Raw genomic sequence first — 71,563 nt, 5'->3', positions numbered from 1 at the left:
CCACCCCTAGAGGTGATTGCTGCCGTCATTAAAATAACCCGATGGTAAGCCGTGAATTTGTGAGGATTCTCAAGAAATAAAGGGTAGGGTAAATCTAACCTCTAATCCATTCTGGCCTTTTTAGCATCGGCCGAAAATGAGATGGTGGCCAATAGAATAAAATGTGTGGGTATGTAACTGTTGAAAAATAAAAATATAAAATATACATTACTTTTTAATTTTTATGAAAATTACTTAGTAATAACAGACAACATTTGAATTAACTAAAAACTTATTTAGCTAAAAAATGTTATGAGAGTCTTTCTCTCTCTCTTTAAGCGACAACCGGCCCTAAGCCTAGGGTTTCGGTCGGCGCAGCCAGTGGTCTTCGGCGAGCCTCTCTCCCCTCGTCTAGTCTACCAAATGCTCTCTTTGAGGGTGCGCACCCCCTCTTCCTATCATGGGTCTTTTGCTAGCCGGAACAGGTCACTGGATCTGTGGGTTTGTGGCGACCCAGAAGGCGGACGTGTGGGTCTTCTCTGGTGGAGGAGATTGGAAGAGGTGTTGTTCAGGGATCCCTAGTCAGCACGGGTTGGTGGTTCCTTCGATGTTGTTGGGCAGTATGGGTTCATCACATATCTGGTCAGATCGGCGGGGTTGACGGTGACCAAATTCGGCGATTCGGTTTTCTCTGTGCGGTGCTGGTTGGGCCTTGGTCCGAGGGAAGGAAACGCTGATCTCAAGCGGTGGTGGTTGTTCGCCGCGGTGGTGCTAGTTTTCCTCTTTCTGTGACTCAACTCCGACGTGGTTCGCATTTGGGTGGTTTAGGCAGCAGCGCCGGCGTTGGTCTCGTTCGGAGAGCTGGTGGATGCCTCGACCTATGGTTGTTGTTCTTCCTTGGGTGCCCATAGCAATTTTGGGTACCCTTGGGTGGTATTGGGTTGATGAGAGCCATTTTGGGGTGTGGGTTTTGTACTCAAGGCCTGCACACACTTGGGCTAGGATTTAGGACCCTTGTGGTAGGATAAAGTTGTTTGTTATGTTACCAGGTTCTCTTGTTACGCGTGGATTATGTTCCAAGATTTGCAACATTGAGATTACTTAGGCTTTTTCTGGGTTGTTTCGCATGGTTCTTGGTGGCCCACATGGTCGTTCCATGTTTCTAATGTAGACCCAAATTTTTTGCGCTCCTCGGTGACCGACTTCTCTGGTTTCTGATGTAGACCCACATTTGTTTCTGATGTAGACAAATGCATGACAAGTAAGAAAAAAAATAGAAACATAAAATATAACGAAAAAAATCATATTAAAATATAAAAATATCATTGAAAATTTGAAATATAATGCGTTTTGCATTTTTAGATGCAAATGTACTAATCAAATCTGCATAATCAAGTTTTCAACTGTGTCTTTTTCTATAGATATCGTAGCCAAACCAAACCCAAACTTGAACTTTGTGATTCTATTAGGAGCCATGATAATATTGTATTTTCAAAACAATTGGACATCAATACAAGATTAAATAGGTTATAATCACAATCTGATTATCATTCTTAATATTTCCTATTTCCTAACATAGCATATATAAACAATTATGATCAAAGAGCCGGCCATGTATATGCAACTTCAAATTATGATCAAACTAGAAAAGAAATAGCTTCAGAGATGAAATTGACATGAAAGATCATAAGGCCCTGTAATCAACTGTTAGAGTTAAGCACCCTCCTAATATCATTAGTATCAAGTAAAGGGCCACAAACATAAAAAGATGATGACATTCAAAGTGTTACTTCAATCTTGCACACATAAACTAACCCAACACTTATACATCTTTTACCTCCATTTGTACTTTTCTTAGCCCTTATTGTTGTAATTTCGAGTCATTGAGTCGTAGTATGAGTCTTCGGTGACATTGATGGCATTTTTGTGCTTAAACGAGTTGAAAACGCAGAAATGGTCTAGAATCCTTGTTGGACTAGGAAACCTAGTTGGATCATGAGTCTTCATATTTCGACGTTTCTGTTGCATTGACGATATATTGAGAATCCAACTTGCATTAGGAATCCTTTTTAGACTAGGAAACGTACTATTTGGGAAAGTCCAACTTGAACTGAAACTCTTATTCCGTAACTTTCATAATCGTACTTTCTTATTCTAGTAACTTACTTGAACGAGAAAGTTCCCTGTTGTGAAATGGAAACTTTCGTAATCTAATTGAGTGTATCTATCGCATATGTTTTTAAGACAATATTTGTCTAGATTATGACAAATTATATGAATTATCTTGTCTTTATTCTTGTCTTTTATTATTTTCAGATTTTAAAGATGAGATTGTGTAACTAGAATGAAGAAAAAAATAGAGGAAAAGTCAAAGCAAGGAGGAAAATAAGGGGAGAAGAGACTTTCATGCAGCAAACATAATGCAATTAAGGAGAAGAAGAAGGAGACAACCAAATTAAAGGTGAAAAGAATGAATTGATCAAAGGATATTGCACCTACCAATTACAAAAATAAGTGAAAGAAAAAGAGAGAGAAAAAAAAGAGATAAATGAGGGATTAAGTAAACAAAATGAGATAATGCAAGAGAGAAAGAAGGAGACAACCAAATTAAAGAAGAGAAAGAAGGAATTGATTAAAAGAGATTGCACCCACCAATGACAAAAATAAGTGAAAGAAAAAGTAAGAGAAAAAAAAGATAAAAAATGGATTAAGTAAACAAAAAGATATAATGCAAGAGAGAAAGAAGGAGACAACCCACAAATTGAGAAGAAAAAATTCACACACAAAATTCATCAATTCTACTTAGCATTCAAGAGTTGAAACTCTACCAAAACACCACCATAAACTTCCCTCACAAATCAACCAAGCCGTCCACCCCAAAACTATCATCATCTCCACTGAGTTTCACATATTGTAGCCGTACCTCTAAAGTTCCTACAACGTGTGATTCTCGCAACTCATCTCCATGGCTCGTTTATTTGTGTTAATCTACAATTCTTTGTCTATGAAAATTGTAGGTTGTTGTTTATATAGAAGTATTGGTTTTGTATTTGTTTCAAAAATTTTAGATTGTATTTGATATGTTTTTGAGACTATGCCGAATCTATGTTCTTATAATTATTGAAGTTTGTATTTCTATTGTTGTGTTATACTCTTCTTTTACTTGTTCTTAGATAATTTTTAGATATTTGCATACGAATTTAATGCTTGAATTCATTCTCTAAGATTGTATTTGAGTGCTATCTTCATCATCCATATTGACACAAATCGAATCATGCCCTACGTAGGTTCGGTTTGTGTTAATTAAAGTGAGAAATTCTGGAAATTTACATGTACCCCATGGTGAGTGACGTCACCGTGAAGCATGTCTCTAACAAAGATTTGGTGCTTAAATGTAATCTTGTTTGATTTCTACCCTAAGTGTTGTTAAACTTGATTGCATGCAATTTAGTTGAGGCCCTAAGTCAACCTAAACGTCAATAGAAATTTTGCATGATTACATGTTTTCTTAAGACTCTAATTGTATTACTGTCTAAAAGTATGTAATCAGATGAATTAGAATGCATGATAGAACTAAACTTGTAATTATGTGGTTCATTTGTGAATTTGGTTTAGTTTTGTAAAAAGAAGTCGATTATGTAAATAGTAATTTAGGTTTTATTTTAGTAGTTAATAATCAATCTGAAACCCCTCATTATTTGTTAACACTAAAAGTTTAGAGTTCCATTCAATTCCCCGGACTAAACGATCTCTGCTTATTCTATACTAACGATGACATTTTACAGTGTTAATTGTGTGATACTCGCGCGCATTATCATCATCAACATTCACAACTACCAATACATAGATTTGAAAGAACTAAGATTTATCAATTACACACCAGAAAATGAGTCTAAGAATCAAACCCATGAAAGCAAACTTGCCTATTTTTCAAACATGACTGAAAGTCCCTTTGTGGCTTTGATTGATTCCAAAATCCCACTGGGTGGGTTCTTCTATTCTTCTTCTCTTCGTCTTTTTCTTTGAATTCTCTCTGACTCTCTTCGTCTCTTTCCCTCTCTTTATCTTAAACTTTCCCTAATCCCCGTGTACACCCCTGACTTCTCATTTTTTTAATTCACATATATATTAAGAAAACATTTGGAGGCACTTTTATTTGGAGGCCCCAAGTGCAGGCATGTTTCGCCTTGGCCTAGGACCAGCCCTGCTCCGAGTCAACAGTAACACAATTCAAGTGAGCAGTACCAGCAACTCGGACCCATAAATGTGACATGTGAGAAGTAATTTGAGTTCACTTGGAGAGCTAACATATTTTGAATTATATTAAATGTGATTTGCCTAAGAGGGGCAAAAAAGTAAAATATCATATGACATGTGGCAACTTACTATCATTTGGTCTTTATTTACTTATTAAATTATGTAGTGAGTTTTTTGTAAACCAAATTGTTGTCTGGTATTTTGAGTAATTTATTGTAAATTTGATCCCTAAAAACAGTTTTTCCATCCACTTTTCAATTTAAATTGGATACTCCTTAATATCTCATTTCTCAACAATTTAGTCTATTTCATCACACAATTGTCAATTAAATTAATAAAATGACTGAAAGACCCTAGTTAATTTTTTTTTCACTTTTCTCTTTTTCCCCTTCTTTTTCTACCTCTCTGTTTTTCTCATTCCGGTAGTTGTCATAAATGAACATGCATCTACAAATATCCCAGTAAATCCACCATACCTTCGTCACCCTGAATGAAACTCGATTCTTGATGTCGTTTAACTCTCCAAAAAAATCCGCACATCTACAATATTAAAGATGAAAGGAAAAACAAGAAAGATTAGGAAAGCGAGAGATGAGATGATTCAAAATAAAACCTAGGAAGGAAGACAAAGAGGTAGCAAGTGTTTCTTAAGACTCGTTGCTCGTTTATGAGTGTATGTGAGAAAGATGGAATAAGAGAAAAAAGGAAAAAAATGAAAAAAACTTGATTTTAAATGAGGGTGTTTTAATCATTTTAATGTACTTATATATGTCACTTCAGCGAAATGAATCTTATTGTTGAGAATTGAAATATGAAGGGCAAAATTGTTGTTAAGGATACAATTTAAGAAGTAACAAGTATTTTGTCCAAAATAAAATGAATTGAGCATGTGACCATCTAAAACAAGGTAATCTGAGTTAACAACGGTTAAAAACATGACAACAAATGTTATCACAGTCAAAAATTTCATTTCATAATAAAATATTGTTAACTTTTTTTTCGAAGTAAGGGCTAGTGCGGCTACCCTAAGTCTTCATTAATGAAACCATCGAGTACAAAATATTGTTAACTTTTTTTTAATGTAAGGGATAGTGCGGCTGCCCTCAAGTCTTCATTAATGAATCCATCAAAAATGTCCTTTCATAACAAAAATATTGTTAATTTACAATACCTGAATTTTAATTTGTAGGCAATCAGGATAGGTACTGCCATGTTGAATGTGTTTTATGATCAACTAGGGGTAGGTACAACAAATGTTATCAATATTGGTGAAAGGATCATCGTCGATGGCCAGGTCGATCTCCAAACATCCAGTCAAAGTAAGTTCCAAGGTATATTGGTCAGCTAGTTTCGTTTGGGTGTGGGCCTTCTGGCCTACACTTATGTCTCTCTAGTTTTGTCTTTTAGTGTTTCAGCGATGAAACTTTCGTGGATCATATCTTTTTATTTATAACTTCGATTCTAAATCCACGAGTGGCTACGGATTCGTATCGAAGTACTATTTATATTTCAAACAAAATTATAAATTTTGCTGGGTAAAGTTGGAATATCACACATAATATTTAAAAGTTGGAAGTACTTAGAAATTTGCTGGGTACATTTAACAAAACTCTATTGAATATCAATCCTTCATCTTCTTTGTAATTTGGCCAATTAATTAGGGATTTAATTTTTTTCTGTGTGTTTGCCTTAGTAGACTTTATTTTTATAAATACACATTGGAAATTAGTGTGATTATAAGGGAATTATCATGTCATTTGAGATTCAATTTTTGGTATAATAATTTGGTGTCTCTAGGACTACGTATAACTTATTTATTTTTAATGGGTTCAACACACTCAATAATATGACTTGGAATTGTCAACCACTACTTTTGAATTTAATTACTTTTCGAATTCATCATTACATTAGTATTTTTTGCAAGTGAATTAGTCATCATATAATTACTCACATATCTGATCTATTTAAGGGTTGGGCTAATCCCTGTTTTATTGGGAGAGGGGCTGCCATAACCGTTTTGCTTTACGTTGTTGTTGTGGTTATTGTTGTCATCTTCTCGTCTCATGGTCTCGCATGTCCGATTCATTTAAGGGTTGGGCTAATCCTTAATTATTGGGTGGGCAGCCAAACCCGTTTTGTTTTACATTGTTTTTGTTGTTGTCTCATTATTTTCATAATTATTTTATATCTATATCTATATACATGTATTATAAATATAATTAAAATTACGCAATATACTATTTTTATTTTTGTTGAGATTGAGCTAAAGCCTAGCATGTCTGATTTGGATTTAAAAACACACCACATTCGAGAAGATGATAGTATACTCTACAACTGTTCAAACTCTTTCGTTTCTTTCTCAATATTCTTGTGTAACTAACAAGATGCCCCATCCAATTTTCAAATAAGTTGGATATCCGAATGGTCATTGGTTCCCACATAGATGGGTACAAAATTATTCAAATTTAGTTCCTTTTATTCAAATGTTGTGTGGTTGTAAGCTTGTGTTATGGTCTTTCTTCAATTTTCTTAAATTCAATGTTCATTTAAAATTTGTCATTAGGTCTGTATAAGTTAATTGGTAAATAACTTATGAAAATGTTAGAGACCCCAAAAATGTTTAACAAAATCTCATACAAAATGACATGGCCGCTGCCATGGTATGGTTTTGTAATTTCCACACGTTAGTAATAATTATTGTTATTTCTTATTTTGTTTTTTTAGATGACAAATTATGGTTATCATCTATGATAAGACAAAAAATTATTATTTTCCTTAACAAACAATCGAGCTCTTATCTTTCAACCTAGGATACTATCTCCTTTTAGGTTTAATTATCCCACAAGTGATGTTCATGTTCATCTCCTATATATGGAAGCAACCAAAGTGAGGAGTACATTGTTTAGATGATGGACGTTGATGAGTTTTTTTCTTGCAAAGATGCATGATAATGAGATTGATGGCTTACAATTGCAACCTTGTAGGAATGTAGGATGTTACTGAATTGTAGTCCTTCATTTTCTTTATAATCTGACCAATTAATTATAGATTTAATTATATATTTCGTTTTTTAGTGTTTAGACTTTATTTTTATAAATACATACTGGAAATTAGTGTGATTATGTGACAATTTCCATGTCATTTGGGATTCAATTTTGGTATAATAATTTGGTGTCTCTAGCACTGCTCTTTATAAAAGCGTAACTGAACATGGGCCAAGTGTACTTCAATAATCCATTTCAAAAAAACACAACTTCAATAAAAAATTTATTTAAAAAACAACTTCAATAATTTCACAAAACTCTTCTTAAAAAAAATTCACAAAGCCTTTCACAAAATGAAAATACTATAAATATTACAATGAATGAATTGGGTCGACTCTGGTATTCCACCAGCCCAATTTTGCGAATATATAAATTGGAGAAGCGAAAGAGAGCTTGAAATGATTGAGATTTAGGTTCCATAATAAATCCAATACTTAGTGTGAAACTGGATTTCATCCAGCACGATAGTCAACAATGTTATGTAGTCGGCCAGTTTAGGTATATCAGTTAAAATTTAGTTCACCACATCGTATAGAGGATCGCCCTTCACCGCCTCTCTTCGATCACCGAACATATTCACGTTGTCCCTTATCACCACGGAAGCCGTCTGCAAGTGGTACAAGGCATTGTTGAGGAGATACAGACCTGGGGCTCTGTCGTCGTGTCTGGTCCGTTGCCGGTAAAGAACGTAGGCAGCCATACCAATGTAGATGGCAGCGACACCCAAAACCCTAGCAATTCCCTAATTATTGTTCATCTCCAATTCCTTTTTGATATTCTTTTATACTGCTATATTAAATGTTTATATAGCCGTGCTCATTGGACTGTCAGTTTGGGCTTCTTTATAAAATACACACCTAAATTCTTTTTTTTTATGGGTACAAAAAAAACCTTCAAGATCTAGACCGCTAGTTAAAAAACCTAGGATATTGCAGTTTTAAGGCACCAAACGATCCGAACAATACTAAAAATATTGTAGTTATAACATTGAACATACAAGGTGATAACTGAGGAGCATAGAATTGAGAAAAATTCAATCAATCATTAAAAATTATCATCACAGTGTCACAAGTTCACATCTCCTCCCGAAAAAAGTATCCACAAATATTCATATACTATAGTTGAAGAGTGGTGTCACCATTCTCATCAATGTTATCATATATATAGTTTAAAAATAAAATGTTGTTGTATCGTAAGTGCGGCTGCAATCTCAGCCTCAATTAGTTGATGTGCAACAAGGTCGAAATCCTTATCCATGTGAAAAATTTGTAAAGTATACTCAAACTCAAAAGTGGGGTCACCTATTAATTTGAGTTATCTTTTTTGGATCGAAGCTAAAATGTGAATTTGTTTTATTGACTTGCAAATGTGTTGTCTCGTTTGTAATAAGTTGAGGTATTCTGGAACTTAAAGATATTATGTTGTAGTGTTTCATTTTATCTTATTTTTTCAGTAATTTGAGCTCATGTAATGACTAAATTTTAGTTCAATTGAGCTATGTGTAAAAAAAAAACAATAAAAAGAGTGTTTTTTTAACAATCAAAAAACACTTCACAAATCTTTTTTTTAACAATAAAAGAAAGGGTAAATTATAAAAAGGTACCATCTCCCAACTTATATCAGAAAAATATCACTACTTATGAATTAATTATAAAAATGTCATCACATTTAAGTGGAAATTAGAAAAAAGTCACTTTAAAAATATTTTCTGGACTGTTTTGCCATTTCTTACTCTTTTTTCCCTTTTTTTTTCTAATTTCAGCCATAACTTTCTCGTCCGGCGATAGATTTTGACGAAATTTCACAAATTTTAACAAAATTTCACATTTCCTCTCGGCATGTCACATATACTGTCACAACCACTGTCGCATACACTGTCACACTATCTCTTACACTAACTATCACAACCGCTATCACACCCACTGTTACAGAAGCTGTCACACTATCTATTTACACTAACTGTTACACCCACTGTCACAACCACTATCACACTACATATTACACTAACTGTAACATCCACTTTCACAACCACTGTCACAACCACTGTCACACACATTACCCATGTAACAACCCTGTCACACTACTTATCAGAACCCCTGTAACAACCCCTGTCACACTACCTGTCACAACCTCTGTCACAACCAATATCAAACTATGTTGTGAAAATAATAATAATAATAATCATAATAATAATAAGAACAATGACTAGTAATAACAAACCTTTGTTTATTGTTATGTGGTCTTGAACTTCTCAAATCAACTAATACAATCCACATATCGACACTTATGTTGTTGTACAGAACACCACCAGTCACCCTACCTGTCACATTGTCTGTTACACTATCTGTCACAACACAAAGTTAGTGTGGCTGGTAGTGTGATTGGTAGTGTGACATACAATGTGACAAGTAAATTGATAGTCACACTACCAATCTTACTACTTGTCACACAAACATTGTTCATGAATTTTAACACATATTACAATGAGCCACCAAACACGCATGGATTCATCATCGTCATCATCATCATCCAACCACTGAATATTGTTTCTACAATCGCCGCCACCACATGAAAACACCATGACTCTGATGTATGTGATCTCTTCCTCCACCGTGAATCCCAGTTCTAGCTCCTCATCTATATGATTCACGTCGACAACGCATCCTCATCGGAGTTGTTGTATCTTACCCAAGCATCTTCATCACCGTCGTCATAGTCATCCAAAGCAAGAGTGTCGCATCTTTGCGCGAGAAAGAAAGTTGTGCGACTCCACCGAGGCAGCTCTGCCATCAACTCCTCCTCCTTCATCCACGACTCTGATTTGGATCGATGAAGCTTTTCCGATTCTAGAGGAAGTTTTTGATGTGTCATCGGTGCGGCTCTTCTCGATCTTCATCGGAATATCTAAGGAATATGACGACTGCTTTCGATCTTTCCGAACTTTCTCGCCTCCACCTCCTTTTCCTATAACGACGCCGAGTTCGGTTTCTCGCTTGGCTGCGCACTCCGATCCGATCTGGTTCAGATTGCTGCAGCTATGATATCGTCGTCTTCGTTACCGAAGATCCTCGGTAGAGGAAGCCAACGAAGGAGTAAGAAAAAAAGTCTCGGTTTCTCTTTTTTTGGGGGTAGTGGCAGTACTGTAAATTTTATTAAATTCGTGGACAACTGTTTAAGAGATTTAATTATATGACATTTTTTTTAACTTTGTAATCTTGCTTGATTTTTTTTTAAATTTCATGTATTAAATATGACTTTTTTTTATAATAAGCCTTAAAAGAAACCTTCACAAATCCTTTTCAGGTTACCAGGGTGCATGAGCTTTTAAACAGACAAATTACATGAAAATTTTAAACACACAAATCTGCATGGAAGTTGGGGTACACTAGATTAAAAAAAATGAAATTTTCAGTAACTTTTTTGATCCCGTCTCTTTTCAAGATGTAAAGATCTCAAGCAAGGTGAACAAAAGTCTCTCAACCTAATTAGTAAGGCTGGATTCACAATTTTCTGGCCGTGCAATCTCCAGCTTGGAGAGATAGAGTATTTTCTCTGTCGTGCCTCCAAACATCACAGTTAGTTTAGCTAACATGAAAAACAAAGAAATCACTGCTACTTGTTTCACATCGTTTGTGTAATTTGAACTACCAACGAATCGCTTTGCTAGAAGATATTGAAGCTCTATTTATGCTAGAATGCATGTTAGTCATATAATCAACTTGTCGATTTTCATGTTTGACAGGTCCGTATATATACCGTATCCATATGGTATGTACGTATGCAATAAAAACCTAGAAACTATTACATTTCCCAAAAAAAATAAAAAGAAAAAGAAAAAGAAAAAAAGAACAGCGGGTGGCGTAAAATGCAGAGAGTAAATATCCACTGCCTCCCTCGCTCACGCGCCCCTTGTCATTTTTGTCCGCGTCCTCTCTTCTTCTTCTTCTTCTTCTTCTCTCTCTCTTTGCTTTAAGCGCGATCAGAGAGTGAGGACCGGAAGCAATATCACAATCTGGGGTTAGGGTTGTCCCTAATCCGAACCACCAATTCCACCCACTCTATCCCAACCCCCCTAAATCTCCATTCCTCGATTTCCGACCACCATGGGCGTCAATTGCGACTCCGGCAATGATCTCAACGAGCAGATCGAGCAGCTCATGCAGTGCAAGCCACTCTCCGAGCAGCAGGTTTTCTCTACATTCTCCACCTCTTCAGTCATGTTTCGATTTGAGAAAGGCCGGGAGATTAGGGTTTGGATTGATTTGGGGACAGAAATCGGGATGGAAATGAATCGATTGCAAGAGATGATATTTAATTTATACAATTTTTGCTGGGATTAAAAAACTAATGCTTTAGTTGGAAACTGTTTGAATTTGTATGAGATTTTATTCTTATGAGCTGTGTTTAGCTGTGAAGGCTGGTTTTGGATGCGGTTTTATCAATGAATGTGGATGATAATGATTCTGGAGATAGCCGAAATCGGTTTCGGAGATTCTGTCTCTGATTTTCTACCTGGAGATAGTCTTCTGTATTATATATAGCTGGGAAATTGTTTTTACTGTTGGCTAAGAGGTCGTCTTTTGTTTGTTGTAGGTGAGAGCGCTATGCGAGAAGGCAAAGGAGATTTTGATGGAAGAAAGCAATGTCCAGGTGAATCCTCATATCTACTTATTGGTCCTAATAATGGTATTATAGCACTAGTAGTGTCACCATGTTCTTTTCCTCTATAATTAGGAAGTAAGTATGAATTCTGGATTCTGGACGTGTGGTTTATAGGGAATGGATCGTAAAATGCTGGAAATAAGTTGGAAGTTGTGAGGCCTTTTTCTATTTTCTGCTTTTCTTTGAAGACTGCATTTGGTCAGTTCAGAAGGTAACATTGAGGTGGTTTTTGACTAATTATTAGTCAGCTGAATTGGTGGGAGTTGAACTTCCTCGTGTGCTGCTGCTTTATTGTGTAAACTTGTTGTCCACTGTGCTGTATAATGTTCCTTGTCTTTATATTAGAATTGTTTTTTAAAATAATTTTTCTTAAAGGTAATCACTAACGACCAGAATACTAAATATATATTTATCTTCATCTGAACTGGTTACTCTGCTTTGGCGACTAACTACTCACAAATCCTAGCTTTATCTTTAGGAATCTAAGCATATGATTAAAACTAATAGTACATGCCAAGAGTTTGGGGCACGCAAGTCAACTTTATTTGTTGGAAATGTTTCCTTTTCCCTGTCTGCATATTACTTGCTTGTGCCTTTATTTCTTTTCAAGTGGGGTCTTTGAACTTGTCTTGAAAGGTACTAATTTTCTATTGCATGTAATACAGCCGGTGAAGAGCCCAGTGACTATTTGTGGCGACATCCACGGGCAGTTTCATGACCTTGCAGAGCTTTTTCGGATTGGAGGGAAGGTATCAGTTCTCACCGTGATCATTGCATTCAACCCTTATGTATCAGCTGAGGGAATGTTTCAATTAGTAATTGAGAACTTGAGACTGCAATGAGTATTGGAGTGGAGTTCTGCTGAGCCAATGTAGAGTAAATTGTCTGTAACCTGAAAACTACTCATGTAATTCAGTTGCAGTTGGATACCAGCCCCTTTCAATTAGTTATGTATCAACCCTGGGCCGAATCTGTATTAGATATAGGCCATATGCAAATTTGTGTGTGCTCACATCTTTTTTTTTGTTCCTCTTGTGATATATCAACTGTATTTCGGTTTAAGTATTTTAATTTTATTAATTTTTGTTTGCTTGCATCTCGCATCTTAGAATTGCAAGAAGCTTAATTGTATATCCAATTGAAGATAGCTTACCATATATCCTGTTTATGATTTTTTGAATGATCACCATCTCATGAAGGGTAATATCATATCATTTTCATTGGCAGTGTCCCGATACCAATTACTTGTTTATGGGAGATTATGTGGACCGTGGATATTACTCGGTTGAAACTGTGACGGTATGTACCGATCAGTTGTTTTGGATTTTTCTCTTGGTTCTGAACTAGATTATTGTATTTTTAATTCTTTATGATTGTTAGTATTACAAGTACCACTGTTAAGCTGTGTTTCTGTTTGGCATAGCTAACAAGTACTGTGATAAGTAAGACTTAGTGTTAAAAGAGATGTACCATTGGTTTTGTAACTTTGATGCTCTGTTTATATGTGCACTGTCTATATGTGTGCATGAGTGAATATGGTTGCTTTACTTTTCTAAGTTTCAAACAGTACTACAGATGCAGTGTACTGGTTATAGGGTAAAAACCCAGGTGTAAACTTTGAAAATCTCTTAGATATAGAATTTAATGTAGTTATGACTGTTGCGATTCTCGTGATTGCTTCTTATATTGACTAGAGCAGAATTATCTCTGGCTCTCCCTCTTGTTACTCAGTTAAATATTTTGAAATGGGATGTCTAACCATTTAGGGTGTCAGCTTGATATTTAGACTAGCGTAGGTGAAGTTGGGTTTTCCCACCCTTAAATGCATGTCAGCAGCTTCTTAGCAATTATTACTGCTTGAAAATTATATTGGTGGAACTGATTAGCTCATTTCTCCAGCTCCTAGTGGCCCTGAAAGTGCGTTATCATCAGCGTATCACAATTCTTAGAGGAAACCATGAAAGTCGTCAGGTACTTTACCTTCCTTTAGTAGTTATGACTGTTGCATTTCTTTTCTTACAAACATTATCAAGTATATCTTTCTCAAACCTTTTAACTGTATGGTCCAATGCATTTTATGGCAAGAGAAAAAATTTGGGGGTGATTTTCTCACTTCCACTTTCGTATTTTACACACTTGCATATAAATGGTTTTTATGTGTCCGCGAAGATGAAGTGCAAATTTTATAAGTGATGGAAAGGAGATTGTCAAATTTATTCTTTAATATTTTGCGTCCCATTTTAATTCTGGAACTTTGATCAGGAGATATTCCTTTATAATAGGAGCCTTGATCTGGAGACAATATGGTTAGTATGACGTATGAATTGTACATAGCCTCATAGTTAACTTTATTTTTTGGCAGATTACTCAGGTTTATGGGTTTTACGATGAATGTCTTCGCAAGTGAGTATTCTGACTTGGCCTTGTGGTATGGTGTCTTGGTATAAATGTATAATTACACATGAAAAAATCTCCTATGGTTGAGTATTTATATGCTTCCATGAGTTCCATCATTATTAGAGTGCAACTCTTGCCAGATTTAAAGTCTAAGAAATAATGTATTTAAATTTGTGGTTCTGCTATTTGGGGAAGCATACATTATAATATTGAAGGTTGCTCACTGGTCACATTTTCCTTGATTGTTTGCATCTTTGCATCCTGATAATATAATTCTGGTATGAATAGTGTATTTTTGAATCCTAGTTTAAACATAATTTCTTTTATCAATGGAAATACAGAGGTGCAACTTATATCTTTTGGATGTGTTCATGTTAATGTTATAATATCATGGATTCTTATGAAATATGGGGAGAAAGCATGGGGATTCTATACACATGGCGTGAAAAACATGACATATATTAATAATAAACAAATAACTGGTTATATCACTTGTAAAAAAAGTGAATAAATTGGGGAAATTTTGAATTCTTGATCAGAAGCTAATTACTTGCTCAAGACTCTAGAATTCAACAACTGAGGTCTAGCTTATACCAAGTCCCTTTGAGTTGGAATACTTCATTTGCCTTTGCCCTTCAGATAATAGAATGGTACTGTGAACCAATAGAAGGACTATCGCCATTTAATATATGTCAATTTGTAAAACAATTGTTACAAATAAAGTTGAGGAAACCTTTTGTCCAGCTTAGTTAATGCAATTTATGCATCAAGTACGAAATGACCTATAGAGATGAAGCATTATTGGAGGACTGCTTGTCCCAAACTTTGACAGTAGCGATTTAGATTGCAAAACGTTTATGTATAATATTATATTCTGGGGAATATCTCTGTCATAGTTTCAAATGAAGCACTAATGGAGGACTTTCTCTCAAAAATTGATTGTAGCATATTAGATTTCAAAACGTTACTGTAAAATGCTTTTTTTTTTTGGTGTGTTTTAAAATGACTTATAATGTGCAGCAAATCCTTTCAACTAGAGTCTGTGCTATGTCATGAGACAGTTGATGCTCAAGAACATGATTAACTATATTCAGGAAAAATCTATTTTGGACTACTGTCTCATTCTCCTGAGGTCTTTAATAGTTTAATTTGTTTGTCCACTGTTCATTCTCTCCTGTAGTGGCCTTTAGGATATATTGAATTCTTTATATCCTGGCTATCTTCTCTGGCTACTAATGAATAGTGCACTGTTAATCTAATGACAGGTATGGGAATGCTAGTGTATGGAAGACCTTCACTGACCTTTTTGACTACTTTCCACTGACAGCATTGGTTAGTATTGTATTCTACATAGTTGCAAGCAAATGACTACAAGTACTATTGTTGGAGACAAATGAAATTATACGTGACGTTTTCCTGGATAGAAGATAAATATTTTGGCAATATGGTAACACACATTCATGAAACTGAAAATGGTCCTTATGGAATTAAAGAGGAATTCCCATTGTATATCTATTTATAGAATTGTTAGCTTATATGTGATACTCATGCTTATTTCTCCTATTTAGGTTGAGTCAGAGATATTTTGTCTGCATGGTGGATTGTCCCCTTCAATTGATAACCTTGACAACATAAGGAACTTTGATCGTGTTCAAGAGGTTCCGCATGAAGGGCCCATGTGTGATCTATTATGGTCTGACCCAGATGACCGATGTGGTTGGGGTATTTCACCTCGTGGTGCAGGATATACTTTTGGCCAGGTTACTTTAGTTATCTGATTGATTTTATTAGCATTTTTGAAGATGCTGAATATCTACAGTTATAATGGCGGCCTTAATGCTGTGTAGTTCTTATCAATCAAATATTCACATTCTTTTGCAGGATATATCTGAACAATTCAATCATACAAATAGTCTAAAGTTGATTGCAAGAGCTCATCAGTTGGTTATGGATGGATTCAACTGGGCCCATGTAATTTTTCTTTCTTATACTTGGGATATCTTATTATCTTGGTTAATTACTACATAGGCTAAGGTTTATTGCACAACTCGGTTGTACATGATTAGGTCTATTGAATCAAATTATTTTGTTTGGACAGGAACAAAAGGTGGTCACCATATTCAGTGCACCTAATTATTGCTATCGCTGTGGGAACATGGCATCTGTTCTAGAAGTCGATGACTGCAGGGGCCATACATTTATCCAGGTCTCTCTCTCTCTCTCTCATCCATTATTAAGTGATCAGATGCAGTGAGATCAATTTTAAGCATGAATGACATGTCTGTGCAGTTTGAACCTGCTCCTAGAAGAGGAGAACCAGATGTTACTCGTAGAACACCTGATTACTTTTTATGAAGCAGCTGCAATGGTGTTGTTTATTTCGTAGCTCTACCACTTTTGAATCATGGATGCACATTGTTTTGCCCAAGATGACCGTTGGATTTAAAATCTAAACCCTTCCTGGCCGGTTATAGCGATATTCCAAAAGGATGTAAAATACAAAGTTAAGGTGTCTGCTGATTGTCTTAGACCTGAACGTTGCTGGATTTCCCATCAAATAGTTTGCCTAGTTGTTGACACACTGTCAGTTTGTATTATATCCAGCAAAAGTATGTGGATATTCCTTATTGTTTGTTTTCATTTTTATCTTTTTTGTCTTGTATGTTTTGTCAACCTTCCCAGTTTGGGCCCTAAAGGATGCTTGAACTTAATTATTAGTGGATAATTTCCTATTTATTCCAGTACTTTGTTTTCGATTCGACTGCATATAGTAGTAACTTTATGGTTGATATATAACGTCTTAGTGTATGATTTTTTTCCTCATCATGAAAGCCTGAGATATTAGGATGAGTGGCCAACTGGCGATACCCAATTGCCCATCTGACTAAGCTTTGCATACACAGATTAGGTCCCCCCTGCTCTTTGAAAGTTGCCATCCTTGATGCCCTACTCTACTTTAGTACGAGTGGTGCTATTTAAGCTACCGCCCATGTTATGGTGTTTAGACACTTAGAGAAACCCCATATGCTACCATGTTAGCCTCTATGAATGAAGCTGAACTCGTTATGGTTGCATGGACATTTGGAGCCGACAGCTGCATCTTCTGTGGAAAGGGTTGCCTGCACTCCATCAGATTCGCATGATTGGAGTGGATTGATAGGTTGGGCACCAGTGTCTTGTGCTTCAAGGTGTAGGCAACTAATAATCAATCGATTACAATTGAGGGGATTCTATCTTGCTGTTGTAGCAATACGATAGCATGGAAAGCCAACATTGTGATTCTGAAAAGCAAAACCATTTGAACTCCAGTTCCAACGATACGAGACACAATGCTTGCAACTCTCGTGAAATTAGCTGTACAGATTTCGTAAACATGAGAAAAATGCTTGCTACACTTGTGAAAATAGCTGTCAATCGAACATGTTCTTTGACTTCTTTCCCATGGAAATAGGCAAAATTGGAATTCTTTTCAATCTGCAAAATAAACATTTTTACAAAATTGAATACATGGCACATTCCCATTGAAAATGCTGTTCATAGTGATCATCAGTCATAAGAATGTGGAGGCATTACAAGCTTAGCTGAGAGAAAAGAGAAGGAACAAGATCTACCACTGACCATGCAAGGCCAGCATATTGAATGAATCTAATACCAGTATCAACATCAAATGAGTCTTGGCCGGAGAAAAAGTACAGCTTCTGGAGATAACCAGACTGCTTCAGACCATCTGATTTTTTCCCATTACTTGATCCATATAGCGTAGGAATGTATGTGGTTGATTTTATTGGGATGCCCAAGATGTTGGCTACCACAGGAAGAATCCATTTAGCAAGAGCTTTACTGCAGAACTTCACAAGAAGTATTGTTGGTATCCCAACCAGCATTCTTCCTATAAAGCAAGGGGCTGTTAATTGTGATGTAAATATCCGTGGAACTGCTTCATGGTGAAACTGGTTGTATGTTTGCTGGACCCCAGATACCTGGATAGAATTGCACATATTATGCAAATTAAGAGAGCACATAACTTGAATGGCAAGTTTTTGCACAATCTAACATCTCTATACTTTGGCTAATAAGTAAATAACCGATTCCTATATCTAAATATTGTCAATCCAACATTTGTATGTATCTCTGCATAAAACTCCGTAATATGCATGGCTTTAAAAAAATTGCGAATGCAAAATGCAACAGAGAAGAAGGTGAATATTAAAGGGACATGTGCTTACAATGCCTAATGCGACACCATTGAATGCTGTGTGATACTCAAAACTTGGAGTTGGAAACTCGGGAGTTGGATAAGCGAAGAGCAAAATGAAGCTTAGGGTGGCCCAAAAGGTTGTAACTGCAAAACAAACACTTCGCATTAATTAAGGAAGGAGACATAAGATAGAAAAGTTATGATCCACAATGAATCTCAATGCAATATTACGGGGTTGAATCAGAACCCCATTGTGTCAATCTCATAGGAGTCCAACAAAAGTCATAATCCAGCAGTCTGATTTAGCCTGAACCAGATTTGGTGTACTGGTCTGATAGTGCACCTTTGGGTCAAACAACAACAATCAAACTCCCCATCTCATGGTTTCTAAACTGCAAGTAGATCTCATTTGTTGGATATAATACATTGTCTCATTCTGTTTTTGACAAGATGAAGGCAATTCCAGAAACTTCTTAGATTCATATATTTCATGTGCTCTTCTTCCCTATCAGATTTCCATACCTGTCTTCATAATTCATAAGCTAGTCACAGTTTCCAAGATTCTAAGCTGTTAGTGACAGATTTTCATCTTCCACTCATGACATACAAAGGGTAGGGCATAATCGTCTTCTAATTTGTGTGTACACCATTTTTGGCGGCCATCCAACAGTCTTTCTCTACTAAATTGTTCCAAATTTAGGTCCTTTTGCATTCTAGGTTGTTTCAATCAAGCTACCAAGAGCATATATACAAACCGTGATCAGATGACTAGGAGTGTACCATACCATTTTCTCCTGCGACCACAAACCTGTCCACATATTCGTGAACGCTATGCCAGAACGAAAGGATCAGCAATCCAACAGTGAGTCCCCCAATGATATCTACAGGACTGTGCATGCCGAGATAAATTCTTCCTATTAAAAAAACATAAGTTCAGTTTTGCTATAAAATAGAAAGAAGCTGCTGGATACTAGTATAAGGATGATAAAGTTACCCAAACCAATGAGACCCACAAGCAAGCAAACAAGAGCAATTCCAGCAAATGTCACATAGCTATCCTCATTCTGAGCATACGATAGGATGTAATGCAAAAGGTATCTGCAGCCCAGCACGCATGAGCAAATTTTTAGTTCATACATGACAGTAAAGTGTTCATATGACGAGGTCAATCATGCATACATGTACCGATAATTTATCTTGCAGAACAAGTAATTTTCCACCCTCACTTAATATATATATATATATATATATATATAACCAAACTTTCAAGGCCGCTAATCAACATATAATGTCGAAAAAAAAATTGTATGTTTATAATAACTAAGTATGCTTAAAGGTCTATGATCAAACCAGAGCTTTCTACAATGCTCAGTTTAGTTTGCGTAGCTGAATTTATATGACAAGATAAAAAGTACACACCCAGACAAGCAAACTGTGTTTAGAGTGTGAGAAGATGGCAATCCATATTCCAGTGCATTATCCTCCTCATCTCTTGTAGCTGTTATTCTCCGAACAGGAGGGCAACTCGGTCTGGGAGCTGATATCACGTCCTACCAAGACCAGAAAAAATTCAAATATAAGTATCTTGATAGCTGAAGAGCACTTAATAAAATCAAGAAACTAAACAGCAATAAGCCGTTATAACCTTTATACAGTTCCCCAAGTAATCACAGAAAGCCATCAACAGAGTCATTTGCCTAGCCAATTTGCCATGACCACTCTACAACACAAACATTCTCAGAATACTTATATAATGTAACAGACATAAACCCATAACAGCAATCACAACTATAACAATTGACCAGAACAGAAGCATACCCAGAAAAGCAAAGGAAGAAAAGCAGTGTAGAAGGGCACAGAGACAACACAGGACAGGGCAGAGAAGAAAGCATCCAAGAACCTATGCTGGTAATTCTGCAACAAGAAAACCCAAAATTCCAAATGAGATAATTAGTAAATGGCAAAAACACAAAGAATGACCTCTCTGTTTCGAATAGTTTGAAGAAACCTGGATCTGGAGGATGAGGGGCGTGCCTGTGATGACATGGTGGGACACACAAGGTTGCAGCAAAGATCGAAGCTTTGGGGTGAGATTGAGATAAGAAGCCATTAGAATCCATGTAAGAATCCCACAGAGGGTTGCACCTTGCCAAAGTGCCGCGCCCTCCATATTCGCTTTTGTCTCTGTTTCTTATTCCTCTCAGAGAAGAACAAGAACAGGAACAATGAGGACCCAGCAAAACAAAGAAGGAAACCAAACTAAAGACTTCGACTTTTGTCCTCTAAAGATTGATTATTTATCTTAATTCATAAGACTTTTCTTTTTGATAGAGAAATTTGTTTTTGTTTTTATGGGATTGTAGCACTAGATATCTATTGCGAGTTGCGACTCAAAGCTTCAAGCTTGTACGGCGACAGTTGACCGGTACAGAAATGCCTGCCACAAGGAAAGAGCATTCCAAGTCCAAAACCTTTAAAACTATGAAAATTAATTACAAAATTACACCCAATACACTATTACCATTAATCTACAAAATAATTACCATTTTAATTTTTATGACATTGCGGAAGGATCAATAACATACCTACCTCACAGTTCAGTAGCATTATAACATCACGTCGTATTTGAGAAGACAAGAGACAAAAAATGGCCTCCCAAGCTATTTTCTCTTAAACTACTTGAAGCATGGGAAAATAGGTTAATAGACTTCAAGAATCAATGATAGTTATTTTTAGCAGACAAGAGACAAATACGGGCCGCTGTGGTTTAAGTAAGGTTTCAAGTTCGAAATCTTGTGCATGCAGCACCATGCGCTGAGAGAGTCAACCCCTCTACGGAGGTCGTCAAACATTAATTCCGAGTGTCTTGTAAAGGGGTAAGACCCTGATATGCCAAATCATTTTGTAAAAAAAAAGAAGACAAGAGACAAAGATCATAAGCCAAAAATAAACAAATTAAATAACTTAAAACAACTTACTTAACGTGCTTCATGAACTTCACAAATTCAAAATAAAACCGAAAGGGAAAATTGTTCCATGCAAGGAACTTAAAAAACTCCTTTTTTGATGAGAAAGGAGTTGCCATCTCTATCCCCTGTGTTGATATACCACTTTGCAGATTCTCAAATATCGAAGTTGTTTCACCATCCTTCATAGCTAGAAATTGTTCAATAGACTATGTAGTTTCTCGTAAACCAATATTAACGGTCACCTTCGCAATCTCAATTTGAGAAACATTTAAAGCCCTCAAAGTTATTACTTTATACGATGCACGGAAGCTTCATTAGACGTCTGATTCCTGCTTCGGAATCAGAATCGGAAGCGGAAGCGTCCGGAAGCGCTCGGAAGCGCGGTTCTGAAAAAGAAGATTTTGGAAGCGTCGCGGAAGCGCAAGTTTCAGGATTGGAAGCGTTGTGGAAGCGCGAGAATTGTTGAGTTTTTATAGTTTTCTTCTCTCTTTTCCGGCCCTAATATAAATCCCTCTTAAAATCTCCATATTCTAAGGACTCGATAATTCATGAAGATAAATCAAAATCTAGAATTGAATGAAAACCTAGAAAACATACAATTCAAGCGTCATTCAAGCAAGTTGAATGAGATTTGAGGATTTGTTTGAGTTTTTAGTTTTGTGTGAGACAACAAGAGTATATAAGATTATACATGAGTTTGATTTGGAGCAAGATACTGATAGAAACTAGATGAGTGAAAAATCAATGCTGTGGATTTTGGGGCTAGACTAAGATGAAGCTCAAAGAGAGAGCACAAAGTCATTAAGCTTTAGGGTGCGCCGCTCATTGCAAAATGTAGATACATACATTTTTTATTTCACACTTGGTCAGTGTAATTGGAGAGCTCGTCAGGTGTATGATGAATTAACTGAAATGTGATACGCATCATTTGTGGTTAGCTATTCAAGTGTTTGTGTTGTTTATTCTAGGCCATTACAAAATATTTATTGGGATAATTTTCTATCATATTGTTCTTCTATAATGTTTTAGTAATTAACTTATTGTTTTATATAATATATATTTTAGATATAATTATATATTATTTTATTATGACGCTTCAAAAACGTACCCGCTTTCAAAAAAATTTAAAAAAATCGCTTCCGCGCTTCCACGTATTCGCACCCGATTTCGTACAGCTTAGGTTACTTTCTCCTTCATTTTGGAGAAATTTTGAAAAATAACCAACTTTTAGTTATTAAATTGATTTTTAACTATGTTATGTAAAAGAGTAGAAAAATAACCATTTTGTAAGGTAAAAGGTCATGTACACCCTCATTTCCCTTAAATTCAAGCTTAGAAAACGTTTAGAAGAAAAATCAGCAAAAATATCACAAAAAAAAAACTAAGAATGGCTAGAAAGTAATTAAATGCAAAACCCAGATTTTGAAACTCTAGCCTCCAACTAGAGGTGGTAAATGGGCCCAAAAGCCCGTGCCCGGTCCAGACCTGGCACGTTAAAAATCAGTCCGGCACGGCCTGAGCCCCTTAGCAGCCCAGCCCGGCCCGAACCCGTTATTGTAATGGGCCGGGTCGAGCTGAGATATTTTGGCCCATGGGCCCGGCATGGCCCGAGCCCGTTTTTAGCCCGGCACGATCTGAGCATGATAAATTCATGGGCCGGCCCGTGAAACACATAATTTGATATTATTTATATCAATATGTAAATAATTATCATTATTAAACTTGAGTATTATACTTTTTAAATTAAAATCTATTGATTATTTTATTATTTTAACTAAAATATTTCACAAATATTATTAAAATAGTGAATAAAATGTCATTATTTTGAAATACGTAACCTTTTAAAAATAAGATTATGAAATATATGTGTAGTATTTTATTTATTTTACTACTCTAAATAGTTATATAAAACAAATATTCAAAGTACATAATATTTTTTAAATTGTGTCATATAATGCTAATGGGCCGGGCCGACCCGCTTCTTGGCCCGACACGATAAATAAATGGGTCGGTCCGAGCACGGCACGAATACGGTTTTGGCCCGTTTAAAATGGACCGGACCGGGCTGGCCCGACCCGTTTGTCACCTCTACCTCCAACGTACATATGATTGGCAATTCATATATAGCTTCTTCCTTTGGCCATATATTGGCCTAAAGATTGGGATTTATATCACGGAATGCAAGTCTAACTTATTAAATTCAGTAGGGATACTAAATATGAAAACTATTGTGAAGAACCCTAAGTTTTCAAGAACGTAATCAAATAAACGATAATCTAATTCAATAAGCTGTTGTCGCTTCCTTATGTTGCGAGTACAAAATCTGAGGTACTTTTTTCACGCAACTTGTATCTCTCTGGACCAAATAACCTGCACAAATCTAGGATTAAGGTCAAGGGCCAGCGGTACGCCGACCATTGACTTTTCGAAACTTAAGTTAGAACTGATTCAAGACTTGAGCTCGCATGTTAAGGACTTAGAGATACGCTACCCGTTTTAGAAGGTTTATGGCTGCTTCTATAAACGCATTGGGGGAAGTGTTGCTTTTCTTTCCCAATGTGGGAAGTTGCTCATACAATATTTTTTTTACTGCTCTGGTGAGCTACTTTGGCAGTGCTGACAACGACGCCTGAGTTAGAGGTGACGTGACTTGCCTTGCCAGTTCAGTGCCCCGCCAGACTAGGCTTACTCCGACAGATCTAGCAACCGGAACGAGGGGGAATCCCACCGGAAATTACCCCGTCCAGGGTAGGTGTTAACACCTTAGAACTAGAAAGATAATTTCATGTCTTAATTACCAAGTTTCTAAAGATAATCTCCTACCTTACCAGTTTGCAATACATAACTTGTTTGGTAATTCCTCTATAGTCTACATCTGGATGGCTGGATGGTTGGAAAGCTCTCTACCTATTTTAGCCTATGAACTAGAACTTGATTACCTACGTTGTGTTTTCTAATGGACAATTTTAATCTTCAATAGTTTTGCTGCAAGTGTTTGCTAAAGTTTCAAAGTTACAAGTAAAAATAATTATTGTTTAGCGTTGTTTAGTCTTGCTAACCGTCGAGGTGGCTAATTATCGAGGCACATTGCATTGTCTCTTGCCATTTGCCGCTGCATCAACTTAGGGGGAAAGACATGTACCTATTAATCTATTATAGATGACGTTTTTTGCTTTATTAAGTTGTTTGTGTTTTGAGTTCTTAAACTAGAAAAGGTATGAAGCTTGTATATTGCTTGAATTTCAATTGATAAATTCATATACAGATTACAATGATATATAAAGGCTAATTCACACTAACCACCTACTCACTCCACTATCTCCACTATACCTACTACATTCCACTCACACTCCCCCTCAAGTTGGCGCATACACATCAATCATGCCCAACTTGCAAAGTGAGTCATAAAAAACATTTTTGGACACTCCTTTGGTGAGTATATCTGCAAGTTGCTCTTCTGTAGGAACAAACGGAAAGCAAATGATCTTAGCGTCTAGCTTCTCTTTTATAAAGTGACAATCAACCTCTACATGTTTTGTACGATCATGTTGCATAGGATTCTGTGAAATATTAATAGCTGCCTTGTTGTCACAGTACAGTTGTATAGCACTCTTAGGTTTAACACCCAAATCTTGTAGCAAATTCCTAATCCACAACAACTCGCACACTCCCTGAGCCATACCTCTGTATTCTGCTTCAGCACTAGATCGAGCTACCACATTTTATTTCTTACTCCTCCACGTAACAAGGTTACCTCCAACAAAGGTAAAATACCCTGATGTGGACCTCCGATCTGTAATATTTCCAGCCCAATCTGCATATGTGAAGCCACAAACATCAACGATATTGTTGTGATTAGAAAACATTACTCCTCTCCCTGGAGCTGACTTCAAGTACCTCAAGATCCTTACAACAGCATCCATGTGGTCCTCACTGGGGTTATGCATGAACTGACTTACTACACTTACTGCATACGCAACATCTGGTCTGGTATGTGATAGATAAATCAGGCGCCCGACTAGCCTCTGATAACGCGGTTTGTCAGTAGGGACTTGATCTGGATACTCTGCTAACCGGTGGTTCTGCTCAATAGGAGTATCAATGGGAGTGCAGTCCAACATACCTGTCTCTGTTAGTAGATCAATGATGTACTTCCTTTGACACAGATAATTACCTTTGCTTCCCCGGGCTACTTCAATGCCTAAGAAGTACTTGAGTGTACCTAGGTCCTTCATCTCAAACTCTGTGGCAAGTTATTTCTGTAATCTATCCACCTCAACAGTATCATTCCCAGTAACTACCATATCATCAACATATATAATTAGGGCTGTTACCTTCCTTTGTTGATGTTTGAGAAATAACGTGTGGTCTGAATTACTTTGTCTGTAGCCAAGTTTCCTCATGAATTGTGAGAATCTTCCGAACCAAGCACGAGGTGATTGTTTAAGACCATACAAAGACTTTCTCAATCTGCATACGGAGTTACTTGGGGAGGTGGCCACATATCCAGGCGGAAGATCCATGTATACTTCCTCTGTTAGTTCTCCATGAAGGAATGCATTCTTGACATCAAACTGCCTAAGTGGCCAGTTCAAGTTAGCAGCGACAGAGAGCAATACCCGGATAGTGTTCATCTTTGCCACAGGTGCAAATGTCTCATCATAGTCTATGCCATATGTCTGGGTGTACCCCTTCGCTACTAGGCGTGCTTTATACCGGCTTACTGACCCGTCTGGATTATGTTTCACTGTAAACACCCAACGACATCCTACAGTTTTCTTGCCATATGGTGGAGGTACAAGCTCCCAAGTATTGTTCTTTTGTAATGCTTCCATCTCTTCCTACATTGCTTTCCTCCATTTTGGATATCCCAATGCATCATGCATTTTGTTAGGTATTGATATAGTAGATATTTGATTCACAAATGACTCATATGACTTAGATAATCTTTTGGTAGATATAAAATTTGCCACTGGATACTTGGCTTTAGTCTGAAGGGTAGGCTCATATTTTTTTGTTGGTTGTCCCCGAGTAGACCTATTTGGCAAAACATATTGTCTACTATTATCCCTAATAGAATGACTAACCTCAGATGAGTGATCTTCTGTACCAGGAGAGCATTGGTCAGGGGTATAAACAGTGATACGGGAGACATGAGGGGCAGTTGTGTTGTCAGCTTCTGGTGTCTCAATCGATTGAGTGACAACCTCTGGTGGCGCCTGTGTGGCTGACACTTTGGTAATCTCAACGGGACCTGTTACCACATCGACTGGCTCACTTGTCTCCCCCTTTCCATGATATAGCTCTTCAAAATATGAATTCTCCCCCTGAAGAGTAGTATCAGAAGAGGAAAAATAACTCATATCCTCAAAAAAGGTAACATCCATAGTGACATAGTACTTCCGAGTAGGGGGATGATAGCACCGGTATCCTTTCTGATGTCCTCCGTACCCAACAAACACACATTTAATTGCCTGGGCATCCAACTTAGAACGCTGATGTTGTGGAAGATGAACAAAAGCAACACAACCGAAAACACGGGCAGGAAGATTATGAAACGAGGGTAAGGAGACATGAGATGCAAGCACCTCATAGGGAACTTTCCCTTGAAGGACACGAGATGGAAGACGATTAATAAGATGGGCGGAAGTAATGACAGCATTACCCCAAAGGTATTTAGGCATGTGGGCACTAAAGAGAATACACCGAGCCATTTCAAGTAAATGACGATTTTTTCTTTCAGAAACCCCATTTTGCTCAGGTGTGTAAGGATACGTTGTTTGATGAACAATCCTGTGTGTGTTAAAGAACTCCTGAAAGACATGATTCATATATTCCCTCCCATTATCAGACCGAAGAATGCGAATGGTGGCATTATATTGTGTTTGGACAGAGGTATAGAAGGCACGAAAAGCTGGAAAAACCTCATTTTTATTTTTAAGAAGAACAATCCATGAAAGACGTGTGCAATCATCAATAAATGACACAAAATATCGCATTCCTGATACAGTTGACTCTTTCGAGGGTCCCCAAACATCAGAATGGATTAATTCAAAAGGAAGAAAACTTTTAGTAGAAATACTAGGGGAATAAGTAGATCGATGACTCTTGCCCAAAACACATGTCTCACAACATAAACAAGACTCGTCCACATTAATAAATAAAGTAGGCATGGATTTTTTCATAACACTAAAGGATGGATGCCCTAAGCGACGATGCCATAACCAAACTTCACTTAGCTTGTCAGAAGTGGAGAGTAAAGCGGTCTGAGACGGTCCCCCTGGTTTTTCCCCTGCGTATGTCAGATCCAGATGAAATAACCGGCCCCTCAGATACCCCCGACCAATTACCCGTCTGGTGAGAAGATCCTGAAATATCACATACATAGGAAAAAATGTCACAGAGCACTGAGCGTCAACGTTCAATTTGGGAACAGATATCAAATGATGAGATAAAGCAGGAACATAGAGTACATTGTGGAGCTCTATGGTGGGAGTAATACGAACAGACCCTGTCCCTAATACGGGGAATGCCTCACCATTAGCATTAGTAACATAGGGTACGGGTGGAGGGGATAATACAGTAAAATAAGATTTGGCATAAGTCATATGATCAGATGCACCAGAATCAATAATCCAGGTATCAGAACTAACAAAGTGAGAAATATTGAAGGCCATACCAATTTGACCACGGCCAACGATGGATGCGGTAGGTGCTCCTCCAGTAGTATGATGATCCTGCCCAACCACACCATAGACATCGGGTTCCGGAACTAAGTGAAGAGCTGCTGTTGCTTTTGCCTGGGGACGATAATTAGGCCTCTTGGGCCTAAGATGTGGATATAATTTCCAACAGGTCGCACGAGCATGGTTGGTGTCATGACAATAAGAGCAAGGAGGGCGGAGCTGATTCCCGAAACCTGGTGGTGGTCCTTGTCGATGAAGGGGAGCGGAAGTTGCTTGCGGAAGGAGTGGTGCCGGAGATCGAGCATGAACAGTAAGGCTGGAAATGACAGCCGGTGCCGGAAGAATACTCTCTTGCTGAGACTCATCCTTTCGGATATAGGTGAAAGCGGTGAGTAGGCTAGGTGGTTCGGTCATTCGGAGCAATTCGCCTTTCGCACTGGTATGCTTTGCATCAAGACCTTTCAGAAAATGGTGAACTCGTTCAAGCTCCTTCTCCTTTTGGTACCAAACGATATCCTCTTGATTTTGAATCATGCAAGGACGTTTCACATCAATCTCAGCCCAAATATTCTTTAGTTTGGTGAAATAGTGAGCCACTGGTTGCCCATCCTGGTGTATGGCCAAAGCTATGCACATTAACTCATGAACCTGTATGAAATCAGAGTCATTAGTAAATAAGCTAGTCAGTGTCTCCCATATTGCCTATGTGGTGGCACATGCCTCCACCAGATCAACTATCTCATCATTCATAGCTTTCCATAAGATGGACATGACAAGACCGTCGTCGTCGTCCCATTTCTTGTAGGCAACGATATCCTCAGGACTAGGAGCCTTAGTGACGCCGGTGACATGTCCAATCTTGTGCATGCCTCGAAGATGAGCAGTCATGAGTCGTTTCCATTTACGGAAATTGGTTCCGTTCAGTTTGGTGCCCCCAAATGACCCACTGTCAGAACGTTTGACAGATACTTCGAAGGTCGGGAGCTGAGAACCCTCAGTTTCGTGTCCAGAACCCATTGAAAAGAAACAAGGTATTAAGATAGCAAACAAAAACAATATTGAGAACAATCTGTCGTCGGTGTATTTGCACTGTCGGTGAATATGCAATGACAGAATCTGGCAAACCGGGTCGGGTCGGAGGACCGGGTCGGGGGACCGGGTCGGATCTGTTGACCGGGTCGGGTCTGTGTGGACCGGGTCGGATCAAAAGCGGGCCGGGTCGGTTCTAGAGCGGGCCGGGTCGGATCCGGGTAGATAAATGTGTTTCGCCGAAATCGGGGTTTCTGAAATTGGGGAAATTGGGGTTTCTGAAATTGCTTGAAAGCTCGTGGAGGAGGGAGGAGCGACGTCTTCGGTGGTGGAGCGACGTCTTCGGTGGTGGAGCGACGTCTTCGGTGGTGGAGCGTGACCGGAGTGAGGAGGAGCGACGTCACGGTGGTGGAAAGTGACCGGACCGGCAGTGAGAGCACCAAAGAGAGAGAGAGACTGGAGCGTCGCGGAGGAGCAGGCCGGGTCGATGAGCTCCGGAGGTAGGCCGCGGCTACGGAGGCGTCGTCGAGAGGCGAGTCTGTGGTAGCGGCGATGAGGAGCAGCGGTTAACCGGTCGGAAAAAAGCGAAAAAAGGAAAAGAGCACGAAGGCTCTGATACCAACTAGAAAAGGTATGAAGCTTATATATTGCTTGAATTTCAATTGATAAATTCATATACAGATTACAATGATATATATAGGCTAATTCACACTAACCACCTACTCACTCCACTATCTCCACTATACCTACTACATTCCACTCTTAACTTAAGTTCCTTCCTTTATGTAATGTGGTATATATAATTGCGTCCAAGGCATTGACTAATAGATTGAAGGGCATTCTTCCTCATGTTATATCTTCATTACATAGTGCTTTTGTACTAGGGCAGTTGCTTTATGATAATACTTTGGTAGCGATCAAGGTAGCTCATTTTATGAAGAACTTGAGGCATCAGGCTGAGCATTTCTTTTCTTTGAAGTTAGATATCTCCAAAGCATATGATCGGCTTGAATAGGCTTACTTGGAAGCAGTGTAACTCTGATTTGGGTTTTGTAGACAGTCGGTGGATATTGTTTTAGCTACAGTGAGATCCGTAAGCTACTCCATTCTACTCAATGGTTTTTAACAAGGGTTTATTGTGCCTAGACGGGGTATTCGACAAGGTGACCCTCTTTCACCTTATTATTTATTTATTTATTTATACTAGCAGCAGAGGGCCTCTCCTCTTTAATCTAATTAGTAGTGTAGGATGGAGTGGTTCGGGGATTATCTTGTTTCCGACTACTCCAGTTATTCATCACTTCTTGTCTCCGACTACTCCAAGTATCTTCTAGACGACCGGATACGGTTTTTGATTTTGTATCTGATTTGATTGATGAGCATACCAAAAGCTAGGATAGGACTGCTGTTTAATTATGCAGGCTTTCCTGATGATGTAGCATAGAAGGTCTTAACTATTCCTTTTAGCAGAAGGTCTCCTATTGAAAACCTTCTTGGAAATTTGATAAACGAGGGGATTTTTTTAGTAAAGTCGGCATACAAGGTGGCCCGTGACTTGTATTTTGGTCACTTCTCGGCCTATACTTCAACGGGGGATCCGTACATTGCTATTTGGAGAGCTTGATGGAGGGCAAATGTTCCAAATAAAGTTGCTATCTTTGGGTGGCGAGCAACACATCTTTTACTTCTAGTACGTACTTCACTAGTTAATAAAGGATACAATGAAGTGTTGGATTTTGTAGTTTGTGGACAAGCAACGGAGACCATGGAACATTTATTTTTTATTGTCATGTGGCCAAGTCATTATTCTCACAGCCACCATTCTCATTTTCAGATTCCAACCCCTTCTGGAAAGATTAGTTTCTTGACTGTGCTAACTCACTTACACCGGATTTGTTTAATAGATTCTGTTAGAAAATGATTGGAAAAACCATTTAAAACCAAATTTTAATTGATTAATTAAATTAAGTTAAACTTATAATTAATCAAAGATGAACATAGATTTGAGTTCTCCATAATGAGGGCTATAAGATCATATGTTTGTTTGTGTAATTTGGTTTGTGGGTGAATAAGAAATTGTCACTCAAAGATGACTACTTAGAATGAGGGAAATGTATTTGTCCCACATTGGAAAAGAGAATTGTTGAAAAGACTTTATATAGAATCTATTGTGTATGGATTGTAAAGTGTGTAAGCCCCTTTATACCCTCTCGCGCAGGGGGCGGGGTGCAAATCCTAGGTCACAAGGGAAACTCGTGTATGCCCGTGCGACTTGCGGACACGAATGCAACACCGAATTGAGGGTCGGAACGCAAATTCTTTTTGCATTTCCAAAAATTCGGTTTTGACTTTTCAAATTCTCTTGATTGTTCAAATTCTTTTTTTGTAACAACTGTGTGTTATGGAGAATTATAACAGAATTGAAATCAATGTTTGTAACATATGTAACTCATATATGTTATGATCTTTTGATTTCTATAACAGCCATCTTATTAATTGCTGATTGCAAATCCTCACAGTATAAATAGCCACCATCCTTTCATTGTAAGATCATCCCATTCGAAACACAATCATCTCCCACTCTCAAAATTCTTAGCTTTTCTCTGGTGATAGAAAGAGGTACCTTTCGAGTTCGTTGAAGGTTCTAGTTAGTAGTGCAACTTCCTAGAATCGTTTAGTCGTTATATCCTGGGAGACAAGCGCCAAGCTCCTTGCACTGGTAGAGGAGGTGTAAACGTCTTAAGGACAGTGTGGTATCACACACGTCTCGACTAGTTCTTCCATCACCAATAGTTCGGTATTTTGGTTGAATTACTTTTCGTGTTCTTCATTTCTGATTTATAATTATTTATAATTCAGCTTATTAAATTATATATGTAATATATCACTGTTTTTATAACAGATTCTTGGTGTTATTATGGTATGTGTGGAAGCATCGTAATGATATTCATTGGAGGGATAAGAGACAGACAATCCTTAGTTACTTTCTGCAGCTATGGCATGATATGATGATTACTTGTAGACAAATTCCTTCAAACAACAAGAAGTGAACAAGGCCAACTGGTGGCAACACTGGACTGCTCCTGCTACCGGTATAGTCAAGCTCAATACTGATGTCTCTTTCTTGCCATTAAGCGGCTATGGAGGGGCTGGTGGTGTTCTACGGGATTCTCAAGGTGAGTTCATTATTGGTTTTGTTCACTATTTGGATTTTGTCTCGTCGACACTTCAATCGAACCTTACAACTATTTGATATGCGGAGAATTTGCTTATTACTATGGGAGTTTCAAAGGCAGTTATAAAGAGTGAATGTATGGCCGTTGTACAAGCGATTAATTCGCTGGTTTGTGAGATCTCTCCTATGAATGCTTTAATCTTTGATATTCATAGTATGTTAGCAGAGCATGTAGACTTTTGTGTTCAATTTGCTCCCAGGCAGACCAATGTTGTAGTTCACAGATTAGCTGGGTTAGGTTTTGGTGCAAACATTCATGCTGAATGGTTTGCAAATGCTCCAATCTTATACTTGATGCCCTTATTTACGATTCTCATTGTATTTAGTAATAAAATTCATTGTTTCCTAAAAAAAAAAAATTGAAAGGGGAACTCCAATATTGGGTCTCTTTAATTTTCCAATAATGTGAATCTAATTCCTTTTATTTTTCTTATTGGGTTTGAAAAGCACTGCACTCTTATATTTACCCAGGGGTGGATCGAGAATGAGAACGTTGTCTAGACTAGTATATTTTTTCTTTGTCGATTTTGTTACTAAAATCTTGTTTTGGAACAAATTATGTTTTACATATATAGTGCTAAATTGATTGAGTTTTCATTAAACCCAATTGGGTACAAAATCAAGAAGGAAAGTTAGAATACTGATAGAAAATAGAGAAATATTGCAAGAAAATAGTGAGAGAAAACAAAAAAAAAATGCTGAGGAGAAAGGAAAAGGAATAAGTAAAGGGAAAAAAGTCGGGACAATGGAAAGACTTGAGACCCATGACCTCACTGATGCATTATTTTACTCTCAACCAACTTTACTAACTCAAATTTCAAGACAAGATGGAACAACTGAAAAATCAAATACCATAATATTGTCTAGGCTGCAGCCCAAGCAGCCTACCAAGTAGATACGTCAATGTGTTTACCATCTCTCAAGTCCCAATCTCCTATCACACTATTAAGTTCCTTCCGACTAAATTCTCATGCTTTAACACATTCATTCATGAAAAGTTAGTATCGTCTCGTTCCAGACTAACTTGAACGAGTTCACTCTGAGCTAGTCAATCACTAATGGAGCCATCCTACGATTCCTACCATATGGAGTATGTGTATCTTTGTAGCAAAACATTACAATAGTGCTTGACCAAGGTTTCGCTGTAGGGTTGCCCATATAAAAACATGCTTCTTTGACATAAAAGAACTCTAACTTTACCTACAAAAAAACCCTCTGCACACTGGAAAAGGATTTTTAGAGTAATGCTCTTGGTTCAAAGTGAATCATGTGAACAGTCAGCTGTATCTTATTGTTTCTGTTATGCATATGAAGCAGAAATCTCTGCATCATTATCCTCAAACTTTGATAATTCGTAGTATCATCAGTGAGGCCCTCGAGTTTTTATTAGAATACAGAGACGCTTGATTTTTACAGAAGGATTTTCTAAGGCCATGGACCATAGAAGTTTCATGAGATAAGTTACACCATTGAGGGAAAGGCAACATTTCATCATTTTTAGATTAAAAAAAAGAAGAAGAAGAAACTATTGGCTTATTACTACAATCTAGTTGAAGGACTTTGCAATCTGATGCTGTTAGAATCACACCCATCTGCCCTTCAAGACATGCCTCTTAAGACCAGGAATATGAACATTTGTTATGTAGTCTTTCCAATCTAAGCTTCCCACATCAAATCCAAAATTTTTCTGTTCTTCTTCAGACATGCTATTCATTAGTCTCTCAGTGTTGCTGTTATCAAACCTGCTTCAGATAATTTTTTATTCATCAATTATCACACATATTTTTAATTATGAACTAAATGAAGTCAAATGATTGCTACCATACCTTCCACCATAGAAAGTATAAGGTTCATAAATACTAGCCAAGTACTTTGCTTGCTCCACTGACTTTCTGCACATTGTCTCAAGTTTCTGAGACAGCTTCCCATTTGAGGAAGCCAAAGCTGTTAATCCAATTCTTTGAGTGGCATCTCTCCAAATGTGATCAGAGAATTCTTCCATGGAGCTGAAGAGCTTCATCGATGGAACGTTGATTGGCCTGCCTTTCGAGTCCATGCAGGGTGAGGAGTTATAATGTTCAAACAGCAGTTCCGACAAATCTTGGAAGTCTAATGGGTTCACAACAGATGAAGTAATCTGGTAGATATTGATGTCTGGCTTCTGAGCCATTCCATGCATTGCAATGGCGGCCAGGGTTGCATTAACGACCATGTCAGCTGGAACCTGAGCATTCATGTCGGTCATGATCAGGAATTTTCAGGTACTAAAAAAGTGATGTTAAGGATTATGAGCACTTTTTTTCTGAATTAGTAGATAGAGATTAATTACCACATCAAGAACCCCATTAGGGTCAACTAGAAAACCTGTGAGCTGCCCTTTTCCATAGTATAAAACAATTGGATCCATCATCCTGAAAAAACAGAGAGAATTGAGTGGTTATTTTTAAATCTTATGAAAAAGCAATTTCAAAATGAAGGAAACTATACTACAAAGATATACCTATTTCCTTCCATCCATCCAGGAAATGGCTCTTTGCAAGTGCTTTCGATAACACTAGGTCGGATTATGACTACTGGTACATCACCTCTGATTTCATCTATGAGCATTTCTCCCATGGCCTTGGTGAACACATATGTATCTTGCCATCCATATTTTCTGGCCCTGATGAGATGTTATTCTTGTCATGTTAAAAGAAGAAATCAATGATCAATGTACTCCAGATCCATGTTGGTTCTTTAGTTCAGATCTCTTATTTTTATCTTGTTATCTTCTTGGAAACAAGTACTTAGATAAGTGAAGAGGTCTAAAGGGTGAAACTCATTACCTTTCTAAACCTAGATCTTTCATCTTTTGAGCTACCTCATTTTCTTCATAAGCTCCAGTGGAGTTCATGGCCAACTTTATTTCGTTTCCAACATCCAGCGATTCAAAACCTGGTGAGGTTTCAGAGGTGGAATTCTCTCCTGTTATGCTTTCTCCTTTATGAAATGGCCTTTCCATAATCCTCCCTTGTCTTTGTCCATTAACATATGCTGTACATCAGAGAGGCAAAAGCACATAAATAAAGTGATACCAAACATTGGATTAATTTTGAAATAGAAGTCAATCACTGACCTGTAGATACTTGCAGAAAGAGCTTAAGTTTCTTGCACTTCTTGGCAAAGGCCATAAGGTTGCAAGGTCCTTTTGTGTTTATATCTAAAGCTATATCATATCTGCATAAAACAATAATGGTTAAAATCTCACAAGTATGAATCAATGGGATAGGGTAATTGACACACATTTAGGGTAAGATGAAAATTTGAGGTAAATGGTTATCATCACCTTTCATGGAATGTTGTGTTAGCTGCAGAATTTATAACAACATCAACATCTTTAGTTATCAAGGCAGCTATGTCGTCTTCTATCCCTAGATTGGATTCACACACATTTCCTACCACAGGAACTAGCTTGCTCAGCATGAAGGCTTGATAAGATTTTCCATATGTTTGTCTGAGACCCTTGAAGAGCTCTGTGTTTATGATCTATAGACCACATACATGCATCAAGTTCAAAATAAGAGCTAGGAAGTGGAATTGATGAATCATCTGATGACCAAAGTAATTAGAAAGAAATTAAGGTACAAAAAATAAAGAAGACATACTTCACTTTTTAATCTTTCCATTGCTGCCTCCTTGTTTGTGGCCTTGATCAAGAGATATATCTTCCCCACATCAGGCGTAGTCCGTAAGATCTTCTCGATAAGAACTGGATATTTTGACAACAAAAAAAAAGGACTTTTGCTGAATAATGTGTGTAGTTTATGTGGAAATGCATAAAAATGTGGCCTAATGACCAAGAGATATACATGTAAAAGATTGTACCTTTTGCTAGAAACCCAGTTGCGCCAGTAATGAAGAACCCTTTTCCTTTAAGAAACTTTACAATTCCAATACCATTTGCAGGCATCTCCACAAAAGGCACCAAATCCTTGACTCCGATGTTGTTCTCCTTCTGCACCTTCTGATCATTTGGAGACAGAACAAGGCTTCCTGCATCCATTAGAGTTGCAGCAGAAGAAAATCCACTAGTCTTTTTGGCATTTCCACCTGATGAAGCTCCTTGGCCTAAAATCAAACTACTCTTTTTCCTCCTCAACAAGCACCAATCCCACTTTACTGGAAATCTTGCAAGTTTATTTGGTGGATTAATTGTTGAAGAGAAAGAGTTCAGCAATGAAGCTTCCATCACTGCCTAGGAAGAATGGGAAGCAATTAAGATCAGATCATGAAAGAGAGAGAGAGAGAGAGAGAGAGAGAGAGAGAAAAGAAAAAAGAGGTCAACAAACAAAGTACAAGTAGTTTGAAGTTAAAAATGCATGGCGGGGTTGAAACCTTAGCTACACACTTCCTGAATATTTTGGAACAAGTAAACTACTTAAACTCTAAAAGATTGAAGAGGGTGGTTTGTCTATCAATTTTGTAGAGAGGAAGATGGGAATTAGTTGATTTTATAGTGACATTGGCACAAGAGAAATCTTTTTGCCAACTCCTTCACACTATTTTACCGACGGCTAAGTTGGCGGGAACTTTATCCTCTCGTCTCTACTGGGTTTGGAAATTGATTAGTGTTCTTTGGGTGAGTTATGCATATGTATATATTTAACCCCAAAAATGCAAGAGTAAAAAAGGGTGTGTGAGATCCAAGAAAGTTGTCAAATGTATACAATGCATATATCTCTCTAGTTTGCTGGTGAAATCGGTGCCATTGTATATAGTATATGTAATTTATGTATTCAATCTTTGATACAAAAGATTAAAAAAACATATATAACACATCACTGAACAAGCTTCTGTACTGTAGTCCAACAATTAGGATGGCTCACCTAAAACTATTCATAATCATATTGCTATATCACCTCGTCTCTAATATCTAGCGTCTGTAGTCCAACGGTTAGGATAATTGCCTTCCAAGCAATAGACCCGGGTTCGACTCCCGGCAGACGCATTTATTTTGCATTATATAATTATGTTTTTGTTTTTTTTTCTTGGCTGATGTTTAGTGCTCGTAATATGTATAAAGATCATGTTTAATTATACTGCAAGTTTCTTAGTTACTCCCACACTGTTCTAACCATTAAGATAGCAGGTTGAGCTCCAGTCCTACGAGATGTACCGAAGTTTACAGTCAAAAGTAGTCAAGGCATTTGCTGAAACTCGAGAACTAAACTTGGTAACTGACATGTTTTCGAAACCCAGCATGCGACTTTCGCACATTCGACAACTCGCAGTGCCTAGATTTGTAAACCAAAGCATCTTCGGGAAAGGACATCCCAGTAAACAATCTGAAGTCTTGTATTTTTGTAACTATATGCAACTAACATATGGAACTACAACAGTAACAACACTATCTTTTATAAAGTCATATATCTGCCCCAGAATTCTGCTGCTTTTCAGACCAATAACATAAGAAGAATTCTGCTGGTATGAGAAGAAAAGATGATTCACAATAAAATAATAAAAGTAGACATATGACCAAGAACGAGTAGTATCTAAATTCTAAACAGATGTAGCACCGAAAAAACAAATTCATCACAACAATTCAACTCTCATTTTTGTCTGGAAATGTAAGCATCAAATTATTAGTCACCAGACAGACAACGGGAACAATTGCAATGAAAACCAAAGCCTCGTGACAGGAAACTCTGCCGAGCATCATGATCCATACTTGTATCGATATAGCAGATCCGGAGCTCTTCTCCTGAAAAACAAACAATGTAATTAGATTTCGTTGGGTCCTATATAGCATGTAACCTAGAAAGGGTTTTGCATTGACCTTTTAAAAATCATATCAAAAAAGAAAAGAAAAGACAAAAAAAGGAATCCAGCTTTAGAAGATTGTTAAAATATCGATAAGAACATTAATGTTACTGGATATGCCTCCACTTGCGTTCTTCCTATTTTAAACCCATTACAAACCAGATGGCAGAAGTGTTATAACTTCGTACTTCCATAGCACCAGACAACTCTGTCCAACAGTCGATTAATGTTAGGAGTACTCATCTCCTATAATCTAACTCAATCAACATAATGTGCACGCTTACTAACAATATGGTTACAGTAAAACTGTTGTACAAAGACATGTCTGAAACAACACATTCAATAATCCTCGACATCTTGTGCATTTCCAAATTGAACCTTTGATGCATGTTTTGAGGTCAGCCTTGTTTAAAAGACTGGTACATAAGGTAGGCCTTGATGGATAAAGGATATGTGCATGAATGCAAGGACATTTTGTAAAAAGTAGTTGAATGGCAGGGCCGCTCATATCGACATAGAAAGAAAATGCCCATGTAGCAATTAGCTAGCATCAAGATGACGACAAAGGTATTGATAGAAGAATTTATAGGTTTCAGAACCAACACATTTCCATAAATCTACATCCAATTCCACTGTAATTGGTTTAGCCAGTTTACAGTTCAATTCAATCTTCCTACAAGAACAAAGAATAAGAAAGTTGTTTCAATTAAATGATGAATAGGATTGGATTGACATGTTTGAAAGGATTCCCATGGCTGTTATGGTTGTTAACGATAAGATGGTAACTCGGTAAGACATGCATTGCTGGGGCACAGATCTTAGCATAGTAACTACTATTTAATAAATGTCATAATTTTGAAGGGCTGGGAATTGAGTTAGGATTAGGCTAATTTGGGGGGTTTGTTCCCCTACATTGTAACATATAGGGGGATCACAAGAGCTACTGTATGTATGACAAACCTTCATCAACATCCCGAAGAGCTTTCAATCTCGCATCTGCATTCTCTATCCATATAATGTGGGCATTTGGATCTGTAATTAGAAAAACAATTACTTCAAAATAAGATACAAGATTGGTGGTAGAGGTACCTTTCAGGTACATAATGCATGTAAACTAATTGTGGTGTAATTCAGGCTAGCCCGATTCTGTAAAAGATCCACAAATCTGTTTCTCTTAGCATGGAAGCAACTTTATTCAATGTCATGTATCTTGTTTAAGACTAATTTCTCTTGGAACTTTTCTGTTGTCATATACAGATCACTACCAATATTTATTCCACTACCTGCAGAAAATACATAGTTCCTTTTCTCATAGAACACAAGCCACTCTATATAATTTCTTATATCTTGTGATTCTTGTCTAATACTAACTTGTATTTTTGAACCTGTACTTTTGTCATATAGAATATGACTAAATGGAACAAAATGTTCCATCAATTTTGTGATGATTTATGATTAGCTGAATGCTCAGACACTTCTTGTGATTAACCTCAATTGTTATATATACACCTTCCAATGAACAGCATGTGCAATTCCATGGTTTTAATGAATAAATAAGTTAACAAAAACTATAACCAAAATGATGCAGAGTACAGAACAAGAACTAACCACAATCATGATTATAAAATGATGGAAGCATATAAACAGCATGTCCACAGGTAGCTTCAGCTTCTATAGAGGCTGCTAATGATGACAGGAGATCATCGTATCCACCAGCCAAGTCAATACGAAAAGCATTTATTCGAATCCGTGCAAGTATGCCAATGTACCATTGTTTAGTCAAAACTTATAATGTCAAAGAAAATTATTCTACAAAACGCCGCAGCCAATGTATAAGGAACTTTGGAAAGTAAAATTAGATTTCAAATTGTTAGAGGATACAGGATATCTGTTCACCCGTGATATTTGAGTCTATAAAGGCATTCCTTAGCAAGCCGAACCCCTCTTGCATCTGAAAATTGTCACCTTATTGCATAAACAAGTTGTTATTTGTTTTTTAATGTTTAAACTAAATTAACTGGATGAATAATGTACTTTCTGAAGTATTGAAATCTTTTCATTAAACTAATCAACCATAATTTATTTTCTGAGAATTTCTTAATTCCCTTTACTCCTGCTCCGATGAAAAATACACTTAATTACTCCAACAACTAGTAGTAAAAGAAAAAAAAAGACTTGGCAGCGGTTTGAGAACAGAAAATAATAATAAATTTTTAAAAGATGTTACCAAGCATAACCATAGACCAATGAACTGTTAATGAAATGATATTCATGCATTTAGATTGCTTTCCAAGCTAGTAATTTCAATCGGTTACCATAAATAAAGTAAACTCTAATGTCTTCTTTAAAGAACAATCAAATAAGGTACTAACCTCAGAAATCATCCCTGGGGTCAAACTAGCAGGTTGGAGTATGTCAAGAAGGTTGGCAGGTGCAGCTCCTGACATGACCATACAAGCCAACCGCTTTACAAGTAGTGGATATTTCAAACCATTGGACCTTTGAAGACAATTAGAAGTATGATGAATAATAAATATTTATATAAATTCACCAACTAATTGTGGTCAAAGAATGCACAGAACAGTTCGAATAAGATTGCTCAGTCCAACAGATGTAAGTTGAGGATCACGGACAATAATTATGGGTAGTGGTTGTTGTTTCTTGTCCACTTAATTAGCCTTGTCAAAGAAAATGTCTTACCCCTCAAAGAAAACAGACATGTTTACTCATATGAGTATATCAGACTCTGGAAGTACCAAAAAACGAGACAATGACTTACAGTATATCCAAAGTCAGCTTTAAAGGGAACTAGACATGACACACAGAATGTAAGAAAAGAAAAAACAAATTGTGCACATACTGCAAATGCAATGTTTTGTTATATTTAAGCTTCAATATAAAAAATTAAAAAAATCGCGTCTTGGCGCAATGGTATGGTTTCAGAGGTAAATTTAAATTGCATTGTCGACGCATTACTGGATTTGCTGCTAGCTCGTACAAGTTGCGCACAAAAGTAACAATAGTACTCAATCACAAAACAATGACGAATTATAACAATCGGCAGTCCTTTTCAAGAATCACAAAATTAACATCAGAGCCATGACATTGCCAAAAGAATGGTTCTGTGTGGAAAGAACGAAATGTACGAATTATGAAATGAAGGGAAAGCAATGTGGTACCGGCAATAGTCCTCATAAGCTGACCAATCTGCTGTCATCTCAATATCATGAAACCCCTACAAAATCACCAAAAACACAAAAACGTAAGTAGCAGGAAAAACTTCTCTCAGAAGCAAAACATCAAACACTTAGCGTGCACTTCACAAACTTCGACCTGAGCTTGTCGCTGACACTCCTGACTGCAATAGGAAACACGCTGGCGCTGCGAGGCGTCGGTGCCTTTGAGCTTTCGGAGGCAGAAGTAGCAGACGCTGTGGAGGGTGGAGAGAGAAGGGTGAGTCAGAATGGGCTTGGCGGTGTGTAAGAGCTCACCGGTCTCGATTTTCCGGGTCGCAAAGACGCCACGCCCGGATGACTCGGTGAGCGCGACTCGGATCGGAGGCGGGCCGGGTCGACCTGGGTTCGCATTTTCCGGTGCGGTGGAGAAGGTGGCGGCAGTGGAAGAAAAGCGCGAAGCCCAACGACTATAACGGACTACGGCGGCGCGCGCCATTTTGTTTTTCACTCCGTCACTTTTGGACCAAATTTACTTTATGCAGATCGTAGAATGTGGACACAGTAAATTCAAAGACCAAATTTACCCAACGTTAAAAACTCTGCCCGACTAAGCATGAATTACTTGGATAATGAAACATGGATTACACTGAGCTCATGAGATTTGAAACGATTTGAGGTCACGTGAACTACAAGCTTACACAAGTCATTCAATGTAGTCCGGGGCATCGATGTATAAATTAGTGAAGGAGCTAATGCAATCAATTAATATGATCGAAACCAAAACTTGTATAACTTTTGACATTTTGTATCACATACCATGACTTATTCAACAATTCTAGTAATTTTATTTAGTTATTTTTTAAGATATTGGAGTAAACTAGAAAACAAGAATGTTAACATTTTTGTGCATCTAATTTGGATAACTGAAAATCACGTGGCTGATCGTGCGATCGCCTTCAACTTCTTAAATGCTTTGAAAAGTTTTGGAATTTTCTCAACATCAAATAGTAGCTCACAAGATTTCTTTTCGTTTAATGGGAAAAAAAATCTCAACAAAGTGAGGATACATAAGGCACAACATGAAAAACACTGACCAAAATATAAATTTATTTATATGTCAGTCTTCATCCTCTTCTGCTACATGTGATCCTATGTAATTTTCTTTCAAATCAAAACAAAATAAATCATATCATTGATTCAATCAATATGTTTAGTCAAATTTGAAGCCTTTAATTTTTTATTACGGCTAGCATTTTGGTCTTTAAAAAAAAAATACGGCTAGCGAACTAGATGATTCTTCAGGTTAAAATATAATCCAAATGTTTGTGTTTCTTTTTTGTTGCAATGATTGTCATTTAATTTTTTTAATTCTAAGTTTTTGCAAAAATAAAATAAAATTGTATATGAGGGATCATATAGACATGGATATCTCTTTGTCTAGTCAAGGTACGTTGCATATATACTAGGTCGTACATGCTGCCTTAAAACCTTTCACCCAAAAGAATATACATTCATATCTGGAACAAGCTCCATGAAAATATCATCTGCGCGCGCGAGCGTGTGTATATATATAGTCTCTATTCAGAGTTAATTTTCACTCTGAAATGAAAAAGTGAAGTTCTAATTTTAGTACACTTTTCGGTCAAATATTTTCATTACAAGTGATTCAATATTTAAGTATGTTATTCAAGATTATTTCTGCAAAATTTCATTCAATTTGACAATAGTTTGAGTTTTCAAAATTGAGATTTACATGAACGGTTTGCGTTGAACAAATTTAATTTGTTCATTGATTTAATCTAATTTCAATACCTTGACGATAACCGAATTTGATGAAATTTTACATAGATGATCTTGAATAGCATATCTAAATATTGAATCACTTGTGATGAAAATATTTGACCGAAAAAGTGTGCTAAAATTAGAACTTCACTCTGTAATTTTCACTCTGAATAGGAACTGATATATATATATATATATATATTTATTGGCCCGATGATTTGGGTGGTGAAAATGATTCATGAACATGCTCAATGCAATGGTGATCTCCAATCGAGAGTTTTCTTCGGTCGATCTTTCTGCACTTCTTTAGGAGGAATAAAGCAATCCATTGAGAGTCCCTCAACATTGAAAGCAAGATCATCGATGCTCCATGTTTCTTCTAACCTTGTGATTGCAGAGCCCGTCTTCAAATTGTCCCCGAACTGTGTGATGACCACAGTCGTCTGACCGGCGTGCGCGATCACCACCTCTTCCACAGTCCGATAATCTTCGATTTTCGTTGACATTGTTGTCTCCCAGTATGTAGGATAGGCACCAGGTGACTGGATCCTAGTTAAGTATGAATCTTCTAAATACACTAGCAGTCCATTTCTTTGGCTGAAGTAACCAAATATCACATGTTTGATCATCTCTGCAGTGCTATCGCTTCGCTCAGATAGATCTGCCTGATTAGCTGACAATTTCAAGACAAAGCAATCGACGCCCGAGATTTCCTTTTCGCCCATGTACTGTGCTGGGGCAAATACAGCTGATATCGCCATGGGGTCTAGTCCCTACATATAAAATGTATGTGTTAATCCACAATTTTGTAAAATAGCACCTGAAATTTCATGCAACTTCTGTATGTTAAGTTTGTTAACCACGATTACAAGTTACAACTTCCTCTCACAACATGCATGCAGGATTACGTAGTTTGAATCCCACATAAATATTGTGAGAAGAAATAGCCGGTCAGCCGGATGGCATATACAGGTATGCAAGTGCAAAGACCATTAGCTGAGTTTAGTTCTATCAATCTAATGGTCTTCGTACTTGTCCTGGTTCGAATAAAAGCAGGCTTATACTATTAAGACATCCATCTCATATTCTCAACCTCATATTTGGAACGAAGAAGAACAAGAGAGTTATTTTTTCATTATATAATTCAGTATTGTTATTTTTTAAACTCTAATCATTAACCAAATATAATTATCAATGACGCTAGTAAGATAAGAACAAGTCTATAGTCATATTTAAATAATACAATACCATACAATACAACAAGATCCAATATTTTTGGCTGTTAAGAGCATAAGATGATGTCTCACACTCTCACTTCCAAATACAATAAAGCATACAGCTTCACATTCCTACTACGAATCTCAGACAGATCCCAATTTAATCCACCTAACATCTTGCATTATTATCACAATCAAGTAAATTATGCTTACGTACACTTGAAATTATATATCTGATATGTCAACACCCTCTAATTAGTGCATGTGCATGCAAGGTCTCTTAATGTGGTTGTTTCATCTGAGCTAGTTCTTTAGTGTATGAATCGATCTGACACGTACTATTTCTGGGTTGTTTCAGATCTTACTGAAAATTCTCTAATAGATTTTAATGTGTTAGATGTACAACTGTACAAGATATACAAAGACATGCGAAAACGTATAAGAACTTGTGAAAACTATTCGAATATGTAAGAATGCAAATTATACCGATCGACTAGCTAATGAATTCGATAGGGTACTGGGCCATCGTGATGTTCGTGGAGTATGATTATTAATTAAGCTGGCAAGTGATAAAAGCATACTACCATATTAGTGATATTACCGACTACTGACATAAGAGAGTTATTATATATGTGGTCACCAACAATACCCTACCTAAAAATTATTAAATTTTGCGGTCACAACATTTGAATACAAGTCATTGATGATGCTACCAAGACTTTGGAATAGTTCTGCTGGGAAAGTACGAGGAAGAACATGCCAAAGTAACTTGGAAGCAAACATCATTATGTTGAAAAAGTAGCTTAGAAGTTAGAACACAATTTCCCACCACGACATTCTTTGGTAACAACCTACGCGATTCAACTAGTTAAATAAGCTTCAGTTAAAAAAACTAGACAGGAGGTACGGACGTTAAGATTACTATAATCATCATATATAGTCATATAGATTACTTAGTAGTGTTAGAGAAAAGAAGATGATCAACTTGCCTGGAGTGCTCGCCGGAGAGGGCGAACACCGCCATTGGCAGCGTGCGCTCCGAGCCACGGCGTGTGCCGCCATGCCACATTGCCATCACTGCCCGCTGCTATTTTGTGACCACCCAAAACTAGCTCAATCAGCCACTTATTTGGTATCATCTGCCACATTACAAAACACCCTTTTTCCGATATAGTGGTGGCTCCGCTGGTGGTGCTGCCAGGACCAGGATCAGCTACCATCGCCATGTTCACTTTTCCGGTTGCGAAAATGTTCTTGACTTTACCTTCTATCTTACGGCAGCCTGTGGCTGCTGTGAAGTGTTGTACTATGTATTGCGCAGTAGATCCCACCTGATTAATACAAATATTACAGAAGAAAGGTTATTAGCGGAGATAATCATGTACTAAAGCTTCTAATAATTAGTAAACACTTTACAACCTTAACTATCTTTGTAAGTTAATTTGATGTTGGCCATCTAATTAACTATATATAAATTATTCAAGTACTTATGTTTCGGCAAAGCACATGAACTGTGGCTTAATAAAAGTTGAATCTCATTCTAAAGTGAAAGCTTCATTTCACATGGTGGGACAAGAACTAGTGTAGCAAATTGCTAGAGGAAGCTGATCGCTAAAAACACAAAACCAAAAGGAAGGGCCATGAGAGTAGTTATTATGTTCTCCACACGATCAAGGGTCACTTTCACGTAGAAAACTTGAAGCAAAGAACACACATGATCTTAAAACAAACAAATCTTTGTTGATTAACAATATTATTCCCCCATGAAACTACCTGTGCAGTAGTCTTGATCAAGAAATGCAGGAGTTGTTAAATACATACCTCGTTGAGGGGCGGTTTCGGGAGGGCAGAAACGGGGAAGAGAGGGCACCCCAGAACGCTCAGGAGCACTTTGAAGTTGGACCTTTTGTTGAAGATGGCAAGGGAGGTGAGGTGGGTCTTGATCCATTTCCTCCATGTCTGGCTTCTCATTATGCCTTTGCTAGAGCGATTTGTGGCATCTTCTTCTTCGTTAATATTGGGTTCTTCTGACAATGGTGCAAGTCGACCCATGTCAAGAACGTAGGTTTGATCAATCTGTGCTTTGGCTGTGTCTGGTTTTGGTTTGGCTTTGCTTCTACAGAGGAAGGAGGGAGAGTGGTTTGGTAGTTGCAGCATATAATGAAATGAGCCCAACACCAACAAAATGAGCTTAAAAAAGGGAGGCACTGTTGTAATTGTTCTCTTTTCCACTCGCAGTTTCCATGCGTGCTGTAGTTTACTCCACAGTCCCACTTGTTTAAGTCAATATAAATTGATGCCATACCGACATAGGGGTCAAGTAGCGGATACAGAAAATTATATATCATAATGTCTAAATGAAAACTCATAGTATTATGAGTGAAAATGTATGACAATCGAGTTGAAGTTAAATGACATTAGATTAAATGACATTGACATCAAATTAAATATAACTATAAATAACACATGAAAAGAATGTAACAACTGCCGAGATATATGTGTAGTTAGGTTCAAACTAGTGGCCGGCCCGGCCCGGCTCATTTTAAGCGGGTGAAAATCGTATCCGTGTCGTGTTCAGATCGGTCTATTTTCTTAAATATTAAGCCTGATCTGGCCTACGGCCCAAGCCCATGTTGGACCGAGCTCGGGCTCGTGCCGTGCCAAGAAACGGGCCGGCCCGACCCATTAGTATTATAAGACACAATTAACATAAAACAAATTGTGCAATTAGAATATTTATTTTATATAACTATTTAAAATAATGAAATAAATAAAATACTACAACATTTTGGTAACCTTATTTCTAAAATGTTATATATGTCAAAACTACGACTTTTTTATCACGACTTTGATGATATTTATGAAATAATGAAATAATCAAGATGTTTATATTGAAAAGATCTAATATTCAATTCTCATTATTATAATTATTTAAATATTTATATAAATAATATAAAATTATGTGTTTAATGGATAGCCCATGAATTTATCGTGCTCGGGCCGGACCGGACCTGTTTTAGAAATATCTAGGCCAAACCCGACCCATTAAAATAATAGGCTCGGGCCAGGCCAATTTTAACGTGCCGGGCTCGAGTTTTTCAGCCCACTTGCCACCTCGAATTTTATGTGGTCTGATAGTGAGATATATAGTAGCAGAATCGTGCAGGTTTTAAATTAATTCCTACTACCCACGGTTGAAGTAAGGAAGTTTTTTTTATACTTAATTCAATTCAAAGTATTATATCATATATAATCCTCATCTTAACTTTTTTTTAAAAGAAAACCATTAGGTTTATATAAAAAATTAAATTAATGTCAGAATAACGATTACATATCCCTCTAATACCATCTACAAGTAAACAAGAAGTTATGAGGGATACTCACGACAGTACATAAATAAGGTCTACTCATTCAACATGCAACTCAACTTATTCAAGCATGTCTATTCTACAACTAATCTAGAATGGAAACTAGACAATATAGAATAGACAAAAACCAAACACTTACATCATATCGTTGCCCTTAACAGTTAACAGGGCCATCATCAGCAAAAGCAGGGTACAAAATCACTCCAACACCTGGGCTTTGAAGAGAAAACCCATCAGCCTTTTCAAAATGAAGCCCAAACCCAGACCAAGTGACCCAGATCCAAACCCGCCCCAGATGGAGCGACCCCCGCTCTCCCATTGTCGGCAACAGATTGATCTAAGCCATGAAAGACATCGACACCGGCTCACCGACGCCCGCCACCATTGCATGATACCAGAACCTAGCCATTGCAAGGATCCTTCTCCGCCTCCATAGAATCCCACCATCCAGTCACTACCCCGTCAGATTTGCCACACCATCAAAGAGAACGTCGTAGAATATGTTAAAGAGACGCTGAGTGCTTAGCTAAAAGACAACTATTAATGGATTTAGTATTTTAATCCATTGTGACTACAATGACTAGATTATCACATAGAATCAAGTGCGGTTTAAATGCTTCATTTTAAATTCCTTATGGCGTTATAATTCAAGTCACATACTCTTATATATTAAGAGAGCAATTAAATCTATAAATTGGTTTTGCTATAGTAGTTGTCTACGTTGTTGAATTAACAACAGAAACCATGAAATTGGTGAGACGATAAGCTACTTGAAGGCAATACTTATGCCAATGTGTATCATTTAGAAACTCATTGTGAAAGAGTTCTTATGTATCTCTTCTAATGACAGAGCGCATCTCAAGAGTCGAAATAGTGTGAATTTTATTCTTTCACCATACTATGATTCATAATAATGAATCGATGACTCGTATAGACTATTCTTTTGAGCAAAGATATTATACGGATCAACAAGATTTCTCCAAAGTAATGGAGATCTAATCTATGCATTAACAAGTGCATAAGCCCCTCTATGATCCTTCATTGACTATGCTCAATCTCCAAGCCTATTCTTTGGCAAAGTTTAGGAGTAACACTCTTCTACGCTAAAGAGATTGAGATATAAGATGGAAGCCTAGATTGGCTTATCATGATTCATTTTGAGGATAAAATATATTGTGGTGATACATATATCATAGTTAAACTCAAGCCATAACACGTTGATGTTATAGAGCACCCAAACAATGACAAAAAGTGTGAAAAGCCTAAAATTTCAAGATTTTCAGATTGCAGACTTATCATTGTGAGGACCAATTCACCGAATTTTAAGTGGGCTATTGGGGTGCCACTTGTGGCAACTGATTCTTAACATCCAAAACTAATACTCACATTTGAGCCTATTTGGAGACCTGAAACATGGTGAACCGCTCGACAGTAGTGGTCACTGACCTCCAGCAAGTATTCCAGTAGGTTCGGTACTTTTTCCACTGGTTCTGGCAATGAGGCCAGCATCATTGGATTCCTAACACACGTGTTTACTTGCTCCTGAAATTTGGTAGCATTTTGGATTCAGAAATTCCTAACACCCATGTTTACAGAGGTTATATATTGGTTGATGATGTGTTCATGGTTCAACATTGATTTATATTGGGCCCATAAATATATTGATCGGCCATATGCTTCACACGATAAACTAATATGTTTTTCTTGAACCATAAGCTATGGCTTGTAGCGTGTCTTATTTTACGGTATCCATCTATACCACCATCATTGATGTTACGGTTGTAACGGTACGTATTTTAGTGTTTCAAGTCTAACAATATGCATGGTTGTTAACGGATTATGTTAACGGTTTATCGTCCACATATTTTATGTGCCAAATTGCGTCTCCACAAGTGCATAATGATGGGTTATTTGATGTTGAATGTTGTCTTTGTCTATGACATGAACTTCCACCTATGTCCGCTTATATAACGACATTAACATGCGATCTCGTTTAATCACTTTTGATGAGCCAGTCTCCTCATCGTTAAGGGGAGAGAAGAATACGTTTGTTCAAGTTAAACGATTTGGTTTTGTTGTGGTTTGTCCCACTGTGCATCATCATATTCCTAATAATTCTCATAAATTGAAGTGACGACATCGGATATACATGCTGCAACTATCCATGTAAGGATTGATATCCGACAAATAGACATATAGTCACCCTTTTCTGGTGACATGGTGACTGCATAAATTTGGTAGATGGTGTCACTAGGCCATGGTTCTCACGAAAATGTAAAGAGACCATTTGGTTCAATAATACTTGTTGAATGCGAGTTAAGGCACAACTCGATCAATGATCAATAATATTCACTCGTCTGTTTTCTTGGATGATGGTTATCATTGGGGGACGCCTCAATGTCAATACCTATCTAAAGAGAGATATCAAAGAATGACGATGTTGAATGAGTTTGATGTCAAACCATACATACTTTGTTGAAGCAAAATTCCAACATTGTAAATTGGCATATATGGAAAGTGTTATTTCGATAGGTTTAGACGAAGATGTCAGGCCAGTATGTAATATCCCACATCAGCCAACAGAGAGGGGGTTATGTGCCTTATATGACATGTCCACCTCCATTTAACACGATGCTTTTTAGGGGCTCAATAGCTTCGGAGGAGATAAGAACTCTAAAATTAAGCTTGCTCAGGCTAGAACAATCCCAAGATGGGTGACATACTTGGAAGTTTCTCGTGAGATATTAGAAACAAAACCGTGAGGGCTATGTCCAAAGCGGATAATATCATGTTACGGCGAAGCGGTCCCGGGATGTGACACAGTAAGTGACTGAGTCACCATTGTCGCCGCCCGGAAAAGCCGTAGGATCCAGTTCAACCAGAGAGATAAGTCATTGTTCAGGTAATACCAACGCCGCAAGTGTAAATCTTATCAGTTATACATTTGTTAAGCGTAGTGAGAAAGAGTTTAGACTCACCTTATGGCACAAGATCTCTCACAACACGCCCTGGAATCAAATATGAGACGACTTACTCTCATAATGGTTGTTGTTGCACTCTACTACCTTGTTAGTTAGGTGGTATCTTAAAACAACTGAACTTGCAACTTGTGGTGACAAATTATCTTTATTGGGACTAAGATAAAAGATGTAGATAAAAATTCTGGATGGATGTGTTTTCACCTACTTAAGTGTCTCTAGACCACGAAGCGCATTAACTTAATTATGGTAGGGATATTAAGATGTCATGTGATATACTCTTGATGAACTAAGAGATATCACTAACCCAAACTTAAGAATGAAAGGATCTTGGGATTACTAGGTCTCGAAAGTGATTACCGTTATTGATAATGTTATTCATCGGTTGGCTAAAGGGAAAAGGGACGTTAAACTAATGCCTACAAATATCCCATGAATCCGTCAAAGTCATGAGAAGACATGTTTCTACCATATGAGCGACGAAGTCTTAGGAGATGAAACTCTCTATATTTAAGTATGATATGTGTATGCATGTACTTATTATATTATACTTGACTCGACATCTTATTCGGTTTAAACTCAATCTCGGAGTTGAAGATAACATTTGGTGAGATTTGATATTCAAATCATTGACCCATTATTACTTTTGAAGAATGTGAAGAACGTTTGTATATACGCTATGTATCTAGACTTCGAGATTGAGTTACTGAATAGGGGGAGTTGTTTTGCAGACTTCAGCGGGGGTCTCCACCACATGTTATCTTCAACTGTAGTTGGTGTGTTGCGCTCTTTGTCCCTTCGACTAAGCTTTTTATTTTACCCAAGAAGTTTTTGTTTTGTTTGGCAAGGTTTTTACCGAGGCAGCAACATTGCACCATGACACATTAGGATCACGATACAAGGGGGAGTGTTGTAGGAGAATTACTCACTGTAATCTTTCGATATATCTTGTTCTAATTAGTATAGGTTAGTCTAGATAAGGAATGATATATAATCCTTGTTTCTACGAGATACTCAATGTAATGCCTATATAAAGGCTTCATTATCAATGAATAACGATGATTTTTCTCCCTAATATGGTGGGTATTACATTCTTCTGTAAGGTCTCATCAAATTTGTAAATAACATATATTATATATGTATATATAATATATTTATCCTCAATCAATGATCATGTATAGTTTGGTAAAAATTTGTGAGAATTTTGGACAAAAATTAAAAGAAATTAAGGAGGGAGCAAAAATATATTATTTAATGTGTATTGACCATTTTGTCCTCTTAAATATGTGTCACATTATTAATTTAACGGAAAAACTAATAGATGTACTATATTTAGTAACAGTGTAATAGTTCAAGTACCATATTGAGTAACAAAAATTCTTAGGTACCAACAAGTACTTTTCATAAAAATTCAGGTATTATTTTGGATTTTTACTCTTGTCAGAAATATTTCAAAAGTAGGCAACTGTATCACGAGAAATTATATATTCACCTAGTATGCATTCCGATTGAAGTCCACGAGGGAATCCCATCACAGCCAAACTACTCATCCGTTGAAGGCGCATCCCAAAACTCGTAGATCCATCAAACATGTTGGCAGCAAATGGGTGAGAGGCTGAGAGCTTAGGCTTGAATACTAGAGATGTAGTTTCCATGCTAGACTTCACGATCAATTAACCTTATCAATGTTCACTCCAAGTGTTCATGAACAATAAATAATTAATAAAATTTTTATATTTAACATGTGATGCGGGTGGGAGGAGAGATTCTAAGGTGCTTACATATTTGCGATACCCACATTACGTATATGACATTTTAGCCTTTAAAACTTTATAAGGTTATGAACAAATAGTTATTAATGTAGTTTGTAACATGATTCAATTATTTATGATTATCGAGGTGATTATGTTCATAGACATCATAAATGACCGTTACCATACTAGAACTGAACCGGAGTAGCAGATAGCTTAGCCATTTCTATAGTTCGCAATGTAGATGAAGAAGCTTGGGTAGTACTATGAAAATTATTCCCTCCATGGCCGTGGAGGGTCATGCCATATAATTTGTGACGTGAAAATCACTAATTAGTTTAGTAATTTTTTTATACTTATTTTGTCTTTATTTTTGCGCATGGGGATCGATTGCCTAAAAATTAGGACATTCTGAGTATTTGGCTACATCGATAGATATCTTGTCCTCCCACTGTTGCAAACTCACCACCGTCACCGACGATGATATCCTTGGCCCAGCTCCGCCTCAAGATCCCAATTCCCAATTCTCTTAACGATAAGCCCCCGCCAGAAAAGTATGATCCTTCACTATTGCTTAAATTCCTAAACCAAGCAACCATAACTCTATTAATCTACAGACTAGCCGACCAAACACAGGTCCACTAAAAAAAGAAATCACAATGAAACAATAGATCATTGATAGGAGCACTTTGTGCGACGTTCTTAACATATTTTTACCTCAATTTGTACTTTTCTTTGCCCTTATTGTTGTACTATTGAGTTATTGAGTCGTAGTAAGAGTCTTGAGCGGTATTGGATGTATTTTTTTGCTTACATGAGTTAAAAACGCATAATTGGTTTAGAGTCCTAGTTTGACTAGGAATCCTTGTTAGGTTTTGAAACTAATTATCTCATACTTATGATTTTATTTTCTTATTTTCAGATTGGATTGAAGAGATAATTAAAGAAAAAAAGATGGAGTCAAGTCACGCAACAATTAAATATAAGTTGATCATTAAAGGCGTACAACATGGCATGTTTTAGGGAATAAAACATGGCATGTTTTAGAGATTAAAACATCCCTAAAACATGGCATGATTTAAGAGATTAAAGCATGACATTATTTTAGGAAGAAAGAAGCAATTTCAAACCCTCCATCTTTCCTCTATATATACATGGCTTCATCTCTCAAATATCATCACTTCTCATTAGCATTCAAGAGCCAAAACACCACCATAAACTTCCCTCACAAATTAGCCAAGCCATCCACCCCAAAACCATCATCATCTCCACCGAGTTTCACTTATTACAGTACCTCTAAGGTTCCTACAACGTGTGATTCTCGCAACTCATCTCCATGACTTCGTCTATTTGTGTTAATCTACAATTCTTTGTTTATGAAGATTGTAAATTGTTGTTTATGTGGAAATATTGGTTTTCTATTTGTTTTAGAATTTTCAGATTGTATTTGATATTTTTTTAGACTATACCAAATTTATGTTTTTATAATTATTGAAGTTTGTATTTTTATTGTTGTGTTGTAATCATCTTTCTCAAACTTTTAGATAATTTTCAGATATGTGCATATGAATTTAGTTCTTGGATGCAGTCTCTAAGATTTTGTTTGAGTGCTAGATTCATTAACCATATTAACACAAATCGAATCATGCCCTAAGTAGGTTCGGTTTGTGTTGATTAAAGTGGTAAAAATTCTGGAAATTTGCATATGAAACCATAGTGGGTGACGCCATACATGAAACATGTCTCCAACAAAGATTTGATGCTTAAATGTAATCTTGTTTGATTTCTACTCTAAGTGTTATTGAATTCAATTGCATGCAAATTTAGATTAGGCCCTAAGTCAATCTAAATGTTAATTGAAATCTTGCATGATTAGATGATCCCCTAAGGCTCTAATTGTATTGGTGTCTAAAAAATATGTAATTGGTTGAACTAGAATGCATGATATGTTTGAACTTGTAATTATGTGGTGTAATGGTGAATTTAGTTTAAGTTTGTTAAAAAGAAGTCGATTATGTAAATAGTAATTTATGTTTTATTTTAGTAGTTAATAATCAATCTCAAATCCCCCATTATTTGTTAACACTAACAATTTAGAGTTCCCTTCAATTCCCCGGAAAAACGATCCATACTTATTCTATACTAACGATGATATTTTACAGGGTTTAGTATAGACGTTTTAATTAACGCTTTATCAATCATACATACGCATTCAAGCAAAAAAAATCTCACTCCCAAATCCCAGTTCCAATATTATCCACAAAATTGAAGGTTTTAGAATCAAGAATCAGAGAAGGAAGAAGAGATTACCCAGAGGAAAAGGAAAACTGAACCTCGCTGAGATAATTGAATTCGACAACGGCAACATGGTGGTGGTGAAGAACACAGAGGAAGCCAACTTTCATTTCCAAATTGATGAAATTGAAGGCTTAGTTGACTAGGGTTTAAGATATAAAGCCAAGCTTACCGAAAGGAATTCAAAGAAGCTTGTTGGAGCCCAAGTTTCATCGGAGATCCTTCGGTTGTTCAACACTGCCTCAAATTTGATTTGGGGAAAACACGACACAAATCCCACATGCAAGGTATGGTTATTGAAGAGGAGAAGGAAAGGAAGAAGATGGTGGTGGGGCGTCGGTCCTATTTTGCCGAACGGCAATGCGACATGGCGGAGAAGCTCCGAGCGGTCTGTGTTTTCTGGCGCACCTCTGTCGAGCTGATGGAGAGAGAGAGAGAGAGAGAGAGAGAGAGAGAGAGAGACGTTTATGGTTTTAAAGAAAAGGGCTTGGGCCAAGAATTTGGGCCAGACTATTTGGGTTTGCGAAAAGAGCTTGGGTTTTCTTTAAAGCCTATAAACAGTCCCCAATCTGAAAAATCTATTTTCAGAAAACCTTTTTAAATAAGTGAAATTGACAGTGGATTGACAACTCTTGTTTAAATATGGTCGATCGACGCCAACCAATGTGATCAATATATATATTTGAGAACCCTGTAAAAATTTCAATCAATTTAAGAATTGTTTGACCATTGGAATTTCTGGTATGACAAAAAAGAGACGTTTTTTACATGGTAAAACCACATTGATCTGAACTTTGCTAAATGGGTTTCGTCGATTTGATTGTGCACGCTCGGTGACAAAAATGAGGTGATTTTAAATATGCAAACGGCTTTTGGTGCTCGCATTGAGGTAATAGGTCCTCCCTTATGGCATATTAGTGGTGTTTTCGGTTTATGAGAAATTCTGACGATCAAACGAGATCCGAATTAGATGAATTTTTTACAGGATAACTAAATATATATACCGATCACATCGAATGACATTAATCGAGCAAGAGAAGTTTCCTTCATATAGTCGCTTCATAATGCGATAATTTTATTTTAAAGCTGATATAAAGGTTATGATACATTAGTGTGCATTTCGGCGATCGACAACTCTAGTTTGGAATATGGCTGATCAACACCAGTCATGTTATTGGTATATATATATATATATACATATATATTTAGGGACTCCGTAAAAATTTCATCCATCAGACCTCGTATGACTGTCTTTATTCCGGTCAACCAAAAAAGATGTGTTTTGACAGATTAAAACCCCATTAACTAAGGCTTTTCCAAATGGGTTTCATCAAATTGACCGCACATGCTCGATAAACAAAATTAGGTAATTTCATATATGTAAATGTCTTTCGACGTTCACATCTAGGTACTAGGTTATCTCTTAGGGCATATTAGTAGTGTTTTCGGTTTGCCAGAAATTTTAACGGTAAAACGAGGTCTGAATCAAATAAATTTTTTATAGGGTCACTAAATATATATAATGATCACATCGGCTGATGTCGATCGATCCAGAGAAGGCTTCTTCATATAGTCGCTTCATAATGCGATAGTTTTATTTTAAACATAATATATAAGTTATGATACATTAGTGAACACGCGTATGAAAACCTCAATGCACAAAAGCTTCACCGGAGGTCCGATTCTGGCTTTCGAATCGAATCTGAAGTGGAGGCGCTTGAAAGCGCTCGGAAGCGCAGTGGAAGCGCGCTCCCGAAAAAGAAAGTTTTGGAAGTGTCGTGGAAGTGCGAGGGTTGTTGGGTTTTTATAGTTTTCTTCTCTCTTTTCCGGCTCTACTATAAATCCTTCTTAAAATCTTCATATTTTATGGACTCGATAATTTATGAAGATAAATCAAAATCTAGAATTGAATGAAAACCCATAATACATACAGTTGAAGCCTCGTTCAAGCAAGTTGAATGAAATTTGAGGATTTGTTTGAGCTTTTAGTTTTGTGTGACACACAAGGGCATATAAGATTATAGATTAGTTTGATTTGGAGCAAAATACTAATTGAAACAAGATGAGTGAAAAATCAGTATTGTTGATTTTTGGGGTAGACTAGGATGAAGCCCAGAGAGAGAGAGAGAAAGAGAATAGAGAGAGAGAGAGAGAGAGAGAGAGAGAGAGCAATGTCATTCATTTTTGGGGGGCACCGCTCCTTGCAAAATGTAGATACACGTGTTTTTTATTCTATATACTTGGTCAGTGTGATTGAAGAGATCGCCAGGTGTATGATGGATTGACTGAGAGGTGATGTGCATCATTTGTGGTTAGCTACACTACTAGTATCATGTTAGTAATTGAAGTGTTTGTGTTATTTATTCTAGGCTACAACAAAATGTTTATTGAGCTCTTTTTCTATCATATTATTCTTCTATAATGTTAGTAATTAATTTACTGTTTTCTATAATATATTTTTAGATATAAATATATATTATTGTATTATGACGCTTCCAAAACGTACTGGCTTAAAACGCCTCCGCGTTTCCAAATACTTCACTTCGACGTACCCGCATCCGATTTCATGCAGCTTAGGTGAAAACAAAGCGTGAAGGCTCACGGCTAGGGATGGAATAAGCTTTGGTAATACTAATATAGCTTTATCACAATCATGTGTGCTTGCTAATATTTATATATAGTCATCAGATACATTCAAGTTTTAATTCTCAGTGCACAGACAATACTTTTCCTTTATGTACATGTGTTGGGTATGTTTTTGTAATATTATGTTTCCTTGTTTGATTAGCAAAGACTTCGTCTCAGCTTTATTAGCTAGGAATCTGTTTAAATCTGGGAGAGGAATTATCTATATAAAGAGAGGTCTTGGCCTCAGTATTCTCCATGTTTCATTCTATCAAACGAGTTTGTGTTTAAAACAGTTAAAAGTAATTTGGTTGGGCACTTGGCTAACTAAGATTAATCAACACTAAATTTTTGAACATGTCGCAAGAAGACAATAAGTGTATAATGTCCAGAGATAAGAATGCGAAAGTCCAATTGTCACTACTAGCAAAATGAATTTTCACATTGATTTTAATCGTTGTGAAATAAGGGTATCTCACATGGATATCTGTGTGAAAAAGCTAATAACCACAGTGCGCATACAGATTGATTATCTGTGCGGTTTGGAGGGGGGGGCTAATACTCTTAACACACGGATTATAAAGATCGTGTGAATTTTACTTGCGGGTCCCTCTGTTTATGAAAAACTGCAATTCAATTTATGTGGTTTTAAAATGTATTTTAATATTTCATACGGTGTGCAATAACATCACAGCTCTCACAGATCTCTGTGTGAAAAAAAGTGACCGGATTCAAAAAAAAATTTGCACAATTTTTATAAATTTATAATTCCTTAAATCAGGTTCCAAAGTCCACATAATGAAATCACTAGATCTCATTCTCATTATTAGATTTTTGGTAGAAATCAAATCTCAAACTTATATTGGTGAATTTACTTCATTACAAATCTCTCAAACAAATTATTCCCTCTACAAAATTTGATTCTTGGAAGAAAAAAAGCTATACACGAAAATGATGTCGTGCCTCTTTGCCTCTTGATGATGTATTGATGAATCTACTCCATTACACATCTGGATCTTGTTCATGTCGTTGTCTTGGGTTTCTGGTAAGTCTTGATAGAATTTCTGGTAACAAGGAACACAAAAACAATATTTGAGGACTACTGCCTCCATTAAAAATGAAAACCACATGAAACTATGAATTGGGGAGAGATACATAATTGCAGATCTGGGCATCCGAAACTACTACCCAAAGAGAAACTACATGTGCTAAAGAAAAATCCCATGATTCATGGCAGTAAATCTCCAAGCTGATAATACCCATAGATCAACACCAAAAAGATTTATGATCTAATAACAAATCGATTAGAGATCTAATACAATATGGGTTAACGAAAGTAAACCTGGAACCGATCTGAATTTGTGTGGGAAAGTATCACCCTTCTGGGCTTCTATGCTCTTTAATGATGGAGGTTGTGTGAGATATGGGAGCTGAGCCAACAAGATCAGGGATTTTATGAGAGAGAAAGAAAAAGAGAGGCTGAAAGCATTTAAGATTTTAGGGTTAGAGGTTAATTAGCCACTCTCACACGGATGTCCATGCTTAATTATCAATTCACACAAAAATCTGTTTGCACATATATTTAGCACTAATAATTGTAACTCTATAATCCTATAAAATAATAACTATTAAGATGTATGCACCAAAATCTGTGTTAATTGTGGTTCCCACGGACAACTGTGAGAATAGATTTCTATATCCACACTGAAATTTGTTTCTAGTATTTTTTTTAAACGGAATTCTGTGGTTTCTTCAATTGCAAAATTCTTGTGGGTCCAATTATCCTCATTTCACACGATTATTCGTTTGAAATTGTAATATTTACAGATATGTGAAAGTCTGTGCTAACTAAATCACTAAAATCAGTGTCAATGTGTTTTTTGCTAGTAGTGTGTATGAAGATCGCTCGTGTCCACCAGCTCCCAAAAAGAAGAAACCTTCTTTGAAATACAATGACACTAGAGGACAAAATTTGAATACGAGTTTCGACCAAGAAGATGGAAGGAGCAAATAGATGATATGGAATTAGGAAATAACATTCATTTGTTTTGAATTAGATTGTTTGTATGTTTCTCTAGATATGTTTTTGCTTTAGTAATTGAAGAATTGAATGACAAATTTTCTTGTAGAATTAATGTCTGCGTTAATCTTAAATTTTAGCAATGTGCAATTAAATTTATGAAACTAGAATTTCCCTTCAAGCAAAGGGATGTTGGAGAATTTTACTTTTTGCTGAAACAAATAATTAATAAGGCTTCTTTTCAACTTTTTATGCGATATAGTCTGGCCTCCAATTTCTCCATCAGTTCTATATGATGCCACAATTTCTGTAGTCATTTGAGTTAAATTTCTCCTCGATCAACATGAAACGTTGCTGTGTGTGATGAAATACATAATTGTATCGTATAGAGTTCGGGGATCACATACTCGTCCAAATAGTTAATGCAAGGCTAACCAAAGCTGCTAACTCGTGAAATTCTATCATCTTGTATTGTTTTTGAATTATTCGGGAATCTTATAGCGGCAGTGGATCGAGATCTTTGTGCGTTTTGAAGTTTCACTGTATGACCACACTAGTTTGTCGGATGTGTATATATTTAGCTATCATCCCATTCTTTCTCAGTTTTCACACATACTGATTCGTAAAACTAATGGGGATGTTGTCTTTGGGTCTAGAATTGTTGTGATGAAATTTTTTGATTTCAACGATGTTGTTAAGGCCATTGATAAGTATAATTGTATAAAGTCACAAGTAAGTGGCGCATGAGGGCGGCGATTCCACCCGCGGCAGTGGAGACGGTGATTCGGCAAGTTGATAATACAATTATAATTGGCAAATCAAAAACCTTAACAAGCTCCTCCAGTCAGTAACAAGAGTTTAGTACGATCAAATCAAACAATCCGAATAAATTAAAAATTGTCCAATATGTTATATTGCTCGATGATGTTAACTTATTTGATTAGCCAGTGGTACATACACAACTATTCATTATTACAGCATGAAAATACGATCTTATATTTTCACTATCAAAAGATATTGTGATTTGTGAATGAAACGTTGATGGACTTGAGAGATCAGTTTCTGCATGCATGGCTTAGAGTTAACATTATCGAAACATATGACGTACGTTTAATAGGGTGACCGTGACGATAAGCTTCTGTCCAGCTTGATCAAAATCGATTAAATCGCTAATGTGCTACCCAGTGGCAGATCTCATTACATTCTTGAAAAGAAAAATAAATCATGGTGGCATTAAAGAACAAATTCTACTATTAGCGATTTTTGGTGCGATTTTTGGTGCGAGTCTGGTTGGGATATTGATCTTCTTAAAGCTTATGTGCCTTTGGAAGTTGTGAATCAAATTATTTGTGTGCCTACTGATTTTATGGATTGTGGCAGTGACAAGTTGATCTGGAATGCAACATCTAATGGTTGTTTTTCTGTTAAGTCTGCTTACATGACCACTTTTTATAACGCTGAAGCCCTTTGTGGAACTCCGTTTGGAAGCTGAATTGTCATCCTAAGATCAAAACTTTCATGTGGACTGTTTTGCATAAGAAAATTCTTACTAATGTGCAAAGGATGAAAACAGGGTTTACTGATAATGCTAGATGTCCTATTTGCAATGCTAATGATGAGATCATGCTTCATTTGTTTCAAGACTGCAGTAGAACCAAATTGATTTGGAAAGATCTAATCCATTCGTAACTCTTTCTCTTTGGATTGGAATGGGTGGATTACTGCTCAAATCCATTGCCAGTATAGAGTTAAGAATGATATTAAATGGTGCAATCTATTTGTCTTTGCTTGTTGGTTTATTTGGAAATGGAGGAACAAGACTGTTTTTTATCCCTGTATTGTTATGCCTGCTTTCCCCCTCTCTGATAATTTGGGATTATGTTGAATAGTGGACTGGTGCTCAAGCCAAGGCCAAATTGTCTAACATGTTCAGTTATTCCATGCTCTCCTAGAACAAGCTTCCTATCAATTCTTTGAAACTGAACATTGACGGTACTAGATCTAGTTTTTCTGGGAATATTGGTGTTGGTGGCATTATAAGAGATCATCATGGTCATTGGTTGAAGGGTTTTCAAATGAATTTGGGAGTTAATGAAATTCTTGACGCTGAAACTTGGGCTCTCTACTTTGGTCTTAAACTTATTTCCAAGCATTTTAATGCTGCTGTGGAAATTGAAACTGATTCAGCTATTCTGGTTCAGCTTATGCAGATTGACAAGTTTGATTTGCACCCCCTTTGCTCTGTACTTGCTGCTGGTTGTTCCTCTCTCTGTCTAAAATGCAGAATGTCAAGATCTCCCATATTTTTAGGGAATGTAACATGATGGCAGGCTCTCTGGCCAAAAACAGTATCTCTCATGACTTATGCTTGATCATCTTTGAAGACCCTCTTGTGCATGCTACTCAAGCTTATTTTGATGATTTAGCTGGTTTGTCTAGAGCCAGGAGATCTGGGGTGTGTTCCAACATTTAAGCTCTCTTTGTTTCTTTTTGCTTGGGCCTTTTAGGTCACCACTGTAACCAAAAGAAAAAAGCAAATTCTAGTGTTTGTAATAATTCATAATTTCATAAAAGAAAACACATATATAGTGAAGAATAAGATAAACTAATTCAATTGATCCTTCTTTCCATAACCATGGAATCGTGGATAACAATAGTATAACACGTCTGTTTTTTTTTTTTAATAAAAGGCTAGTACAAGACGTCTTGATTACATTAAAAATTAAAATTAAATACATTCCAACCTTTACTACTCTATCGATTCTTAACTAGACTCAAGACACACTGTGTGTAATTTTGCATGTTTTTTTTTCTAACAGAATTTAGGTAGTTCAAAAATTTAATCATCTCAAATTCTTTCTTGCTTTATTAATAAAATATATGATAAAGTCACTTCTGAAAAGTCTCCATAGAGCAAGATTCAAGCACAATCGGCTCAAAAAATCTTCGATCGAGCACAAATCGTTTGTGTTTCTTGCAGAGATCTTGGAGCTTTTGGAGTAGGAAGTGCTTGAGTCCCACCCAATATTTTTCTCCTCTTTGCCCGCTACCAATTCCATACAACCTGCTGGAGCTCATCATTATTTTGACGATTTGATGAAGTAACTTCTCAAAGAACTCCGTTGAGCATGATTCAAGCACAAACGGCTCACCAGTTCTTTGATTGACATATTTTTCGTGTTTCATGATGAGTTCTTGGAGCTCTGACACCCAGAAGTACTTGTTGGGAACCGAGTATTTCTTTTCCTCTTGGCCCACAACCAACTCCCAACTTATGAAGTACGGATACGGACACGAGTGTCTGTATTAGATACCATACGATACGTGTACACGAAAAATTATTATTTTTTGACACGGGCACGTTAATTAAATATTAACTCTCACTTTTATCCCAATTTCTCCTCTTATTTGTGTAATTGCAACATACATGCGTATCCATTTCAAATATGGGCATGTCCAAACTTTGTCCATTTCGGAGTTTGGACACGCGCGTCCGTATCTAATACGTGTCTGATACGCAATACGCGACTAAGTGCAAGTGTCAGTGCTACATAGCTCCCAACAATCTTTTGGAGTTGAACCCCGCTTATCTTCCAGTACTTCTTCTCGAATATACTCTCAACTTGGTCGGGATCATACACTAACAGCGTATCGCAATCGCAAGACTTCTTGGAGTGGCTTCTTCCGATCTTCTTGGCAAGAGAGATAACAGGTGATCGAATTAGGGTTTGTGCGTGAGTGAATACGAGTGAGAAATATGATATCACTACGTGGTTTATATATATATATATATATATATATATATATAGGATCGAGAGTGGACGTCGCAATTCCAGCGACGGCGCGGCGCATCGGCGAGGCGGACAGGCACAAGGGGACTCATCATGGCGAGGCGATCTTGTCTGTGCCGGTCGGAGCTCCAACGGTGGCCGGAATCAGAAAGTCGCCGGAATAAAACCAGAAAATTGTTTTTGCCGATCCCGGTCGCCGATGGAGCTCCGGTCAGCACAGACAGGAGCGCCAGGGGGTAGGGAGTGTGGCTGTGCCGGCCGCAGGCCGCCTCACCGTCACCAGAATCATCAAATCCGTACTTTAAGGCGGAGGTGCGGACGTCCGCCCTGTAACCGCCATTTCTGGACAATCCGAGAGCTTCTTCATTATAATAATTTATTCTTTGTAGTTCTATAATATATATATATACCTTTATTTGACTATAAACTTATGCATGAACTACAAAGAATAAATTATTATAATGAAGAAGCTCTCGGATTGTCCAGAAATGGAGAGAAGAGAGGAATTTGAAAATTCTGGGGTGGTTCTAATGAAGGAGAGGACCTCCTTATATAAGAAAACGAATCGCTTTTACTGTTCATGAATAGTGTTTTGCGAGGTGTCTGTAAAGAAAACGATTCAATATTTAGGTATGTTATTCAAAATCATCTCTATAAAGTTTCATCCAATTTGAAAATGGTTTGAGCTTTCAAAATTAAGATTTACACGAACGGTTCACGTTGAACAGTTTTAATTCATTTATTGATGTAATTTAATTTTAATACATTAACGATGTCTGAATTAGATGAAATTTTATATAGATGATCTTGAATAACATATCTAAATATTGAATCGTTTATGGTGAAAAAATTTGACCGAAAAATGTGCCAAAATTGAAACTTCACTCTGTAATTTCAAAGTGAAGTTTCACTTTGTAATTTCAAAGTGAAGTTTCACTTTGTACATTGACTAATATATATACTTACAGTACGTCGGTTCTCAGTACAACATGGATTTGGTTAAGTTGAGTGTCGGCCAAGTTTCTATTTTTTGTTATGTTAAGTCTCTATTCTGATTTCGATCAGTACCCTTCATTTCTGTTAGCTGGATCTTCTCATCAATCTCTAACTAAACAACTATTAGCTTGTGAGCTTGTCATAGGCTCTCTTTCATACGTACGTGTACGTATCATCGTATCGTACTCGATCTATTTGCTTGTCTTCAACGTGCGTGTTTCTGGTTAATACTGGTTAATAAACCCGCGGCCGTGAAACTTATTATAAGCATTGAATTGAACTAGTATTACCTGTACGTACTGCATTATCTGTTTTTATGGAATAGTCTGCAATGAACTAGGATCGATCAGGACCAGCCACCGTCGCCATGTTCACTTTTCAGCTTGCACGAACAATTCTGATTTTACCTTCTAGCTTGCAGCAGTCTGGCTACTGTGATGTGTTGTATATAATCAAGGGCATAATCAAGATCGGAAGTTAATTAAAAGGGATATTCAAGATTTCCAGGAAGACCAGATTTTTCAGTAATTATCCTAGCTAGCTTTTAAACACGCACTACATCTTCTAATACTTGGTTAATATTACAGCCTAAACTATCATGCATCTAATTAAGTATGCGAAATTGACCAAATGAACAGAAATAAAAATTGCCAAATTCAGCAACATATGCCCATTTCAATGTTTGTTCGGAAAATATAAAACTACCCTCAATTTTTTCTTTTTGCCTCTATCTCTCTCACGCGTCACTCTCTCTCTCTCTCTCTCTCTCCATCGACGACATCAATGTCGATGTCAACGCCGACGTCTCTCACCCATAGACGCTCTCTTTGACGCATCTCTATCTTTCGGATTCAGAGTTAGTCATGACATGTCTTCTCTCATGGTGCAAAGGCAGCGACTCCAAATTCGATAACAAGCCCAGCAACCCAGATCCGAAACCGGTCAAAGTTCATGCATGAACGGCCGCCATTGAGGTTCCTCGACCCACGCAGCCAAGTTTCGAAAAGGCGCTAGACGGTATGTAGCTGAACAGCCACCTCCTATCGTCTAAGCAGTTTCGAATTATTAAATATTTTTATGATTAAAAATATATAATAATGTTCAATATTAATTTTAAAAATAATCTAAATTCACAATAACTTAAATAGACAGTCCATACAAAAATATTAGAACAAAATACAAATTATAAAAAAAATACATACCTAAATCTCAAGTTCTTCCTCTCAATGTTCATATCTCCTTCCTCATCTTATGTGTCCTCATTCGAAATAAACTTTGTATCATGAAGTTCTCTTATTTCCACACTCTTAGTCGTAGGCCGGGTAGGCGCATTATCCACTCTCAAAGTCTCTCCCTCCACACTAGTAATATCCGACTCTTCTTCATCATCATCATCACCACCATCAACAATCCAACTTTGAGCCTTACTAGCTTCCTCACCAAAGTAATACGTCTACTCCTAAGTCTTGTATTCTTTTTTTTATTGATTATCTTAGCATTAAATTGAACACAGACTAAATTTGACCAATCTTGAAGCATCTAGTCTATTTTTCTTTTAGGTTTTTTTAGTCAATTTTATTATTGACCGCCTAGGCCCGCTTAGAACCGTCCCGGACCGCCTAGAACCGCCTAGGCGGCTGCCGAGGCAAAAATCGTGGCGGCAACTGACCTCCTAGCGCCTAGGCCGTTTTTAGAACACTGCACACAGCCAAAGTCATCGTCTTTGAGTTCGGGCCAGTCACCTTTTCTTCAGATCAGTGGAGGAGCTAAGATTGAAATGTCACTCGGGCTAATTTCAGAGGTGGACTACAAACTTTGGTCGAAGGCAAAAAAAATTTCAGATTTACAACATGGAATGTATGAAGTTCATATAATTAAAGGTCAATTAATCCTAAATATTTCTACCATTCCCTAATTCCCTATAATATTAAGTTCTTAACTAACTAACAAACCCAATATGCAAATACTCAATCTCTCATTTCATCATTCTCTAACATACCACCAAATTTCAAATTTCCAATCATTCCAAATCGATAGTTTAACTAATAAACTCATATACCAACACTAATCCCCTTCAATCTTAACAAACCCAAATAGGCAAATAAAATACTCAATCTCTAATCATAATCTCATTCAGCCATTCAGTTTGACAGTAACAAGACTATACACTAACACCCAATTTCATATAATCATATTCTAAATTTCCAAGAAGATATGTTTAACCAACAAAGTGAACAAACCCATATACCCACCAAATTTTAGTATCTAATCATTCCATAATCAGTATCTAATGATTCTAACCAATATCTGATTCAATTTAAAAAAAAAACTTAGAGAAGAGCTAAACATGTGGGTTCTACAATAGAAGTGTAGATGAGAGCAGAGAGAGCTTTCGACTGTCGAGCTTTCGACAACACGGTAGTAGGGAGTGGCGGCGACGAGTTTGAGCGATATAGTTTACATTGAAATTGAAGTATGATCCCTACAAATTCATGCTTGTGTGTTAATTAGGATCCTGAGAAGCTTGTCACTAACTATTGGATCGAAAAAATTGAATCATGTTTTAATGTCAATCAACCATGTATATCAGTACTGATTAAAATCACCTTTCAGAAAATTCTGGTTAAAATCCATGCAAACACGGTCACTTTTCAGAAACATCTGGTGTCTGATGACCGTGTGGCATTTTGTGGAGAGATGTTCTTATTCTTCTAGAATAATTTAGTGTTAGATTAGGTCATGTTACTTAAAATTCTTGAATACGTGATTTGAGAGCTGGTTATATCTTGCTTAGCTTTATTGTGGGTTTGGAGAAGGATTGTTCGGTAAACCTCAATATGATTACTAGGGGTTAGTAATTTATTATTGTGAGTTACTTGGGGTCAGTAATATGATTACTGGGGGTCAGTAATTTGTTATTAATAGATCATTGAGTGTTAGTAATTTGTTATTAAGTGATCACTGAGTGTCAGTAATTTGTTATTGTGGGGTTACTGAGTGTTGGTAATTTGTTATTAAGAGGTCACTGAGTGTCAGTAATTTGTTATTGGGGTTATTAGTTGTCAGCAATTTGTTATTGGAGATTATTTGGTATTAGTAATTTGTTATCGGAGGTTATTGGGTGTTAGTAATTATTACTTGAAGGATTACGTACTGAGTGTCAGTAATTTGTTATTGGGGTTATTAGGTGTTAGTAAGTTGTTATTGGAGTTAGTAGGTGTCAGTAATTTATTATTTCAGGGGTTACTGGGTGTTAGTAATTTGTTATTAAAGGTTACTGGATGTCATTAATTTTTTCTAGCGACTTTAATGGGAGGTTATTGGATGATGTGATACATATCTTTCGTCAACTTTCTCTATAAATGAGTGTTTAGATAAATGAGGGAAAATAGTTTTAAAATTATAGTTTTTGTACTAATTGGGCAAATGTTTGTTTAGTTTGTATTGAAATTGTCACATTTTCAACTTTATCATTGAAGTAAATAATTAAAGGGTTAAATTAGTATGAAATGCTCATTTCTTTTTAGTATTTGTGCCATGCATAATTAAAAGACGTTGAATCTCATACTAAACTAGTTTGTAAGACACCAGCTGAAATTTCATGCAACTTTTGTACGTAAAGCACCATTTCAGCTTCTAACTTCCTCTCACAACATGCATTTGAATCCAACTTACGACGTAGATAGATATCCTGAGAAGAAATTATATGTTATATGCCCATATAAATGATATAATAATAATTTTTCTTAAATTAATCTACAAGTGCAAAGACCAATAACTAGCTGAGTTTAGTTCATCAAAATAAGGGTCTTCGTGCTTGCCAGGAATTGGACGCATGCGTAGACTATATAATGACATCATCTCATCCTCAAATTTTTAGTTCGAAACAATCTGCTGTAGCTTAATCACCACAATGACAGAAGTACGTTTACACTAATAAGATGCTTTTCTTGTTTATAATGGGTCGATTATTATATTCTTTCCTGGTTTGTTTGGCAAAGACTTGATCTTAGCTAATCTGGTTAGGAATCCGTTTGGATCAGGGAAAGACCATTCTATATTTCTATATAAAGAGTCTTAACCTCTGTTTTCTTCACAATTTACTCTCAGCTGATATCACACAGTTTGTCTTAAACTTTGGCTGGCACTTGACTAATTTAGATTAGTTCAGACGAGATTTTCAAATATGTCGCAAGAAGAAAACAAGTGGACGATGGCTGGAGATAAGAAGGATGAAGATCGTTCAAGTCAAGACCGCTCGTGTCCACCACCTCCTAAAAAGAAGCAATCTTCTTCGAGATACAATGACTCAATTGGAGGACAAAATTTGAATACTAGTTTTGATGAAGAAGATCGAAGGAGTAGATAGAGAAAATGGTATTTAGGAAACAAAGAATTTGATTTGAGTTTTTCGATAACGTTATGTTGTATGTTTCTCTAGCTATGTTTAGTTATGATACCGGTTTGTGTTTTTTATCTTTTGAATAATGACCGGTTTGTGTTTAGTGATGAAAGAATTGAATAACTAATCATCTATGGGAATGTGTGCGCTAATCTCAATTTTTAATCACACTAGGCTGTTAGCTCTGAGAAACTTGCGTTTCAAATATACACTCGTGAATAATGACAGACGAGCAAAGGAGTGTGATCGAGGGCGATCCCAGTTCATATGGATCTTTGTGCTTTCTTTCCTCTTTCGGTTACGAATGAACGCTATTTTTTTTTCCTTGAGCTGAAACAAATACTGCTTCTTTCCCGAGGTTTTATGCAAACTACAAAGACCATGAAAATCTTTGAAGTAGAGCAAACTGTAATTATAGGATGGTAAATTGTAATATCCAAGTTATTTAGTATATACAGTATCATAGGATTCATAGGTGTAGGGTATGGGTCATATTTGTCCCTTGAGCCCAGTCCGCCCTACCAAATAGGACCAAAGTCCAGCCCGACCCTCTTTTAAGGTAGGGTCGGCCCGACCCTTTTCTCAAATAGAGTAGGGATAGAGTTTAGAAAATAAAACCCGGTGCTACCCTCTGGCATGCCCTATTGAGTCATTTAGGGTCAAGTTCGACTCTAAAAGCCTGCCATATACAGCTCGTTTAGATCTTTTTAATAATTGATTTTTTAAATACTTTTCATATCTTATATACAATATAACTTACCATATTTTAAATAATAATTAATTTTGAGTGATTTAGATAGATGATATATAAATATAACTACTTAAACTTATATTTATAAATGTACAAAGTTGAAATTAATCTACATATATATGTAAAATATATTTGTATAATTAAAAAAGAATCTTGTGTAATGTGTATGCACCAATTAACAAAATTTTGATGAAAGAAATTCAATAAATATTTTTTTTGTTAAATAAAAAAAGGCCATGTTTGGCCCTTCTTGACTCTATTTAGCCATAATTAGAGGGACAGCCCGACCCGTTCTTTTAGCCCTAACGGAATGGGCCTTTAGGGCGGGTTAAGATTTGCATATTGAAGCATCGACCCTACCCTACCCGGCCCTAAAATAAGTCAAAGTCAAGTCCGGCCCTACCCTAAGCCCTAAAATTAGGGCTAGGGCCGGCCCCAGCCCGGCCCATGCTGACTCTAAGTGTAGGGAGGTTAAAAACGTATACCCAAACTGACCAAGAGTTAATAGACCATCTCCCACTGTATGCTAAAACCATCAATATATACATTACCACCACCTCCCACTATAAGGTATCCCCTGTTTCTCAAAAAAAAAATTGTCGTATGTAAATAGTAGAATGCTATCTATGACATTCCATTTGGTAAGGTAAATGAGTTCCTTATTTTATTATTTTGTCATTTGTTTTCCCAATTTATCCTCCTATTTTTTCTAATATTTTAATTATATCTATTTTAATTTTAGTTATATTTTAATTTTCTCCATAAACCACATGTTTATATATTTTTTTTTTTACAAATAACCAATATACCATCACGAACCTCGCAATGAGTTCTTTCATATGAATCTAATATTGAATGTGATCGGGCTAAATTATTTTAATGCATAATAATTACTTATGATTTATAAACAATGATTAACGGCATCTTCAAAACCTTTTAGGGGATGAACTCCGAGCTCGGAAAAAGTACTATACACATTGATGCATAAAAGTAAAATAGCTAAATAATACATAAATATTAAAAGAAGTCACTAATCACCGAATTTAGTACTCCGGAAGATCATCATCACCTCTTGCATGTTCTCGCATCTGTCCATATTTACTACATGTTCTGGTTCCACCGCTATCACCGAATCGTTGGACTCCTTCTTGTGAACCACTTGTTCCAGATCCACCACTTCCTCCATAATGAGGGACTCCACCAAAAGCAGTTGTTCCTCCATGGTGATCACCATATCCACCGAAGTTACCGGAGTTGAAAGTTCCATGTGAACCACCTTGAAATTGGACATTATTACTGAAATTACCAAAGCCAAATGTTGGAGGTGGTTGTTGTAATTGGGAATGACAAGCTCTTTTCTCTATTATTTCAGCTTTTTTTCATTCGCAAGTACTTACGACCTTCTGGATCTCTAATCGAATCCAACCTAATAAGCATGATTTTTCTCTCCTCACGTTCACGTTGCAAAGCTATTTTTTGAGATGCATATTCCTCGTGCTTGGCTACAAATGCATTTCTCTCCAACATTCTTTTTTCAAATAACTCCTTCAGCTCTTGATTGGATCCTTTAATTTGTTTAACAAGCTTGGATTTTTCATTTTCCACTTTCCTTTTCAGCTTTGCTTTCTTTACACCAATAGGCCGAGGAGTTATACTGCCAAATTTCTCATTATACTGCTCTTGTTCATCTTCATCCGCATTGAAATCGATATCAAATGGCATGTTACTTGTCAATTGAGATGTGTGAGTGGATGATTCATATCCTTCCCTTGAGTAGTCATTTCTCTGTCGTGTTTTGGTTGAACTTCTACCAGTATCAGTCCATTTTCAGCTTCCTTAAGAATAAGCCATATATGATCAAACTGCAGCTTTTTCTTTGTATAGGTTGGATCAACTAGTAGATGTTGTTTTTCTTTGGAGATCTACAAATGTTGACAAAGAATAGATTATTAAGACTGATATCCCCATATATAACTTTGTCACTTAAATAATTTGAACAAATACTTACAATATCTTTCTCTGAAGTACCACTTGGATTTCGATGTTCAATCTGCCAAATTGCACCATGATATTTGTCTACGCAATAGGTTAGAACTGAAAATCAACTTTGAAGAGACTTGGGGCTTCTCGTTGAAGGATAAACCTTACCCTCATTC

At 36.8% G+C, this 71,563-nt stretch overlaps 5 protein-coding genes, 1 long non-coding RNA gene and 1 other non-coding gene across 8 annotated transcripts; 2 read left to right on the top strand and 5 right to left on the bottom strand.

Annotated features, from left to right (window-relative positions):
- The first annotated feature begins 11,217 nt into the window (after positions 1-11,217).
- On the top strand, positions 11,218-17,080 carry LOC126797821 (serine/threonine-protein phosphatase PP2A catalytic subunit). Its single transcript, XM_050524550.1, has 11 exons — positions 11,218-11,467; positions 11,874-11,930; positions 12,608-12,691; positions 13,170-13,241; positions 13,842-13,913; positions 14,305-14,345; positions 15,605-15,671; positions 15,908-16,099; positions 16,221-16,310; positions 16,438-16,545; positions 16,629-17,080. Exons 1-11 carry the CDS (start codon positions 11,384-11,386, stop codon positions 16,692-16,694), a joined length of 933 nt encoding a protein of 310 aa, XP_050380507.1. The 5' UTR covers positions 11,218-11,383; the 3' UTR covers positions 16,695-17,080.
- A 707-nt stretch (positions 17,081-17,787) lies between these two features.
- On the bottom strand, positions 17,788-20,818 carry LOC126798090 (lipid phosphate phosphatase delta). 2 transcript variants are annotated; one of them, XM_050524925.1, is made up of 8 exons: positions 20,546-20,818; positions 20,356-20,451; positions 20,183-20,257; positions 19,957-20,087; positions 19,532-19,635; positions 19,323-19,451; positions 18,566-18,681; positions 17,788-18,319 (listed from the first exon to the last, which is right to left on the bottom strand). In XM_050524925.1, exons 1-8 carry the CDS (start codon positions 20,705-20,707, stop codon positions 17,909-17,911), a joined length of 1,224 nt encoding a protein of 407 aa, XP_050380882.1. In that variant the 5' UTR covers positions 20,708-20,818; the 3' UTR covers positions 17,788-17,908. The 2 variants fall into 2 exon arrangements, with proteins under 2 accessions (XP_050380882.1, XP_050380883.1); XM_050524926.1 differs by having other exon boundaries at positions 20,572-20,752.
- Positions 20,819-33,993: 13,175 nt separating this feature from the next.
- LOC126799824 (fatty acyl-CoA reductase 2, chloroplastic) lies at positions 33,994-36,709 on the bottom strand. Its single transcript, XM_050527080.1, has 9 exons — positions 36,321-36,709; positions 36,101-36,204; positions 35,782-35,981; positions 35,572-35,672; positions 35,282-35,489; positions 34,957-35,118; positions 34,786-34,867; positions 34,283-34,680; positions 33,994-34,198 (listed from the first exon to the last, which is right to left on the bottom strand). The coding sequence occupies exons 1-9, from the start codon at positions 36,682-36,684 to the stop codon at positions 34,039-34,041; spliced, it is 1,779 nt and encodes a 592-aa protein (XP_050383037.1). The 5' UTR covers positions 36,685-36,709; the 3' UTR covers positions 33,994-34,038.
- Positions 36,710-37,371: 662 nt separating this feature from the next.
- Positions 37,372-37,443, top strand: TRNAG-UCC (transfer RNA glycine (anticodon UCC)). The gene has a single exon. It is a non-coding gene; the product is annotated as a tRNA-Gly (tRNA).
- A 432-nt stretch (positions 37,444-37,875) lies between these two features.
- LOC126799399 (histone-lysine N-methyltransferase ATXR4) lies at positions 37,876-41,947 on the bottom strand. Its single transcript, XM_050526598.1, has 7 exons — positions 41,589-41,947; positions 41,435-41,490; positions 40,628-40,754; positions 40,137-40,206; positions 39,864-40,040; positions 39,216-39,287; positions 37,876-38,196 (listed from the first exon to the last, which is right to left on the bottom strand). Exons 1-7 carry the CDS (start codon positions 41,925-41,927, stop codon positions 38,078-38,080), a joined length of 960 nt encoding a protein of 319 aa, XP_050382555.1. The 5' UTR covers positions 41,928-41,947; the 3' UTR covers positions 37,876-38,077.
- A 1,490-nt stretch (positions 41,948-43,437) lies between these two features.
- On the bottom strand, positions 43,438-46,587 carry LOC126799690 (uncharacterized). Its single transcript, XM_050526937.1, has 3 exons — positions 46,252-46,587; positions 45,420-45,761; positions 43,438-43,986 (listed from the first exon to the last, which is right to left on the bottom strand). Exons 1-3 carry the CDS (start codon positions 46,585-46,587, stop codon positions 43,462-43,464), a joined length of 1,203 nt encoding a protein of 400 aa, XP_050382894.1. The 3' UTR covers positions 43,438-43,461.
- An 11,650-nt stretch (positions 46,588-58,237) lies between these two features.
- LOC126799927 (uncharacterized) lies at positions 58,238-58,986 on the bottom strand. The gene is made up of 2 exons (XR_007672667.1): positions 58,790-58,986; positions 58,238-58,511 (listed from the first exon to the last, which is right to left on the bottom strand). It is a non-coding gene; the product is annotated as an uncharacterized LOC126799927 (long non-coding RNA).
- Positions 58,987-71,563: the final 12,577 nt, after the last annotated feature.

This window comes from Argentina anserina, chromosome 6 (genome assembly GCF_933775445.1).
Source record: "Argentina anserina chromosome 6, drPotAnse1.1, whole genome shotgun sequence".
Taxonomy (NCBI): Eukaryota; Viridiplantae; Streptophyta; class Magnoliopsida; order Rosales; family Rosaceae; genus Argentina; species Argentina anserina.
This window is presented reverse-complemented; position numbering and strand designations above follow the sequence as displayed.

Excerpts from the sequence above, each read along its gene's own strand:
- LOC126799399 (XM_050526598.1), bottom strand. The coding sequence starts at position 41,927 with ATGGCGCGCGCCGCCGTAGTCCGTTATAGTCGTTGGGCTTCGCGCTTT. Across the intron at positions 40,755-41,434 it reads GCTTATGAGGACTATTGCCG|GTCCAATGGTTTGAAATATC; the intron begins GTACCACATTGC and ends TTGTCTTCAAAG. Across the intron at positions 38,197-39,215 it reads TCTTCGGGATGTTGATGAAG|GAGAAGAGCTCCGGATCTGC; the intron begins GTTTGTCATACA and ends TTTGTTTTTCAG.
- LOC126799690 (XM_050526937.1), bottom strand. The coding sequence starts at position 46,587 with ATGCTGCAACTACCAAACCACTCTCCCTCCTTCCTCTGTAGAAGCAAA. Across the intron at positions 45,762-46,251 it reads CGAAACCGCCCCTCAACGAG|GTGGGATCTACTGCGCAATA; the intron begins GTATGTATTTAA and ends TGTATTAATCAG. Across the intron at positions 43,987-45,419 it reads CTCTCCGGCGAGCACTCCAG|GGACTAGACCCCATGGCGAT; the intron begins GCAAGTTGATCA and ends TTTTATATGTAG.
- LOC126799824 (XM_050527080.1), bottom strand. The coding sequence starts at position 36,684 with ATGGAAGCTTCATTGCTGAACTCTTTCTCTTCAACAATTAATCCACCA. Across the intron at positions 34,681-34,785 it reads CTAATGGGGTTCTTGATGTG|GTTCCAGCTGACATGGTCGT; the intron begins GTAATTAATCTC and ends ATGAATGCTCAG. Across the intron at positions 34,199-34,282 it reads TATACTTTCTATGGTGGAAG|GTTTGATAACAGCAACACTG; the intron begins GTATGGTAGCAA and ends TATCTGAAGCAG.
- LOC126798090 (XM_050524925.1), bottom strand. The coding sequence starts at position 20,707 with ATGGAGGGCGCGGCACTTTGGCAAGGTGCAACCCTCTGTGGGATTCTT. Across the intron at positions 20,452-20,545 it reads CCCTCATCCTCCAGATCCAG|AATTACCAGCATAGGTTCTT; the intron begins GTTTCTTCAAAC and ends TTCTTGTTGCAG. Across the intron at positions 18,682-19,322 it reads TGTGGTCGCAGGAGAAAATG|TTACAACCTTTTGGGCCACC; the intron begins GTATGGTACACT and ends TTTGTTTTGCAG.
- LOC126797821 (XM_050524550.1), top strand. The coding sequence starts at position 11,384 with ATGGGCGTCAATTGCGACTCCGGCAATGATCTCAACGAGCAGATCGAG. Across the intron at positions 15,672-15,907 it reads ACTTTCCACTGACAGCATTG|GTTGAGTCAGAGATATTTTG; the intron begins GTTAGTATTGTA and ends TCTCCTATTTAG. Across the intron at positions 16,100-16,220 it reads CAGGATATACTTTTGGCCAG|GATATATCTGAACAATTCAA; the intron begins GTTACTTTAGTT and ends ATTCTTTTGCAG.